The sequence below is a fragment of the Heterodontus francisci genome, unplaced genomic scaffold (assembly GCF_036365525.1).
Source record: "Heterodontus francisci isolate sHetFra1 unplaced genomic scaffold, sHetFra1.hap1 HAP1_SCAFFOLD_237, whole genome shotgun sequence".
In the NCBI taxonomy this organism is placed as follows: Eukaryota; Metazoa; Chordata; class Chondrichthyes; order Heterodontiformes; family Heterodontidae; genus Heterodontus; species Heterodontus francisci.
The window spans coordinates 1,299,060-1,371,148 of NW_027141318.1; the positions used below are offsets into that span (position 1 = coordinate 1,299,060).

The window sequence follows — 72,089 nt, forward strand, 5'->3', positions numbered from 1 at the left end:
CTCATTCATTCATAGAATATCCTGTCTTGACCTCATATTTGCTGTTTCAAATACATTGGATAGATTTTTGGGATGTTCTGTCCCAAATACATGGGATAAACTAGCTGCGACACTGCTGTTTTAAGCTGAGTCACATGAAGTGGGCCTCACTGTCCTCCATGTCATTATTTCTGCAGGAGCATTCCTAGAATGCATTGATATCCCCTGTGTCTCTTCATCACCATCAATTGTCCTTATAAACCCTTCAACATTAACACCTCCTACGTCAACTACAACAACATGTGTGAAAAATCAGAGACTTCATTGTCTCTTGCGTTGAGAGCAACTGTTCCCCTGCTCCTGTTAAAATCAGCCTTTGGTTGCCCAACAAACCAACACTTTCTGTCCTGAACCAATTACTTTCACCAATCTCTCTCCTTTCTCCCCACAATGTCTATGAAAATGTGACTCGTCCATGAAAACCACCTCCTGGAGCCTTGAGCTTATTTCCACTGGAATAACAGGAAGATAGGAAACATAAGAACAGGAGTAGGTGTATGCCATTTAGCCCATCGAGCCTGCCCCCGCCATTCAATATGATCATGGTTGATCATCCACTTCAATGTATTTTTCCCACACTATCTTTATATCCCCTTACATCATTTGTATTTACAAATTTGTCACTCTCTGCTTTCAACATGCTCAATGACTCAGCTTCCACAACCCTCTGGGGCAGATAATTCCAAAGATTCACAACCCTCTGAGTATAGACATTTCTCCTCATCTCTGACTTAAATTGCTTCCCCCTTATTTTGAAATTGTGCCCCCTGGTCCTAGACTCCCCAACCATGGGCTGCACCTTACTTTCATCTACCCTGTCTATTCCTTTAAGTATTTTGTAGTTTTCAATGAGATCACCTCATTCTTCAAAACACTAGAGAATACAGGCTCAGTTTCCCCAACCTCTCCTCAGAGGACAGTCTCTCCATCCTGGAATAAGTCTCCTGAATCTTTGTTGCATTCCCTCGATGGCAATAATAACTTTATAAGGTATCGGGACCAAAACTGCACATTGGATAGATATATGGATGAAAATGGAATAGTGTAGGTCAGATGGTTTCACAGGTCGGCGCAACATCCAGGGCTGAAGGGCCTGTACTGCGCTGTAATGTTCTATGTTCTATGTTCTACAGTACTCCAGGTGTGGTCTCACCAAGTTTCTAAACAATTGAAGCAAGACTCCACTACTCCTGTACTCAAATCCTCTTGTGATACAGGCTAAAATTGCACAAACCTTCCTAATTGCTTGCTGCACCTGCATTTTAGCTTTCAGTAACTTATTGACAATGACATCCAGGTCACTTTGTACATCTATACTATCTAATCTATTACCATTTAAGAAATACTCTGCACATCTGTTCCTCCTTCCAATGTGGATAACCTCACATTTTTTCACATTATATTCCATGTGTCACGTTCTTGCTCACTCACTAAGTCTGTCCAAATCCTCTTGAAGCCACTTTGCATCTTCCTCACAATACACATTCCCACCTAGTTCTGTATCATCCACAAACTTGTAAATGCTACATTTGGTCTCACATCCAATTCATTGATTTATATTGTGAACAGCTGGAGTCCATGCACTGATCCCTGCGGTGCCCCTCTCGTCACAGCCTGCCAACGTGAGAATGTTCCATTTATTCCTAATCTCTGCTTTCTGCCTCTTGACCAATCCTTAATCCATGCCAATATATTACCTCCTATCTCATGTGCTTTAATTTTGATTCCCAACTTTCTGTGGGAGACTTTATCAAAAGCTTTCTAAAAATCTAAATCTACCTCATCCAATGACCCCCCCCCCCTTTATTAATTCTGTTCGTAGCATCCTCAAAAAAAAAAATTCCAGCAAGTTCGTCATACATGATTTTCCATTCATAAATCCATATTGTCTATTCCTAATCATATCACTATTATCCAAGTGTCCATTTATCACATCCTTCAGAATAGATTCGAGCATTTTCCCAATGAATAATATTAGGCTAACAGGTCGACAATTCCTTGTTTTCTGTCTCTGTCCTTGCTTTAAAAAGTGGGATGACATTTGCTACCTTCCAATCTGCAGGAAATGCTCCAGAATCTATAGAATTTTGTAAGATGATCACCAATGTATACATGAACTCCATAGTTACCTCTATCAACACTCTGGAATGTAAAATATCAGGGCCTGGGGAATTATCAACCTTCATTCCCATTAATTTCTCCAATACAACCTTCGTACTAATACTAATTTCCCTCAATTTCTCATTACCCTCATCCCTTGGATCTCTAATTCTGGGAGATTTCTTGCATCTTCCTCAGTGAAGACAGACAGAAAGGATTAATTTAGCTTCTCTGCCATTTCTCTATTCCCCGTTATAAATTCTCCTGACTCTGCCTGCAATGGACCCACGTTTGTCTTCGCCAAACGTTTCCTTTTTACATACCAATAGAAGCTTTTACAGTCCATTTTTATATTTGTTATTCGCTTGCATTCACATTCTGTTCTCCATTTCTGTACCAGTTTCTTAGCCCTCCTTTGCTCTATTATAAAGTCCTCCTAGTCTTCAGTTTATTACTATTTCTGGCAACCTTTCTTTTAATCTGATACAATCCCTAACTTCCTTCATTATCTATGGTAGAGTGTCATTAACTTTGGTGTTTGTTGTGCCTTGAAGGAATGTATAGTTACTGTAAACTATGCAATATTTATTTAAAGACTATACATTGCCCATGCATTATCATAAATTTTAATGTATGTTCCCAATCTACCTCAGCCAATTTGCCCTCATAATTTCATAATTTCCTGCATTCAAATTTAACAACTTGGCTTCAGATTGAACTACCTCACTTTCAAACAAAATGTAAAATTCTATCAAGTTATGGTCACTCATCCCAAGATGTTTTTTTAACAACAAAGTTAGTAATGAGCCATTTCTCATTACAGAAGATAGATCCAAAATAGCCTGTGCTCTCGTCAGTCCCTTAACATCGTGCTCTCGAAAACCATCCTTAACACACTTCAGAAACTCGTCCTCCACAGCATTAGTGCTCATTAGGTTTACCCAGTCTATATGCAGATTGATGTCACCCATGATTACTGTATTACCCATGTCACATGCTTCTCTTATCTCCTGATTAATACCCACACTACCACGACTGTTGCATGGCCTATAAACAACTCCTCCCAATGTTTACTGCCCCTGGCTGTTTCTTAGCTCCACCCAAACAGATTCCACTTTTTCTTCTTCTGATCTGAGATTCTCCCTTACTGATATACTGATGCCATCTCTTATTGTCAGCGGCGCCCAGGGCGGTTGTCACATAAGGCTGGGAGAGAAATTCACCACAGAGAGAGGGTGAACGGCTGGCAATCCGGGAAAGGAATGCTGATGAAGCTTGGCCAACTGGACAGGAAGGCTGTGGCTGTGTTCGGGAAACCCGTCCACGGCGGCGATCAGGATGAAGAGCGGCCACTTGGTCCCGAGAGCGGCCACATGGTTCCAGCAGCGGCTCCCGCTCACTTGACGACTCCGCGCTGTTTCCACACAAACCTTCCCCACAATTCCGGCTCGGTTCCCAGATCCAGGATCCCGATCCCTGTAGTAGAACACCATTGTGAAAGGGACAATGGTGGGAGCTGATGCAATGTTTTGTTTTATTACCTGCACCCCCTCCCTCCCCCTCCCAGCTCACCCCCTCGCACCCCATCCCCCCACCCCCCTTGCACTCCCCTCCCCCACCCCCTCACTCCCCCTTCCCTCCACAACCCCTTCCCAGCTCCCCCCTTGCACCATTTTCCCCTCACACCCCATTCCCCTGCACCCCTCCCCTATCCGCTGCAGCCCCCCCCACCCAGCTCCCCCCTCATCTCCTTCCCTCCACCCCTTCCCACCGCACTCCTCCTCCTCGCACCCCCTCCCCCCTTCCCCCCACCTCCTCCCACCGGCAACCACCTACCCCTGTGTAGGGGCCCCAACAACCCCACTGACTTGTGGGCGTCTCGGGAGAGACCAAGGCTAAGGGAGTAAACCATAACAGAAATTCAGGAGCGGAACCCCAAAGGTGGTCATGTGTCACTTTTGGCATGTTTCCGGCAGTTCCTGCAGCCATACTGGTGCCAAAAGTCATGCTCTGCACCCCTGTAGACCCCACCAGGAAGGCCGAGAGGGGTGTTTTGATGCTTGGGCAACTCACAACCTCCATACATCCGCCCAGGAACGCACCATGGAGAGGTCAACTCCATAGTCGCCTCACAGCGACTGAAACAACACGGAAGGCAGCAGTTATGGGTTATAAGTCCAGCTCAATTGGCGTAGTGATTGGACGCCACGTGTTGCCTTTGTCGGTGGGAGAGTTCATCGCATCTCACTGGATAGCTACCGCCCGCCTCAAACCGGTCAGTAAGGTTCTGTCCCGCCACAGTCCACCTGCTTCAATGGGTGATTGGAGCTCAGGGTCATTGCCCGACAAGTGGACTGTAACACTGCACAAAACAGCACGACCAAGAAAGGAAAGAAGGTACCAGCCCTTCGGTTTGCAAGCTGGAACGTCAGAACTATGGGTCCTGGCCTGTTGGAAGACCTTACACAAATCAACGATTCTCGGAAGGCCGCCATCATTAACACCGAGCTCAGTAGACTCAATGTAGAAATTGCAGCACTTCAGGAGACACGCCTCACTGCGAGTGGATCTCTAAGAGAGCAAGACTACACCTTCTTCTGGCAAGGTAGGGATCCTGAAGAACCAAGACAGCATGGAGTGGGCTTCACCATCAGAAACTCTTTGCTCAGCATGATAGAACCTCCCTCAAATGGCTCGGAACGCATACTGTCCATCCGACTGTTCACCGCCTCTGGTCCAGTACACCTACTCAGCATCTGTGCTCCAACACCCTGCTCCCCACCTGAAGCTAAAGACCAGTTCTACGAGGAACTCCATAATAACATTAGTAGCATTCCCAACAACGAACACCTATTCTTGCTGGGGGACTTTAACGCCAGGGTTGGGGCCGACCATGACTCATGGCCCTCCTGCCATGGGCACTATGGCATTGGAAGTATGAATGAGAATGGACAGAGACTGCTTGAGTTGTGTACCTATCATAACCTCTGCATCCCCAACTCATTCTTTCACACTAAACCCTGTCACCAGGTTTCTTGGAGGCACCCAAGATCACGTCGTTGGCACCAGCTGGACCTCATCGTCACAAGGTGAGCCTCTTTAAACAGTGTTCAAATCACACGCAGCTTTCACAGTGCGGACTGCGACACCAATCACTCCCTGGTGTGCAGCAAGGTTAGCCTCTAACCAAAGAAGCTGCATCACTCCAAGCAGAAGGGCCGCCCGTGCATCAACACAAGCAGAATTTCTCATCCACAGCTGTTACGTCAGTTTCTAAATTCACTTGAAAAAGCCCTTCGAAACACTCCCACAGGGGATGCAGGGACCAAATGGGCCCACATCAGAGGCACCATCTATGACTCAGCAATGACCACCTTTGGCAATCGTGCGAAGCGGAATGTAGACTTGTTTCAATCTCACATTGAAGAGCTGGAACATGTCATAGCAACTAAGCGCAGTGCACCGCTGAACTACAAGAAAGCCCCCAGCGAGTTAACATCCATAGCCTGCTATACTTTCAGCACTGCACGAACTGCTTTGCCTGTGCTGGGACGAGGGAGCAGTACCACAGGACATGCGCGATGCCAATATCATCACCCTCTATCAGAACAAGGGTGACCGCGGTGACAGCAACATCTACCGTGGAATCTCCCTGCTCAGCATAGTGGGGAAAGTCTTCGCTCATGTCGCATTAAACAGGCTCCAGAAGCTGGCTGAGCGTGTCTATCCTGAGGCACAGTGTGGCTTTTGAGCAAAGAGATCCACCATTGGCATGCTGTTCTCCCTTCGCCAACTACAGGACAAATGCTGTGAACAACAGATGCCCCTCTACATTGCTTTGATTGATCTCACCAAAGCCTTTGACCTCGTCAGCAGACGTGGTATCTTCAGACTACTAGAAAAGATTGGATGCCCACCAAAGCTACTGAGTATCATCACCTCATTCCATGACAAATATGAAAGGCACAATTGAGCATAGCCTCATCAGACCCCTTTCCAATCCTGAGTGGTGTGAAACAGGGCTGTGTTCTCGCACCTACACTGTTTGGGATCATTCTTCTCCCTGCTGCGTTCACATGCGTTCAAGCACTCTGAAGAAGGAATTTTCCTCCACACAAGATCAGGTGGCAGGTTGTTCAACCTTGCACGTCTAAACGCGAAGACCAAAGTACGGAAAGTCCTCATCAGGGAACTCCTCTTTGCTGACGATGCTGCATTAACAGCTCACACTGAAGAGTGTCTGCAGAGACTCATTGACAGGTTTGCGGCTGCCTGTAATTAATTTAGCCTAACCATCAGCCTCAAGTAAACAAATATCATGGGACAGGATGTCATAAATGCCCCATCCATCAATATCGGCGACCACACTCTGGAAGTGGTTCAAGAGTTCACCTACCTAGGCTCAACTATCACCAGTAACCTGTCTCCAGATGCAGAATTAAACAAGCGCATGGGAAAGGCTTCCACTGCTATGACCAGACTGGCCAAGAGAGTGTGGCAAAATGGCGCACTGACACAGAACACAAAAGTCCGAGTGTATCAAGCCTGTGTCCTCAGTACCTTGCTCTATGGCAGCGAGGCCAGGACAACGTACGTCAGCCAAGAGCGACGTCTCAATTCATTCCATCTTCGCTGCCTCCAGAGAATCCTTGGCATCAGGTGGCAGGACCGTATCTCCAACACAGAAGTCCTGGAGGCGACCAACATCCCCAGCATATACACCCTACTAAGCCAGCGGCATCTGAGATGGCTTGTCCATTTGAGCCGCATGGAAGATGGCAGGATTCGCCAAGGACACATTGTACAGCGAGCTCGTCACGGGTACCAGACCCACCAGCGGTCCATGTCTCTGCTTTAAAGACGTCTGCAAACGCGACATGAAGTCCTGTGACATTGATCACAAGTCATGGGAGTCAGTTGCCAGCGATCGCCAGAGCTGGCAGGCAGCCATAAAGGTGGGGCTAAAGTGTGGTGAGTCGGAGAGACTTCGCAGTTGGCAGGAAAAAAGACAGAAGAACAAGGGGAGAGCCAACTGTGTAACAGCCCCGACAACCTATTTTATGTGCAGCACCTTTGAAAGAGTCTGTCACTCTAGAATTGGCCTTTATAGCCACTCCAGGCACCGTTTCACAAACCACTGACCACCTCCAGGCGCTTACCCATTGTCTCTCGAGACAAGGAGGCCAAAGAAGAACGCTACCTCCTTTTCCTTTTTGCCTGCTCTTCCTAAATGTCGAATATCCTTGGATGTTCATTTCCCAGACTTAGTCACCCTGAAGCCACATTTCCAATATGGCAATTCCATCATTTCCATTTCCAACCATTTGGGCCTTTAAATCATCTACCTTGTTGCTAACGCTGCATGCATTCAGATAGAGTGCCCTTAACCTTGTCTTCTTGACATTCTGCATTCTAAGCCTAGTTGATGCTCACCTTTGTTTCACCTACCTTCTAATTTCGCCTGCTACTTTTCTACATCCGGTTACCAGCTTTACTTCTTTCTAATTTGAGCTACCCCTCGGGTTCCCAACCCACTGACAAGCTAGTTTATATCCTCTCCAACAGCAAAAACAAATCTCCCTGCGAGGATGTTCGTTCTGGTCCTGTTAAGGTGTAGCCTGTCCATCTTGTACAGGTCCCACCTGCCACAGAACTGGTCCCAATGCCTCAGAAATCGGATACCCTCAATCCGACACCAATTCTACAGCCACATGTTCAATCGATCAATCCTCCCATTCCAATGCTCACTGGCACATAGCACTGGGAATAATACTGAGATTACTGCTTTGGCGGTCTTGCTTTTTAATTTCCTTCCTAACTCCCTAAAAGCTGCTTTCAGGACCTCATTCCTCATCCTACCTATGTCATTGGTACCAATGTGGATGACGACCTCTGGCTGTTCATCCTCCCCCAGAAGGATGTCCTGCAGACGCTCCATCAAATCCTTGACCCTGGCACCAGGTAGGCAAGACAGCATCCTGGAGTCATGTTTACTGCAGCAGAAACGTGTGTCTGATCCCCTGACTATCGAATCCCCTATCATTATTGCTCTTACACTCTTCTTCCTCCCCGTGGTGCCATGGACTTTGCTGTAGCTGCACTCCCTTGAGGAACTATCACTCTCACCAGTATCCAAAATGGAAAACCGATTAGCAATCAGGGGACTCCTGCACTGCCTGCCTGGTTCTCCGATACTGTCTGGTGGTTACCCATTCCCTCTCTGCCTGCAAGCTCCTAACCCGCAGTGTGACCACCTCCCTAAACTTTCTATCCACATAGTCCTCTTCCTCCTGGATGCACAATAGTGATTCCAGCTACTGCTCGAGTTCTAAAACCCAGAGCTCAAGATTCTGCAGCCAGTGACAATTCCCACAGATGTGTTCGTCCAGGACATGTGGTGTGTCCATGACTTCTCACATACCACAGGATGTACATTCCATTTGGTCAAACTGAACTGACAAAACATAACTTTGTTTTTATTATTACAGTAAAATGCCTTACCAGTTACTCTCGAATCCCTGTACTGAAGAGAGAGGCAGCTGCTGGAGGTTGAAATAAATAAAGAAAGAAAGAAACCACTCCCTCATGCACCAAACTCCCACTTTACAATCGCTGCACTTATATTTATTTTCTTCTTAATTTAAAGTTCCCCTCCTTACTAAAATCTCCCTTACTAAAACTGCAAAAAACCTTAGTTACCTCTTACCTGGAATATGAATTTCAATTAACTGCTAGATGGATACAAAATAAAAACTAGCCTTGAGAGATTAAGCCTTAAAATTTAGTCACTTTGCAAATTCCCTTCTTCACACTCAGTGCAGTGGGGAATATTGGCGGAGGATGGTATTACTGGGGGCACAACTCTGCATGCAGGAAGGGAGGTGTAAGGGGGGATGGCATTACTGGGGGCACAACTCAGCAAGCATGAAGGGAGGTGTAAGGGAGGATAGTATTACTGGGGGCACTACTCAGGAAGCAGGATGGGAGGTGTGAGGGAGGATGGCATTACTGGGGGCACAACTCAGCAAGCATGAAGGGAGGTGTAAGGGAGGATGAAGTTACTGGGGGCACAACTCAGCAAGCATGAAGGGAGGTGTGAGGGAGGATGGTGTTACTGGGGGCACAACTCAGCAAGCAGGATGGGAGGTGTGAGGGAGGATGGCATCACTGGGGGCACAACTCAGCAAGCATGAAGGGAGGTGTGAGGGAGGATGGTGTTACTGGGGGCACAACTCAGCAAGCAGGATTGGAGGTGTGAGGGAGGATGTTGTTACTGGGGGCACAACTCAGCAAGCAGGATGGGAGGTGCAAGGGGGGATGGTGTTACTGGGGCACAACTCTGCAGACCTGTAGGGAGGTGGGAAAGGGGATGGTATTGCCAGGAGCATAATTCTGCAGAAGCGTAGGGTGGTAATGTGTACCAGCCCTATGTAAAGGGTGGCTGCACTGTGCTACTGATTGTTTTTGTGTGAGTGAAGGAGCAATGGTATTCCAGTCACCCTGTGTGTGGGGAGAGTGCCAGAAACGATTGATGTGTAAAGGTTATCTGGTGGGTGGGCCAATCGAGGAAGCTGTTATAATCTTAATGTAGTCATGCTGTGTCACCGTTAATGGAAGCTAAGACGGGCAATGCTGTGTCACATAGTTGATGCATGAAAGCACCTGACGTAGCAGTCAACATCATTCTTTGCCCTGCTCGGTATCTTTGAAGAAGTGAAGGAACCATGTTTAATTGTTACTTGCAGATGTGAATGGTTCACACTATATTCATTGGTCTGCTTGTCTTGAGGATCTATATTCACCTCGGGCAAAACCAACCGGCCACTGCAGCCCACGTGGAACCCCGCAGTCGTGAGCAACAGCAGCAGCAATAACCCCCAAGAAGAGCTCGCCACTAGAGATTACCGCACATCGACAGGTCCCACATGACATACCTGCAGATGTCTGAGCACCAGTGTCAGAGGTGACTGCAGATGTCGAGAGAGGTGGTGACACATTTCTGTTCCCTAATCAATGATGAACTGCAGTCTAAGGCTTCGGTTGTCATCCTATCCCTGTGGCCCTCAAATTGACAGCGGCTCTTAACTGTTATGCCCCTGCATTATTTCAGGAGCCCACCAGAGACCTTTGTGTAACTGCATCAGGGAGGTGACCGATGCCCTGTACCAGAGGGCTGGAGACATGGTTGACTTTACAACAGACCCAGAGAGCCAGGCCCAGAGGGCCATCACTTTCAGCTAAATTGCGGATTTCCCACCGGTGCCAGGGGTCATAGCTCGCACCCATGTGACCATCAAGGCTTCGACGAGGCAAACTGCTGTAAACGTCTGCCGTCAGGGCTTCCAATCGCTCAACGGACAGCTGGCATGTGAGCACCAGAAACGCTTCATGCAAATCTGTGTCCACTTCTCAGGCAGCTATCATAGTGCCTTCTTCCTGCACCAGTCCCAGCTGCCACTGCTATTCACTGAACTGCCTCAGATGGAGGGGTGGCTTCTTGCAGACATCGCTCCTGATAGCGGTGAGATACACCACCAATGCTGCATAGGAGTGATACAATGCCAGCCATGGAGCTACAACAGCCACCATTGAGCAGGCAATCGGCATGTTGAAAATGTGCTTCCACTGACTGGATAGATTGGCTGGTGCCCTGCAGTCTGAACCAGAACCATTGCTCTTTGCTGTGTTCTGCACAACAAAGCAGTCATTATGGGGGAGGCACTGCAGGATGAAGACAGATGTGAGCAGGAATCATCTTCAGATGAATAGTTAGTTAGTTAGAGATCCAGCACTGAAACAGGCCATTCGGCCCACCGAGTCTGTGCCGAACATCAACCACCCATTTATACTAATCCTACACTAATTCCCGAGAGGGTTATTTTCAAGATGGCTCCTGGGCTGGAAGCTCCCTAGGAAGCTCCCTTGCTGTTCAACTCTATCCATGGCCATCTGCTCCCATCCCTAACGTTTTCTCCCCCAATGTACCCTCTTAAACTGTTTAAACTCCCCTGGCTCTTTAAATCAGTTCATTTTAGCCCTATCTAAAGGCTAACAGTGATTTTAGTGTATGTTCCCTGGATCCACTGCCCTCCCCCAGCCACACCTGCTCTTTGTTTTCTCAATGAAGTTGATCCGGATGAAACTGACGAGCACAGCTGTCGATTCTTCAATCTCCGATCCTGCTGTCTTCACCGCCCAGAGTGTCTGCAGCCACGGAGTGCAGTGAGTCCGATCCTGCTGTCTTCACCGCCCAGAGTGTCTGCAGCCACAGCGTCCGGTGAGTCCGATCCTGCTATCTTCACCGCCCAGAGTGTCTGCAGCCACAGCGTGCGGTGAGTCCGATCCTGCTGTCTTCACCGCCCAGAGTGTCTGCAACCACGGAGTGCGATGAGTCCGATCCTGCTGTCTTCACCGCCCAGAGTGTCTGCAGCCACGGCGTGCGGTATGTCCATTGAGGTGAAGAAGGAGCAGCGGGACCCGAGAGAAGTCTTGAGAAAAGATGCCCGAACACCCAAAAAATCCATGAACGGCCCCCCCAGCCGCAACTTCAAAGCGCCCAGGGGAGATGGCTTGGAGAGCATCTGCAGCGCACTGCAATCTCATCTGCAATGCTGCATGCCTTTATTTAAACCACTGCAAGAAAAAAAAACCTTTAGCAAATGTAATCACCTCGAAGTCTGCCAAAAGATGCTTCACCTCCCGAAGGACGTGGATGAGCTTTCCGGACGTCGATGGTGGGCACTGAGGCTTATTACCTGCACCAGCTTCCACCCTCCCACCCCCTTTACCCCCCTTCCACCCCCCGTCCCCTTCCCTGCTCCAGCCTCTCAGCTCACCCCCTCACAACCCCGTCCCAGACCGCCCCCCCGCACCATCTTCACCCCGCACCCCCTTACCCTGCACCCCCACCACCCCCCTACAGCCCCCTTCCCTGCTCCCACACGCACCCCCCTCCCAGCCCCTCCCTCTACCCCACCCCCTTGCATCCCCTCCTCCTACCGGCATCATCCTGCACCTGTGTAGGAGCCCCAACAACCCCACTGCCTTGTGGGCGTCTCGGGAGAGACCAACGCTAAGGGAGTAAACCTTAACAGATTATCCGGAGCGGAACCCCGTAGGCGGTCATGTGTCACCTTTGGCATGTTTCCGGCAGTTCCTGCAGCCATACTGGCGCCAAACGTCGTGCCCTGCACTCCTTTGGACCCCACCAGAACGGCCGAGTGGGTTGTTTTGACGACTGGGCAACTCTCAACCTCCATAAATTTGCCCAGGCATGCGCCATGGAGAGGTCACTCCATAGTTGCCTCACAGTGACTGACACAACATGGAAGGCAGCAGTTACGGGTTATATGTCCAGATAAATTGGCGTAGAAACTGGGCGCCACGGGTTGCCTTTGTCGGTGGGAGAGGTCATTGCACCTCACTGGACAGCTACCGCCCGCCTCAAACCGGGCAGCACCCGGTCAATAAGGTTCTGTCCCGCCACAGTCTGCCTGCTTCAATGGGTGCTTGGAGCTCAGGGTCATTGCCCGAAAGGTGGACTGATACACCGCACCAAACAACATGAAAAAAGGAAAGAAGGTACCAGCCCTTCGCTTTGCAAGCTGGAACGTCAGAACTATGTGTCCCGGCCTGTCGGAAGACCTTACACAAATCAACGATTCTCGGAAGACCGCCATCATTAACAACGAGCTCAGTAGATTCAATGTGGACATTGCAGCACTTCAGGAGACTCGCCTCCCCGCGAGTGGCTCTCTAGCAGAGCAAGACTACACCTTCTTCTGGCAGGGCAGGGATCCTGAAGAACCAAGAAAGCATGGAGTGGGCTTCGCCATCAGAAACTCCTTGCTCAGCATGATAGAGCCTCCCTCAAATGGCTTGGAACACATACTTTCCATCCGACTGCTCACCACCTCTGGTCCAGTACACCTACTCAGCAACTATGCTCCAACACTCTGCTCCCTACCTGAAGCTAAAGACCAGTTCTATGAACAACTCCATAACATCATTAGCAGCATCCCCAACACCGAACACCTATTCATGCTGGGGGACTTTAATGCCAGGGTTGGGGCCGACCATGACTCATGGCCCTCCTGCCTTGGGCGCTATGGCATTGGAAGGATGAATGAGAACGGGCAGAGACTGCTTGAGTTGTGTACCTATCATAACCTCTGCATCACCAACTCGTTCTTTCACACTAAACCCTGTCACCAGGTTTCATGGAGGCACCCAAGATCGCGTCGTTGGCACCTGCTGGACCTCATTGTCACAAGGCGAGCCGCCTTAAACAGTGTTCAAATCACACGCAGCTTCCACAGTGCGGACTGCGACACCGACCACTCCCTGGTGTGCAGCAAGGTTAGACTCAGACCAAAGAAGTTGCATCATTCCAAGCAGAAGGGCCACCCGCGCATCAACACGAGCAGAATTTCTCACCCACAGCTGTTACAAAAATTTCTAAATTCACTTGTAACAGCCCTTCAAAACACTCCCACAGGGGATGCTGAGACCAAGTGGGCCCACATCAGAGATGCCATCTATGAGTCAGCTTTGACCACCGACAGCAAAAGTGCGAAGAGAAATGCAGACTGGTTTCAATCTCATAATGAAGAGCTGGAACCTGTCATAGCCGCTAAGCGCATTGCACTGTTGAACTACAAGAAAGCACCCAACGATTTAACATCCCCAGCACTTAAAGCAGCCAGAAGTACTGCACAAAGAACAGCTAGGCGTTGCGCAAACGACTACTGGCAACACCTATGCAGTCATATTCAGCTGGCCTCAGACACCGGAAACATCAGAGGAATGTATGATGGCATGAAGAGAGCTCTTGGGCCAACCATCAAGAAGATCGCCCCCTTCAAATCTAAATCGGGGGACATAATCACTGACCAACGCAAACAGATGGACCGCTGGGTTGAGCACTACCTAGAACTGTACTCCAGGGAGAATGCTGTCACTGAGACTGCCCTCAATGCAGCCCAGCCTCTGCCAGTCATGGATGAGCTGGACAAACAGCCAACCAAATCGGAACTCAGTGATGCCATTGATTCTCTAGCCAGCGGAAAAGCCCCTGGGAAGGACAGCATTACCCCTGAAATAATCAAGTGTGCCAAGCCTGCTATACTCTCAGCACTACATGAACTGCTATGCCTGTGCTGGGACGAGAGAGCAGTACCCCAGGACATGCGCGATGCCAATATCATCACCCTCTATAAAAACAAAGGTGACCGCGGTGACTGCAACAACTACCGTGGAATCTCCCTGCTCAGCATAGTGGGGAAAGTCTTTGCTCGAGTCGCTCTGAACAGGCTCCAGAAGCTGGCCGAGCGCATCTACCCTGAGGCACAGTGTGGCTTTCGACAATTGACATGCTGCTCTCCCTTCGTCAGATGCAGGAGAAATGCCGTGAACAACAGATGCCCCTCTACATTGCTTTCATTGATCTCACCAAAGCCTTTGACCTCGTCAGCAGACGTGGTCTCTTCAGACTACTAGAAAAGATCGGATGTCCACCAAAGCTACTAAGTATCATCACCTCATTCCATGACAATATGAAAGGCACAATTCAACATGGTGGCTCCTCATCAGACCCCTTTCCTATCCTGAGTGGTGTGAAACAGGGCTGTGTTCTCGCACCCACACTTTTTCGGATTTTCTTCTCCCTGCTGCTTTCACATGCGTTCAAATCCTCTGAAGAAGGAATTTTCCTCCACACAAGATCAGGGGGCAGGTTGTTCAACCTTGCCCGTCTAAGAGCGAAGTCCAAAGTACGGAAAGTCCTCATCAGAGAACTCCTGTTTGCTGACGATGCTCCTTTAACATCTCACTCTGAAGAGTGCCTGCAGAGTCTCATCGACAGGTTTGCGGCTGCCTGCAATGAATTTGGCCTAACCATCAGCCTCAAGAAAACGAACATCATGTGGCAGGACGTCAGAAATGCTCCATCCATCAATATTGGCGACCACGCTCTGGAAGTGGTTCAAGAGTTCACCTACCTAGGCTCAACTATCACCAGTAACCTGTCTCCAGATGCAGAAATCAACAAGCGCATGGGTAAGGCTTTCACTGCTATTTCCAGACTGGCCAAGAGCGTGTGGGAAAATGGCGCACCGACACGGAACTCAAAAGTCCGAGTGTATCAGGCCTGTGTCCTCATTTCCTTGCTCTACGGCAGCGAGGCCTGGACAACGTATGCCAGCCAAGAGCGACGTCTCAATTCATTCCATCTTCGCTGCCTTCGGAGAATACTTGGCATCAGGTGGCAGGACTATATCTCCAACACAGAAGTCCTTGAAGCGGCCAAAACCCCCAGCTTATACACACTACTGAGTCAGCAGCGCTTGAGATGGCTTGGCCATGTGAGCCGCATGGAAGATGGCAGGATCCCCAAAGACACATTGTACAGCGAGCTCGCCACTGTTATCAGACCCACCGGCCGTCCATGTCTCTGCTAAAAAGACGTCCGCAAACGCGACATGAAATCGTGTGACATTGATCACAAGTCGTGGGAGCAAGTTGCCAGCATTCGCCAGAGCTGGCGGGCAGCCATAAAGACAGGGCTAAATTGTGGAGAGTCGAAGAGACTTATTAGTTGGCAGGAAGAAAGACAGATGCGCAAGGGGAGAGCCAACTGTGCAACAGCCCCGACAAACAAATTTCTCTGCAGCACCTGTGGAAGAGCCTGTCACTCCAGAATTGGCCTTTATAGCCACTCCAGGCGCTGCTTCACAAACCACTGACCACCTCCAGGCGCGTATCCATTGTCTCTCGAGATAAGGAGGCCCAAAAGAAACAAAAGAAATTCTCTGTGCATGTTCCTCCCGGGCCATGTGTTTAAACTTGTGACTATATCACTGTGCAGGTCCCCCCTGCGCCTTGTGTTTAACCTTGTGACTGTTCACTGTGCAGATACCCCCGGGCCCTGTGTTTAAAATTGACATGAATCACTGTGCAGATTCCCCCGGGCCCTGTTTTTAGTCTTGTGACTATATCACTGTGCAGGAACCCCGGGCCCTGTGTTTAAACTTGTGACTATTTACTGTGCAGGTTCTCCCGGGCCCTGTCCTTAAACTTAACATGAATCACTGTACAGGATCCCCCCGGGCCCTATGTTTAAACTTGACATGAATCACTGTGCAGGATCCACCCAGGCCCTCTGTTTAAACTTGTGACTATTCACTGTGCTGGTTCCCCCTGGGCCCGGTGTTTAAACTTGACGCGAATTCACTGTGCAGCAACCTCGGGCCATGTGTTTAAACTTGACATGAATCACTGTGCAGGATCCGCCGGGCCCTGTGTTTAAACTTGTGACTGTTCACTGTGCAGGATACCCCCAGGCCCTGTGTTTAATCATGTGACTATTCACTGTGCCTATTCACCCCAGTACCTGTGTTTACTGTTGTGTCTGTTGATTGTGCAGGAGCCCCCGGGAGTTGTGTTTAAACTTGTGACGAATAGCTGTGCAGATTCCCCTTGCGTTCTGTGTTCAATCTTGTGAATATTTCCTGTGCAGGATCCCCACGGGCGCTGTGCTTAATCTTGTGACTCTTCACTGAGGAGTTTCTCCACAATCTTGTGTTTAAACTTGTGTCTATTCACCGTGCAGATTACCCTGTTCCCTGTGTTTAGACCTGAGACGATTCACTGTGTAGTCTCGCCCCTGGCCCTGTGTTAAATATTGTAAATAGTTACTGTGCAGGCTACCCTCGGGACCTGTTTATAAACTTGTGACTGTTCACTTTGCAGGTTCCTCCCACGCCCTGTATTTAAATTTGTGACAGTTCACTGGGCAGGTTCCCCCGGGCCCTGTGTTTAAACTTGTGACTATCCACTGTGCAGGCTCCCCTGGAACCTATGTTTAACATTGTGACTATTTACTAAGCATTTTGGAAGGTCTAATGCAGGTGGGAGGTATACAGTAAATGATAGAACCCTTAGGAGTATTTACAGGCAGAGAGATCTGGGAGTACAGGCCCACAGGTCACTGAAAGTGGCAACGCAGGAGGATAAGGTAGTCAAGAAGGCATTCGGCACGCTTGCCTTCATCGGTCCGGGCATAGAGTATAAAAATTGACAAGTCATGTTGCAGATGTACAGAACCTTAGTTAGGCCACACTTAGAATATTGCGTGCAATTCTGGTCGCCACACTACCAGAAGGACGTGCAGGCTTTGGAGAGGGTACAGAGGAAGTTTACCAGGATGTTGCCTGGACTGGAGGGCATCAGCTATGAGGAGAGGTTGGAAAAACTCGGATTGTTCTCACTGGAACGACGAAGGTGGAGGGATGACATGATCGAGGTTGACAAAGTTATGAGCGGCATGGACAGAGTGGATAGTCAGAAGCTTTTTCCCAGGGTGGAAGAGTCAGTTACTAGGGGACATAGGTTTAAGGTGCGAGGGGCAAAGTTTAGAGGGGATGTGCGAGGCAAGGTTTTTACACAGAGGGTGGTGAGTGCCTGGAACTTGCTGCCAGGGGAGGTGGTGGAAGCAGATACGATAGCGACGTGTAAGAGACATCTTGACAAATGTATGATTAGGAAGGGAATAGAGGGATATGGGCCCCGGAAGTGCAGAAGGTGTTAGATTTGGCAGGCATCAAGATCGGCGCAGGTTTGGAGGGCCGAATGGCCTGTTCCTGTGCTGTACTGTTCTTTGTTCTTTGCTTGTTCTATGCACAACAGCGTCTCCAATGTCGTTTCCTTTTTCCACAACCGCGGATTCCTCCCCACTGTGGTTGACAGGGCCCTCAACCATGTCCGGTCCAATTCCTGCACCTGCGACTTCAGCCCTTCCTCTCCCTCCCAGCACCGCGACCGGGATTCTCTTGTCCACACTTTCCATCCCACCAGCCTGCACATCCATATGATTACCCGCTGCCATTTCCGCCACGTCCAGTATGATGCCACCACCAAATACATCTTCCTCTCCCTGTCAGCATTACGAAGGGATCATTCCTTCCGCAGCACCCTGATCCTCTGCTCCATTACTCCCACCACATCATCCGCTTCCCACGGCACCTTCCACTGCAATCGCAGGATGTGTAACAGCTGCCCTTTTACCTCCTCTCTCTTCACTATCCAAGGCCTGAAACACTCATTTCAGATGAAGCAGCCATTTAATTGTACATCTTTCAAATTAATATACTGTATTCACTGCTCACAATGCGGTCTCCTCTACATTGGGGAGACCGAACGCAGATAAGGTGACCGCTTTTCTGAACACCTCAAATCAGTCCAAAAACATGACTCTGATCTATCTGTCAGTTGCCATTCCAACACACACCCCTGCTGTCATTCCCACATCTCTGTCCTGGGATTTCTACAGTGTTCCAGTGAACATCAACGCAAGATCGAAGAACAGCATCTCATTTACCAATTAGGCATTCGACAGCCTTGTGGACTGAACATTGAGTTGAATAATTTCAGAGCATGACTAGCCCCTTTTTTATATTTAGCTTTTTCTTTCATTTTCATTTTATTTTATTTTATTTGTTTCATCATTAAATATTTTCATACTTGCCCACTGTTTTTATTCATGTTTGTGCTTTTGGCTAGAGCTTTCATTATTCAGTCATTTAATACCCTCTCTGCACTAATGTGTTGTTTTGCACCATGCCATTAACACACTCTATTTGACTTTGCCCCATGACCTCCTTCTCAGTTATTCTCTGTGACCATTTGGCCTTTCAACACCTTCCATTTTGTTCTCTGTTGCTCCACCCCCGCTTTATTTGCTTAAAACCTGTCACATTTCTACCCTTTGCCATTTCTGATGAAAGCTCACTGACCTGAAACGTTAACTCTGTTGCTCTATCCACAGATGCTGCCAGGCCTGCTGAGTATTTCCTGCACTTATTGTTTTTATTCTATAACCCTTTCTTTAGCCGATTTCCAAACTCAGTTTTCATCCCAAGATCCTGCCTTTTATTGTTGCCTCCTTAACTTGTGCCTCTCTTTTCCAGAACTCCACGATTGAAGTCCTCCAATCTGACATCCATCACTGCCACCGTACCATATCAGCTCTTATCAAAATCACAAATGGCATATTGTGTGACTGAAATAAAGATTAACCTTTCCTCCTCGAGTTCTCGACCTGTCTGCAGCAAATGACTGAGTTGCTCAGTCAATCCTCCAAATCTCTCCACCATCGTCCCCGTGTCTGGAACTGCAATCATCTGCTTCCATTCTTAATTTTATAATCATGGCGAGAATATCACCATCAGTAGATTATATTCCAATTTCTGCAGCACTGTCTCTGTTTATCTCGATGGGTCTATTTCTCACTTACATTCTGTCTGCCAGTGACATCACCCAGAAACAGAATGCCAGTTTCAATATTGGTGCTGAAGACACCAAACTCTACCTCACCCTCACATCTCTCGGTTCCTCAGTTGTCTCAGGATTGTCACACGGTTTGTCAGAAATCTGGTACTGGGTGAACAGCAATGTCCTTCAATTAAATATTTGAAAGGCTGAAGCCATTTACTTTGTTCCTTGCTACAATCTTTATCTCTCGCCAGAATTTCTTTTCCTGGAAACTGTCTGAGACTGAACCATATTTTTCGCAACCTTGGTCATATAGTTAACCTCGACATGAGCTTACAACCACAAGCCTTCATCATCTCAATGACCCATTCCTCTTCCACAGTTTCACCTCAAATGCTGCTGAAAACTCATCCGTGTCTTTGTCAGCTCCAGGTTTGAATGCTCAAACACACTCTTGGCCGACCTCCCACATTCTACGCTCATATTCTTTCCTCTATTTATATGGAGGAATCATACTCACTGTGACCGCTGTCTCAACCAGCTGCTGTGCAAATTCACTGAAGCCCATGAATGGTAACCAGGGAGGAAATCTGATCACAAAGCCAGGAGCCATTCAAACAGCAGCCAGCACAAGTTACCCCAACTTTCAGTAAGACAGGGTCACATGATCAGGCTCTGTTCCTGGTCAGTCTCACCAGCCCTGCCTCCGTCTCCAGTTGCTGTCTACCCAAGACCAAATCAGGAGCACAGCCTAAACGGCAGGTATTCCGAATGCCACAGCTCAAATCCTGACCAGGAAGAAGACCCCAATCCCTGTCCAGCACCGTTCCACCAAGTTTCCCTTGTCCTCATTGCTCCACTGAAATAATTTGAAGAATCGTGGACGACCATATCAACGCTGCTGTAGATAATACCCTGTCAATCACAACAATCTGCCAAGCTATCATTCGCTGTGAAGTTTGTCCACTCCTCCCTTGTCATCAGTTGTCGAGCAGTATTTGTTGTGCACCACATTTTCTGCTGCACCGTCAGCAGGTGTTTCCCAATTTAACTGTACCCAGGGCATCGAAAATTCCAGCACTCCATCATTTAAACTCTATTCGTGTCTTCAAAACCCGTCTGGAAGTCGATATCTCTCGCTATTTGCTCATCAGTCTCGCACTCCCTCTACTTTTCCACTTGTGCTTGATGTCACGCTGCTTTTACCTGCTCTGTTATGGAAGGGCGGCACAGTGGCACAGTCGTTAGCCCCGCAGCCTCACAGCTCCAGCGACCCGGGTTCGATTCTGGGTACTGCCTGTGTGGAGTTTGCAAGTTCTCTCTGTGTCTGCGTGGGTTTTCTCCGGGTGCTCCGGTTTCCTCCCACAAGCCAAAAGACTTGCAGGTTGATAGGTAAATTGGCCATTATAAAATTGTCACTAGTATAGGTAGGTGGTAGGGAAATACAGGGACAGGTGGGGATGTGGTAGGAATATGGGATTAGTGTAGGATTAGTCTCAATGGGTGGTTGATGTTCGGCACAGACTCGGTGGGCCGAAGGGCCTGTTTCAGTGCTGTATCTCTAATCAAATCTAATCTAGTCTTCCGAGATGTTTCTTTGGATGAGTGTCGCGCTTTGTTAATGTAAGTTGTCATGGTTGTGGTCAGCGACCATTTCGCTGCTGGTCACCAGTTTCTTGCCACCCCATACTCTACGGTCTGGGTTCACCTGCTTCTTTCCTCAGTGCAGTGGAAAGTATGTTGGAAAAGTGCATATGCAAAGGAAGAGAGGAACCATCACAAGTCGAGTGATACTGGACAGCTGTACTATAACGGCTGGAGCCTGTTTAGATTGGAGAAACTGTGCAATGGGATTTGTGTCTTATATTTGTTCAATGTATTTTAGTATTAGTATCATTTGGCGCAATTGGATCAATTTATTGCCCTGCCCAGTAGAGCCACGTCAAATTCATATTTTTGAACATATGAATTTCACTGAGTGTGGAGCATTTTGTAACTGACCTTTCTTTTAAAATGGGTCATACGACCCACAAACAATGACCACCAAAGGTCATCTGACCTGATCAGTGAATTTCTAAACAGCCAAACTGTCTGGCAAGGACAAAATGATACCCTCCAGACTAAGAAGTGGCAACTCCCCGTATCCTGAGACAATCCAAGAGGCAATCCTGAACATAATGGGTTTTTTCTGAAACAAAGACCGAAATCAAGCAACAAGCCAGTTAATGAATAATCACACTAACTCCCACACCATATTTGGGAAAGGGAAATGTGATAATGCAGATGATGAACTAACCATGTTGGTTTCCTTTTATTATTTCAGTGCTGTCTGAAGACAGAGACAACAGCAACAGCAGAAAGGGCAACAAAATCTATGCCTAAATAATTGGAGACTGTAACATGGTGAGGTCTCCAAGCCTGTTCCATTTCGAATCCAAAAGTACTGCAAACTGACCTCGTGGTAACGAGACTGCAAGCAACCAAGTTTGTGCCCTGCAGAAATTCTATCCCCTGCGGCCGTTTCCCTCAACAACAGGTATACCGTTTTGGATACTGTTGCGGGGGACGACTTACCAGGGGTAAGCAATGGGGTACAGGTCTCTGGCACAGAGTCTGTCCCTGTTGCTCAGAAGGGAAGGGGGAAGAGGAGCAGAGCATTAGTCTCTGGGGACTCCATAGTTAGGGGAACAGATAGGAGGTTCTGTGGGAACGAGAGAGAATCACGGTTGGTATGTTGCCTCCCAGGTGCCAGGGTTCGTGATGTCTCGGATCGTGTTCTTGGGATCCTGAAGGGGGAGGGGGAGCAGCCCCAAGACGTGGTCGACATAGGCACCAACGACATAGGTAGGAAGAGAGATGGGGATTTAAGACAGAAATTCAGGGAGCTGGGGTGGAAGCTTAGAGCGAGAACAAACAGAGTTGTTATCTCTGGGTTGTTGCCCGTGCCACGTGATAGCGAAGCGAGGAACAGGGAGAGAGAGGAGTTGAACACGTGGCTGCAGGGATGGTGCAGGAGGGAGGGTTTTGGTTTCCTGGATAATTGGGGCTCTTTCTGGGGTAGGTGGGACCTCTACAAACAGGATGGTCTTCACCTGAACCAGAGGGGTACCAATATCCTGGCGGGGGGGGGGGGGGGGGACAATTGCTAGTGCTCTCCGGGGGTTTGAAACTAATTCAGCAGGGGAATGGGAACCTAAAATGTAATGCCAGTGTACAGGATGTTGAGAGTAGTGAGGTCAAGGATAAGGTTACAAGGACGCAAGAGGGCACTGGTAAGCAAGAACCTGGTTTAAAGTGCGTCTACTTCAATGCCAGGAGCATCCGGAATACGGTGGGTGAGCTTGCAGCATGGGTTGGTACCTGGGATCTCGATGTAGTGGCCATTTCGGAGACATGGGTAGAGCAGGGGCAGGAATGGATGTTGCAGGTTCCGGGATTTAGATGTTTCGATAAGAACAGAGAAGATGGTAAAAGAGGGGGGTTGTGTGGCATTGTTAATCAAGGAGAGTATTACAGCGACAGAAAGGACGTTTGAGGACTCGTCTACTGAGGTAGTATGGGCCGAGGTTAGAAACAGGAGAGGTGAGGTCACCCTGTTGGGAGTCTTTTATAGACCTCCAAATAGTTCCAGAGATGTAGAGGAAAGGATAGCGAAGATGATTCTCGACAGGGGCGAGAGTAACAGGGTAGTTGTTATGGGGGACTTTAACTTTCCAAATATTGACTGGAAATACTATAGTTCGAGTACTTTAGATGGGTCAGTTTTTGTCCAGTGTGTGCAGGAGGGTTTTCTGACACAGTATGTAGACAGGCCAACCAGGGGCGATGCCACATTGGATTTGGTACTGGGTAATGAACTCGGCCAGGTGTTAGATTTAGATGTAGGTGAGCACTTTGGTGATAGTGATCACAATTCGGTTAGGTTTACCTCAGCGATGGGCAGGGACAGGTATATACCGCAGGGCAAAAATTATAGCTGGGGGAAAGGAAATTATGATGCGATTAGGCAAGATTAAGGATGCGTAGGATGGGGAAGGAAACTGCAGGGGATGGGAACAATCGAAATGTGGAGCTTATTCAAGGAGCAGCTACTGCGTGTCCTTGATAAGTATGTACCTGTGAGGCAGGGAGGAAGTTGTCGAGCGAGGGAGCCGTGGTTTACTAAAGATGTTGAAGCGCTTGTCAAGAGGAAGAAGAAGGCTTATGTTAGGATGAGACGTGAAGGCTCAGTTAGGGCGCTTGAGAGTTACAAGCTCGCCAGGAAGGATCTAAAGGGAGAGCGAAGAAGAGCAAGGAGAGGACACGAGAAGTCATTGGCGGATAGGATCAAGGAAAACCCTAAGGCTTTCTATAGGTATATCAGGAATAAAAGAATGACTAGAGTTAGATTAGGGCCAGTAAAGGAAAGTAGTGGGAAGTTGTGTGTGGAATCAGAGGAGGTAGGGGAAGCGTTAAATGAATATTTTGCGTCAGTATTTACAGTAGAGAAAGAAAATGTTGTCGAGGAGAATACTGAGATTCAGGCTATTAGGCTAGATGGGATTGAGGTTCACAAGGAGGAGGTGTTATCAATTTTGGAAAGTGTGAAAATAGATAAGTCCCCTGGGCCAGATGGGATTTATCCTAGGATTCTCTGGGAAGCTAGGCAGGAGATTGCAGAGCATTTGTCCTTGATCTTTATGTCGTCATTGTCGACAGGAATAGTGCCGGAAGACTGGAGGATAGCAAATGTTGTCCCCTTGTTCAAGAAGGGGAGTAGAGACAGCCCTGGTAATTATCGACCTGTGAGCCTTCCTTCGGTTGTGGGTAAAATGTTGGAAAAGGTTATAAGAGACAGGATTTACAATCATCTTGAAAAGAATAAGTTCATTAGCGATAGTCAGCACGGTTTTGTGAAGGGTAGGTTGTGCCTCACAAACCTTATTGAGTTTTTCGAGAAGGTGACCCAACAGGTGGATGAGGGTAAAGCAGTGGATGTGGTGTATATGGATTTCAGTAAGGCGTTTGATAAGGTTCCCCACGGTAGGCTATTGCAGAAAATACGGAAGTATGGGGTTGAAGGTGGTTTAGAGCTTTGGATCAGAAATTGGCTAGCTGAAAGAAGACAGAGGGTGGTCGTTGATGGCAAATGTTCATCCTGGAGTTTAGTTACTAGTGGTGTACCGCAAGGATCTGTATTGGGGCCACTGCTGTTTGTCATTTTTATAAATCACCTGGATGAGGGTGTAGAAGGGTGGGTTAGTAAATTTGCGGATCACACTAAATTCGGTGGAGTTGTGGATAGCGCCGAAGGATGTTATAAGGTACAGAGGGACATAGATAGGCTGCAGAGCTGGGCTGAGAGATGGCAAATGGAGTTTAATGCGGAAAAGTGTGAGGTGATTCACTTTGGAAGGAGTAACAGGAATGCAGAGTACTGGGCTAATGGGAAGATTCTTGTTAGTGTCGATGAACAGAGAGATCTTGGTGTCCAGGTACATAAATCCCTGAAGGTTGCCACCCAGGTTAATAGGGCTGTTAAGAAGGCAGATGGTGTGTTAGCTTTTATTAGTAGGGGGATCGAGTTTCGGAGCCACGAGGTCATGCTGCAGCTGGACAAAACTCTGGTGAGACTGCACCTGGAGTATTGCGTGCAGTTCTGGTCACCGCATTATAGGAAGGATGTGGAAGCTATGGAAAGGGTGCAGAGGAGATTTACTAGGATGTTGCCTGGTATGGAGGGATGGTCTTACGAGGAAAGGCTGAGGGACTTGAGGTTGTTTTCGTTGGAGAGAAGGAGGAGGAGAGGTGACTTAATAGAGACATATAAGATAATCAGAGGGTTAGATAGGGTGGATGGTGAGAGTCTTTTTCCTCGGATGGTGATGGCAAACACGAAGGGACATAGCTTTAAGTTGAGGGGTGATAGATATAAGACAGATGTTAGAGGTAGTTTCTTTACTCAGAGAGTCGTCGGGGCGTGGAACAATAGTAGACAATAGTAGACTCGCCAACTTTAAGGGAATTTAAGTGGACATTGGATAGACATGTGGATGAAAATGGAATAGTGTAGGTCAGATGGTTTCACAGGTCGGCGCAACATTGAGGGCCGAAGGGCCTGTGCTGCGCTGTAATGTTGTAATTCTAATTCTAATTCTAATTCTGAGACAATCCTGAAAGTCGCTTCAGTATGTGACTCTGGCTGTTGAACTGCACTTCAGGAGTGAAGGCGTCTTTTTCATAAGGTCTGCAACGTGTCTTTTCGAGAACGATCCACCTGAATTATGGACTATTATTTTGATTATAAGCTGTAAAAGTGCACTATTCCTTTCAATTGTACTTTCCTTTCGTGTGATTCTGTATGTCGCTGTGTGAGTGAGTGCAGTCGCGGTAGATTTCGGGGTGAGTGTTGAATGAACAGTCCAGAGGGTGTGCATTGATGCAATGCAGGACATGTGAAGAGCAGTTCTGGTCTTCAAACAGGAGCTGAAATGCTCACATGTAGCTTGAATATTCAAACAGGAATCACAAGAAAAATAATAATGTACAATGGACACATTGATGGCCTGATAACAAAATGGTGATAATGAGGCAATGTTGCAAATGATTTGTCAATTGAGTTTGCTCAGCTGCATGTTCCAATTGTGATTAAGAGCAGCTGATACTAATTGTGGAAAGATCAGGGTACATCTGGAAGAACCCGTTTCCACCTGGGGAGGGATACGGGGGAAGCTGGTCTGGAGAAGGGAGATGTAGTCTGTACTTATGCTGTATGAGTACTGGAAATAAACCTATGTGGAAGTAAGACTGGCTCCTGCTTCGTCCTTTTTCAGGCGCCTGTTTACCAAATTAACTTAATGGACCTGCATTTTGTGCCTTCCCAGGTTCAGATATTGTAATTGGGATGTTTCAGGTTCCTTTGTTAATCTCTGTCATGGCGTGGGATTTGCCTGATTTCAGGGCATGAACGAAATATTCTATGCGGCTATCAGTCCCTCCCTCAGGATAATTCAAACCAACAAGGAACCGACTCACCGCAAAGTAAAAATCTGCAATAATTGCAATTCATGTGAGGGAGAGGCAGAAGGACGTGTACATGCTTTTGCTGGCAGATTTGCCTGGAAGATTTTTTGGGGAGGTTTGTTGAATGTCAAGTTTGTAAGTGTAGAATGCTCCATCCTGATAGTGTGTGAAATCGAACATAAAATCGCAGAACTATTTGGAAACAAAATGTAAAACTAGGATGTACGGAAGAAATAGATCTTCCCGAGAATGGAAACGAAATTATTGAAATAGAAAAATGCTTGTATTTACGAAGGATTGAATCTGATTCACCAGAGAGTCCGAGTGTTTGATTTCTGTTTGACATGAATGTGAAACATGTGGCAGCTTTGCCTTTTCAGCCAACTGGCATAGTCCTCGGTGTGAGAGGTTTTTTTTTTTTGCTTTGTTAAGGTAATCCAGAAGATACAATGAATTCCTGGGGCGGGAATTATATTTCTTACTTTCCGTGGAACTCCTTCAATCTGTTGTTAATCACTTCCAGAAATGAGAGCCAGAGCTGTGCTGCTAACAGCTTTCCCACTCACCTGCCAACTGGACCCTCAAGCTACAGATCCATCACCAAGATGGGAACTTTAGCCATCACATTAGCACGACCCTGCACCACCGTATTCTCCCTTTTACTACGATGTCCCGCCATGTAGTGGGAAGAGTTGGTTCATGTAATTGCTCAGAGTAAGCTTTGCAAGCCCCATGGTTCTATGGATAGCAGCAGAACTTTCCAAAGAGCCGGTATCAGATCCAATGATCCCTCCTCTTGTCCATATGTTATGCAACCCTGCGTATTGTCCTTGTTCTCTTTATCGTGACAATGTATCGATTGGAAATTATCACAGCCAATCATGAAGCTCGTGGCTTGTTTCAGCAAATAGATCAATGACAGTTTATACTCCCTCCATCTACTCTATGATTTGCCGCTTTCACTTATTTGGTCAAACTTGAGGCCAAGATGAGACGAACATTAGTCTGGTTGAATGACGGCCAAAGTGAACCTGTCTACCTTCACTCTAACAAAAAAACATTTATTGTGCATTGTTTGTGTCAGGCTTGTGCTGATAAAAAGAAGCTGAAAATCTCATCACACATTTTCCAGTAAATTGCCCTGTCCAACAAGAGAGAATCTAACCAACTCCCCGTGATATCCATCATCGTGGTCACTCCCCAATTATCATATTATCAATATCATAGGCGTTACCTTTGATCAGAACTGGGCCAGACAAATCAATGTTGTTGCTCCAAGAGAAGATCAGACGCTGGGATTTATGCAATAAATAAATCATCCACTGACTTTTACATCGCAATCTATAAGGCCTCAGGAGTGTTGACAGGCAGAGAGATCTGGGCGTACAGGTTCACAGGTCACTGAAAGTGGCAACGCAGGTGGATAAGGCAGTCAAGAAGGCATATGGCATGCTTGCCTTCATTGGTCGGGGCATAGAGTATAAAAATTGGCAAGTCATGTTGCAGCTGTACAGAACTTTAGTTAGGCCACACTTAGAACATTGCGTGCAATTCTGGTCGCCACACTACCAGAAGGATGTGGAGGCTTTGGAGAGTGTACAGAGGAGGTTTACCAGGATGCTGCCTGGTCTGGAGGGCATTAGATATGAATAGAGGTTGGAAAAACACGGATTGTTTTCACTGGAACGACGGAGGTGGAGGGGCGACATGATAGAGGTTTACAAAGTTTTGAGCGGCATGGACAGAGTGGATAGTCAGAAGCTTTTTCCCAGGGTGGAAGAATCAGTTACTAGGGGACATAGGTTTAAGGTGAGAGGGGCAAAGTTTAAAGGGGATGTGCGAGGCAAGTTTTTTACACAGAGGGTGGTGAGTGCCTGGAACTTGCTGCCAGGGGAGGTGGTGGAAGTAGATACGATAGCGACATTTAAGAGACATCTTGACAAATACATGAATAGGAAGGGAATAGAAGGATATGGACGCCAGAAGTGCAGAAGGTGTTAGTTTAGACAAGCATCAAGTTCGGCGAACAGGCCGAATGGCCTGTTCCTGTGCTGCACTGTTCTTTGTTCTTAGTTCATAAGTCAGGAATAATGGAAAACACTCCACATTCCTGGATCTGTGCCGCCGCCAACAAACCCCAAGCGCCTCAGCAAGTTCCAAGCAAATGGGCTTGCTTGATGTACATCTGGTGCTCCATATTAACACTTAACTCCTTCCACCACCAGCACACAGTGGCTGCCGTGTGTACCATATACAATATCACACCGCAGGAAGTTACAACATTTTCTTTGACAGCTCCTTTCAAGCACGAGACCGCTAACACCTAAAAGGATAAGGGCGGCAGATGCATGGAAACATGAATACCTGAATGTTTCCTCCATGCCACAGACATTCTGAGTTGGAACGACATCGCCATTTTTTCATTATTGCTGGGTCAAAATCCTGGAACTTCCTTTCTAAATCCACTGGGGGTGCACCGGAAGCAGATGGAGTCCAGCATTGCAAGAAGGTGGCTCTCCACCTCGTTCCAAAGAGAAACAAAAGATGGATAACAAATCGCAGCCTCGCCAGTTATGCCCACATCCAAGGAACAAGAAGGAACAGCCTTCACCTTGCTGCCTAAGTCTAAGCCCAGATGTTTCGTACATTGGTGCCCTGCCCGGCCCTGAGCTCAGCACATTGTCCACCTTTTATGAATAAGCGGTCTCCAATTAAAATGGTGATGAGGAGGAATTTCTTCTCTTGAAAGTTCCATCGCATTTAGAATTCACTTACACAGAAATCAGTGGAGTCTGGGTCATTGAATATATTCAAGGCTGGTTTAGACAGACTTTTCATTGACGAGGAAGTGAAGACTTACTGCTGTCTGGCGGGAAATTGGAATTCCAGCCATGTTCAGATCACCTATAATGGTTTTGAATGGCAGAACATGATCCATGGTCTGAATGGCCTACTCCCACTTTTATTTCTAATGACCTCATCATCATCGGTGAAAGGAAATCTGTTGTATCTCTTGCACTTACATCGAAAGGAGCTGCGGGCAAGCAAACCAAATCTTGGGTGTGACTGTAAAGTGAACAAAGATATTTTGTTCACGATTTTAGTTGGACATGGTGGAAATGTCGGTGGATGATGTGTTGAAGGTGGAGGCGGTTGGACTGGAAAGTGAGAATAAGTGAATTAATATCATGGTTCTGGAAAATAGGGAAGGAGGTGAGGACAGTCACTCGGGTGATGGAACATATAAAGCTGAGGCCTCTGCAAAACTAATGCGAGGAATGCACTGTTAATGTGAAATGAAGAGACTGCAGAAGCTCTGGTATGAAAGATGGCATCGTTGGGAAAAACAGAAGGTGTTGAGAAAACTGAGAGAATGGAAGTTATTATTTATGCAAAGTGGAGTTGGAGGAAGTGTGGTCAAGATAATTGTGGAAGTTGGTGGATTATAGTAAATATTGATGCAAAGTCTGTCCACTTAAATGGAGAGAGGGAATTCGTGGAAGAGAAGTGAAGAGTCACAGATGGACCGTTTTCAGGCGAGGGAGGTACAGATATTTAAATGCAAATTTGATTAAAGTTTCGAACTCTATGTGAAAGAAGGGTTTGACAAAGCCACAATCATCGATGTATCGGATAAAGAGGTTGAAAAGGGAAACAGAGTAGCTCGGACTGTGTGAGGGATAGAACGATATTGACAATCCTGCCATTGTGTCCAGTTCTAGGCACCACACTTTGAGGAACAATGTGTGGACGTTACAACGGATGTCGAAAATGTTCAAGAGAAAATTCCAGGGGTCACAGATGTTTTATGCTGACAGATTAGACAATCAAATTGAGAGAAAGGCTGATAGATTTGTTCCAAAGCATGGGCGGTTTAAACAGAGTAGACACAGAGAAACCGCTCTCATTGGCAGATGTGGCGAAAACCAAAGGACGCGGGTTTAATGGATTGTCAATAGAATCAATGGCGACATGTGGGAAAACGTATGTTTACACAGCACGTGTTTAGGATACGAAATGAATTGGCTGAAAGAGTGGTGAAGCCAGATTCAATCAGAAGCGAATTGAATAAGCAAACTGAAGAGAAAAAAACAATGCAGGTCAGTGATGAGGAGATGTGGGAGTAAGTTTAGATGAACTGCCCGTGCAGAGAGCTGACACAGACAAGACAGACTAAATGGCCAGCTGCTGTGTTCCAACCATTCTATACTCCTTTTTGTTTGAATATATGAATTGTTGAACGGAATTGCACAGATAAAGAGAGCATCCACGGTATAGACGAACGGTTAGAGGCTTCTCTGACGTTAGGAATTTAATTTCTGAACAGTCATGCAGAGTGAAGGCCATCACTAAAACGACATGAAATCTACAGATGGGACTCATGATTTTTGTAGGACTTCCTTCATTTCTCTTTAACACAGCTTCCAGTTCTGAATAGTTGCTTATTGTGATCAGATTTGGCCAGTCTTGCAGGTAGGAATGGGTTCAATTCAATTTTAGTGGAAAATATATTCCATCAACAGGGAATTAACACAGCTGTCGTAATCTGTTTGTTCAAGATTAAGAAAAAAAGTTAGAACAATTTTGCAACCTCAGTATTCCCATGGAGATCCGGGAGGACATAAAGTTAATGCACTGGGAATGTGTCAGCTCAGAATTTATTTCAGGGATATTACATGCAGCACAAACAGACCGATCACTCCAAGCAGAAAATGCATCGACCAATTCAATGGGTGAGGAACATATTCTATGTGACCCTTGCAATAATTGGCGTTCCTGGTAAGTGTATATAACCAATGAAGGTTTGTAAATCTGTGAATGAGCTGGTTTCTACCATTACCATGGGAATAATAATATTACATGAGATCGAATGGTTACAGTTACAAAGACACACATTCAATAATATAATTGTATTAATTTCCTGAATTATCTGTGCAATTTTAATCTGTTGTCTCAACTGTTTCAAGCTCAAGGCACACTGCATTGTAAAGTTGTTGAATTATGTGGAATGTTGTATTCTCTAGAATCAGAGCTCAAACAGGAAAATCTCAGAGGGGAAGGATTACTGGAATTATCTCTTAATGCAGAATTATGCAGTGTGTGTGTGCACGAACTGGAGTGGAGCACCTGACATCAGCGATCATGTATAACTGGGAGTCTTTGTCACTCTGGAACTGCACTGATTGAGTCTGACTAACTGGTGTGGACAACGTAACACTAGGGACTGTGTCAAACAAAAACAAGAAATGCTGGATTCACTCAGCAGGTCTGGCAGCATCTGTGGAAAGAGAAGCAGAGTTAACGTTTCGGGTCAGTGACCCTTCTTCGGAACTGACAAATATTAGAAAAGTCACAGATTATAAACAAGTGAGGTGGGGGTTGGGCAAGAGATAACAAAGGAGAAGGTGCAGATTGGACCAGGCCACATAGCTGACCAAAAGGTCACGGAGCAAAGGCAAACAATATGTTAATGGTGTGTTGAAAGACAAAGCATTAGTACAGATTAGGTGTGAATATACTGAATATTGAACATCAGCAAGTGCAAACCTGAAGAAAAACAACCTGAAAAAAACACTGGGTAAGCAAACTGAACAAACTAAGATGAAATGAAATAAATGCAAAAAAAGATTGTAAAAAATGTAAAAAGGAATGCAAAAAAAAAGGAAGGAAAAATAACTAAAAATGACGACAAATGAAAGTAAAGTGGAGGGCTGTCATGCTCTGAAATTATTGAACTCAATGTTCAGTCCGGCAGGCTGTAGTGTGCCTAATCGGTAGATGAGATGCTGTTCCTCGAGCTTGCGTTGATGTTCACTGGAACACTGCAGCAATCCCAGGACAGAGATGTGAGCATGAGAGCAGGGTGGAGTCTTTCAACTTTGTCTTTCAACACACCATTAACATATTGTTTGCCTTTGCTCCGTGACCTTTTGGTCAGCTATGTGGCCTGGTCCAATCTGCACCTTCTCCTTTGTTATCTCTTGCCCAACCCCCACCTCACTTGTTTATAATCTGTGACTTTTCTAATATTTGTCAGTTCCGAAGAAGGGTCACTGACCCGAAACGTTAACTCTGCTTCTCTTTCCACAAATGCTGCCAGACCTGCTGAGTGAATCCAGCATTTCTTGTTTTTGTTTCAGATTTCCAGCATCCGCAGTATTTTGCTTTTATACTAGGGACTGTGTATTTCCTGGCGTATCTGTCATTGTATTCAATGCTGGTCCCCATCTTACTCTTTCTCTAAGTAGAGTTGTTGACAGCACTATCAGGTGCTGATTAATTTCCTTCCCGAGCACGGTCCTGAGAAGCGTTTGGTCATGAGTGCACTGCAATAATAAATAATCCTCTTCAATATTACGAAAAATACTGATGACTATGACTTGTTAATAGACAAGTTACTGATCTTACAGCACATAAACTGGGCATTCGATGCAACGAGATCATGGCTGTCTTCCTGCTCTTCACGAGCCACTCTTTATTCCAGCTCGTCTATTCCTATTTGTATATCCTTCCAATCCTGTCTCCCTCATGTACTAACTTCGCTTCGTCATGTTTTTCCCCCCATTGCAACTACTCCAAGAGGTCTCAATTCCACGTTCCCAGCAGTACAAGTAAATAGATCTCTCCTGAATTCCATCGTGCATTTATTGATGACCATTTTATTTTCAGGAAATGCAGAACTGGTCACCAGCAAAGATGAAAATATCAGGTCCACGTTATCCCTCTCTGAACCTTATATAATTTTAAAGGCCTCTTTTAGTTCAACACTCATCCTTCTCTTATCGACAGAATAGAGCCACAACATATCCCAATAACTATAATCTCCCAGTTATGGTATTATTTTTGTGAAGAATACGTGCACCTGTTGGTTACCCTGGATATTTTTATCACGTTTAGTCCAGAAGAGTACACATTATTTACATGTTCAATCACCACCTTTATAATACATTATTATGACACTTTTCTTTTAATGATATTCCTGTAGAAATGAAAGCCTGTGCTGTGATCACATTTGCATTGACTCAATAAACTCCCTTTTCAATCTAACTCATTTATACATCAGAGAGAGTGGTCCAAGACGTATGAGTGCCTCCTATCTGTGGGACTGGTTCGAATCGGGGAGGAATTTTTTCGACACCAGGGAGTGTTTCGAGTCCGGAATGGGTTCCTACACTGGCAGTGGTTGGAGATCGGGTACAGTTCTCCAGTCTACCCATTCTTTGGCTCCTCATTACTATATTTAACTAGTTGACCAGCGTCCGGTGAGCGGGGTGCTGTACCTCCCCCCGTCCAGGATTTGTTAAATCTGGAAGTGTTGGTGTTGGAGGCAGGTTGAGGTCATGGACCCGATCCCAATCCAAACGGTTTTCGTTCTAAAATCCTTCCTGCATGGGTTGAGAAGCGGAGAATGTTTTTCCAGTAATTTACAGCCACTTCTCCCTTCTCTCCTTTCCAGTTAATTTAGTGTCAATTGTGATCCTGTCCAAGGGAAATTGCGGACTCTCCAGCTGCACCACCCGTTACCTGGTGGCCATGTCAACGGCGGATCTACTGGTCATTATCACTGAGATCATACTCCGGAGAATCAATAACTTTTATTTCCCATTTAATTTCCTGAAACTCACCTCTGTGTGTCGCCCTCTCTATGCCCTGATCCGTGCAGCCGTCGACTGTTCCGTTTGGTTCACCATCACTTTCACATTTGATCGATATGTCGCCATTTGTTGCCAGAAGCTGAAATCAAAATATTGCACCAGGAAAACTGCGAGTGTGGTTCTGTCAACAACTGGCATCCTGCTCTGTCTGAAAAATATTCCCATCTACTTTAGATATGAACCTGGATGGGTAACAGACAATGTAGAATGGAGCTGTTCTAATAAGCCAAGCTATTTTACTGACCCTCGGTGGATTGGATGGAGAAGAGTTGAAAAAGTTTTAACACCATTATTGCCGTTCATTTTAATTCTGTTGCTGAATGCTCTGACGGTCAGACACATTTTAGTGACCAGTCGACTTCGCCAGAGACTGAGGGGTCAGAGCAAGAAAGATAATCACAGTGACTGTGAAATGGAGAGAAGAAGGAAGTCCATGATTTTACTCTTCAGCATATCTGGCAATTTCATATTTCTGTGGCTGGTGTATATTTTATATATCTTTGATGTTGGTTATTTCTTAGATGATGATTCTTTTTATATCTTTGAAAAGGTCGCATATATGCTACGGAATGTAAGTTGCTGTACAAACACATTTATTTATGTGGCCACTCAGTCCGAGTTCAGAGAGCAGTTAAAGAGCGCCGTGAAATATCCAGTTACATCAATTATTAAATTAATTAATAAACAAAGCAACTGAGACCAGCTTAAAGATCCAGTGGTTAATGGACAAGAGGTGACCGCTGGAGGTCCAGAAGAAAATGGCCTGTCGGGGTAAAGACAAACACTAGAGCTGTTAGTGACGGGAAGAGGGGGTCTAGAGCAAGAGGATGGGAAGTAAATGAACAGAAATCATAAAAGATAACAAGCAGTGAGCAAAGGGAAAGAGATGAACTTCGTAAATGGGTCAGGAGAAGAGTGACTGCTCTCCCTAAAGGAACTGATGTGAAAGAAGCTTGAACTGGATATGACACCTATCATTAAACAGGAACCATGTAGTTTAATATGTATGCTAACTGACTTGATCAATTAAATGTATCTGTAGAATAAAACATTTATGTTTAAAAACAATATTTTTTCCTGATATTCCACTGGACACATTTATTCTTAATTGCTTTGGCAACCTGGGAATGTTGAGGTGAATTGTTTACGGTAGTTGACATTGTTGATAAGAAGATGAAACTGTGCTCGTACGACTGCTTTGTATCTACAGGATGTAATATGTGTTCACACAATGAAATGTTAACTCTTGGAGCCGAGGAAATAAGAGATGGAGATGCTTTTAGCGTACTCCACTCTAATTACAGAGGTGTGGTGACAACAGATGAACATCACGTTAAACTAATGGAAGAGTTAATTCAAAGGATATCATAATAAGGAATCGGAAGCCCAAAAGATGGAAACTCAGAGTCTTTGCTGGTACAGTTTACAGTGGTGTCTGTGGTGTAATTATTCTGAAACACAGTTCAACGTAATGTCAATTCAGAGATAGGAGAACAAAGGCATCGCCTGTGCTGGCAACATTCAAAGAATCCTGGTCTTGAAGGATAAGAAACTTCCACATTGCTGTCAGTGCTTTTATGATCAGTATTTATATCATATTGCTTAATGAATTATACTGGATTCATAAGTAGTCGTTATTTGTAACTTGTTAGGTCAGGCACAACTGAGGACCACATTGTGGTAAATTGAAAATTCAGAACTGAGAATTTTTAAATAAAATTTTTTTAAGCATGAAAATCCCAAAATATGCAATGGTGCAACTTGGGGCCAGACGTTGAAAAAGGCTGAAACGAAATGATTGCTTGCGAAGTTGAGTGGAATCTTGCTCTGATTAGTCTGACCAACTTTTTTTCATTTAAGGAAGGGAATTCTTAAGTGGAACAACCAGACATTGATTCGTAAGACCTGTGAATCAGATGTCATTTGAATTACGAGGTAAAAGATTGGTAAAAAAAAACATAGAACGAATATCAGCAGAAAAGAGGAATAATTTAGTATTTTAATCTTCCAAGAACCATAGAATCATAGAAATATCAAATGTTTAAGGCACAGAAAGAGGCCACTTTGACCCATCGTGTCTGTGCCAGCCAGAAAAGGATCCACCTATTTCAATCCCACCTTCCAGCATTTGGTTCTTAGCCCTGCAGATTATGTTAGTTGAGGTACATATCCAGACTCTTTTTCAGTGAGTTGAGCGTCTCTGCCTCAAATACACTTTCAGGCAGTGAGGTCCAGAGCCCTATCACCCTCTGGGTGAAAAAAGTTTGTCCTCATCTCCCCTCTATTTCTCTAGCAATCAGTATAAAGCTATGCCCACCCCCCCCCCCCCCCCCACCCCGTCTCTGACCTCTCTGCTAAGGTGAATAAATCCTTCACTTCCACTCTATCCAGGCTCCCCAAGATTTTGTACATTTCAATCAGATCTCCTCTCAGCCTTCTCTGTTCCAAAGAGACTAAACCCAGCCTATTCAATCTTTCCTCCAACCTGCATTGTTCCAGTTCTGGCAACATCCTCGTAAATCTGTTTTGCACCCTCTCCAGTGCAATTACATCCTTTCTGTAATAAGGTGACCAGAACTGCACACAGTACTCAAGTTGTGGTCCAACCAATGATTTAGTCCGTTCCAGCATAACTTCCCTATTCTTATATTCTATACCACAGCTAATAAAGGTAAAGATTCCCTATGCCTTCTGAACCACGTTATCGACTTGTCCTGCTACCTTCAGGGATCTGTGGAAATTGACTCCAAGGTCCCTCACTTCCTCTACACTTCTCTGTATTTTCTCATTTATCGTGTACTCCTTTGCCTTGTTTGACCTCTCAAAATGCATCAGCTCGCATTTCTCTGTCTGAAATTCCATTTGTCACTTTTGTGCCCATCTGACCAGACCATCAATATCTTCCCGCAGCCTACTGCTATCCTCCTTGTTATCTGCCAAACAGCTAATCTTCGTCTGGTCTGCAAACTTCTTGATCATGCCCCCTACATTTACATCCAAATCGTTAAGATATATTACAAAAAGCAGGGGACCCAGTACTGAGCTCCACGGAATACCACTGGAAACAGCCCTACAGTCATTAAGACACCCGTCAACAATTACCCATTGTTTCCTGCCACTAAGCCAATCTTGTATCCACCTTGCTGCATTTCTCCGAATCCCATGGGAATTTTTTTTTACCGGTCTGCCATGTGGGAACTTGTAAAAAGCCTTGCTAAATTCGATGTTGACCACATCAGCTGCACTACTCTCATCTATTTTCTTTGTTACTGCTTCAAAAAATGTGATTAATTTGGTCAAACAAGATCTTCTCTTAACAGATCCATACTGACTATCCTTGATTAACCTGTGCCTATCTAAGTAACAGTTTATCCTATCTGTCTGAATAGATTCCAATAATTTGCCCACGACTGAGGTTCAGCTGACTGGCCTGTAATTATTCTGTCTATCTTTCACTCCTATTTTAATCAGAGGTACAACGTTAGCAATTCTCCAATCCTCTAGCACCGCACCCCTGTATCCAGTGAGGACCACGGTGCTGAGGACGCCGTGGATAGCATGTTTAGCGAGGTGGTCACACCGCAGGTAATGGCTGCACAGGCAGAAGAGGGATGGCCATCCACCAGGAGGAGTAGTAGGCGCAGGCAGTTAGTGCAGGAGTCCCCTGTGGCTATCACCCTCTCAGACTGATATAGCGCTGTGGATACTGCTGGGGGGTGGGGGTGGTGGTCTCTCAGGGGAAAGCATCAGCTGCCAAGTTCGTGGCACCACGGATGGCTCTGCTGCACAGCAGGGCAGGAAACAGACCGGGAGATCCATAGTGATAGGAGATTCAACAGTTAGGCGAACAGACAGGCGTTTCTGTGCCCGCAATGTGGCGATGCCACATTGGATTTGGTACTGGGTAATGAACCCGGCCAGGTGTTAGATTTAGATGTAGGTGAGCACTTTGGTGATAGTGATCACAATTCGGTTAGGTTTACCTTAGTGATGGGCAGGGACAGGTATATACCGCAGGGCAAGAATTATAGCTGGGGAAAAGAAATTATGATGCGATTAAGCAAGATTTAGGATGCGTAGGATGGGGAAGGAAACTGCAGGGGATGGGAACAATCGAAATGTGGAGCTTATTCAAGGAGCAGCTACAGCGTGTCCTTGATAAGTATGTACCTGTCAGGCAGGGAGGAAGTTGTCGAGCAAGGGAGCCGTGGTTTCCTAAAGAAGTTGAAGCGCTTGTCAAGAGGAAGAAGAAGGCTTCTGTTAGGATGAGACGTGAAGGCTCAGTTAGGGCGCTTGAGAGTTACAAGCTAGCCAGGAAGGATCCAAAGGGAGTGCTAAGAAGAGCAAGGAGAGGACACGAGAAGTCATTGGCGGATAGGATCAGGGAAAACCCTAAGGCTTTCTATAGGTATATGAGGAATAAAAGAATGACTAGAGTTAGATTAGGGCCAATCAAGGATAGTAGTGGGAAGGTGTGTGTGGAATCAGAGGAGATAGGGGAAGCGTTAAATGAATATTTTTCGTCAGTATTTACAGTAGAGAAAGAAAATGTTGTCGAGGAGAATACTGAGATTCAGACTACAAGGCTAGATGGGATTGAAGTTCACAAGGAGGAGGTGTTAGCAATTTTGGAAAGTGTGAAAATAGATAAGTCCCCTGGGCCAGATGGGATTTTCCTAGGATTCTCTGGGAAGCTAGGGAGGAGATTGCAGAGCCTTTGTCCTTGATCTTCATGTCATCATTGTCGACAGGAATAGTGCCGGAAGACTGGAGGATAGCAAATGTTAGCCCCTTGTTCAAGAAGGGGAGTAGAGACAGCGCTGGTAATTATAGACCTGTGAGCCTTACTTCGGTCGTGGGTAAAATGTTGGAAAAGGTTACAAGAGACAGGATTTATAATCATCTTGAAAAGAATAAGTTCATTAGCGATAGTCAGCACGGTTTTGTGAAGGGTAGGTCGTGCCTCACAAACCTTATTGAGTTTTTCGAGAAGGTGACCAAACAGGTGGATGAGGGTAAAGCAGTGGATGTGGTGTATATGGATTTCAGTAAGGCGTTTGATAAGGTTCCCCACGGTAGGCGATTGCAGAAAATACGGAAGTATGGGGTTGAAGGTGATTTAGGGCTTTGGATCAGAAATTGGCTAGCTGAAAGAAGACAGAGGGTGGTGGTTGATGGCAAATGTTCATCCTGGAGTTTAGTTACTAGTGGTGTCCCGCAAGGATCTGTTTTGGGGCCACTGCTGTTTGTCATTTTTATAAATGACCTGGAAGAGGGTGTAGAAGGGTGGGTTAGTAAATTTGCGGATGACACGAAGGTCGGTGGAGTTGTGGATAGTGCCGAAGGAACCAGTTTAATGTTACAAGTGTTCACATAGTAGGAAGATAGCCATTTAACACAAATTGAATTGAAATTATTTCATTCAGCATCTCAAGTTTACAGAAAGTAAACTCCTCAAACTTTTGGAAACTTTCAAACTCAGTCACACAGAATCTCCCATCAGCAATGGCTCAGCATCTCCATCTGCTGGTGTCCCTCTCTCACTGCAGTTACTGTCCCCTCTCACCATCTCCATCTGCTGGTGTCCCTGCCTCACTGCAGTTACTGACCCTCTCTCACCATCTCCATCTGCTGGTGTCCCTGCCTCACTGCAGTTACTGTCTCTCGCTCACCATCTCCATCTGCTGGTGTCCCTGCCTCACTGCAGTTACTGTCCCTCTCTCACCATCTCCATCTGCTGGTCTCCCTGTCTCAATGCCGTTACTGTCTCTCGCTCACCATCTCCATCTGCTGGTGTCCCTGCCTCACTTCAGTTACTGTCTCCCTCTCTCACCATCTCCATCTGCTGGTGTCCCTGTCTCACTGCAGTTACTGTCTCTCGCTCACCATCTCCATCTGCTGGTGTCCCTGCCTCACTGCAGTTACTGTCTCTCGCTCACCATCTCCATCTGCTGGTGTCCCTGCCTCACTGCAGTTATTGTCCCTCTCTCACCATCTCCATCTGCTGGTGTCCCTGCCTCACTGCAGTTACTGCCCCTTTCAACACATCACAATCACTGCGATTTGCAGCTTTGTCCACGGGATACGGTTGTTGACAAAGCACCCGCGAGGTGGCGCTGTACTCGCACATGCGCAAAAGTACACTATTCCAGTTGAACGTCAGGGTCTGCCCACGCTCAGGCAGCTGCCAGGACTAAAGATGGCGCCGTTCAAATAATCACAGAGGCGGGTGGAGGGTGGGAGGTGGAGCTGGGGGTCTGGGGGGGGAGGAGGGGGAATGGGATTTAGTTCCAGTGTTTGAAACCCTTCAGCTCTTTCTATGATTTCAGTAATTTAACTATGAGATTGAGAGGGTATTTCACCCCCTTCTTCAGCTCCTGTCTGAATTTAGTCTGGGTCACAATGTAAATACATGTGTTCGTGCAGGAACTGAGAACCTGCAGCATCTTTGCAGGAACTGAGAACCTGCAGCATCTTTGCAGGAACTGAGAATCTGCAGCATCTTTGCAGGAACTGAGAACCTGCAGCATCTTTGCAGGAACTGCGAACCTGCAGCATCTTTGCAGGAACTGAGAACCTGCAGCATCTTTGCAGGAACTGAGAATCTGCAGCATCTTTGCAGGAACTGAGAACCTGCAGCATCTTTGCAGGAACTGAGAACCTGCAGCATCTTTGATGTTTGATTTGTGATAAAGAGAGGGTCAGTGAGGGAGGAATAATAATAAATATCTGCAATTCGAGTATAAATGTTAAACACAACCTGGGTCACCCATAACAGGATAAAACTGCCGGATATACTGAAGAGGAAAATAATTGATTTCCTGCGATTCTCAATCTCTGGGTCCTTGTGATTCTCTGCATTGCTGTGGCGCCGGAATCCCCTGCGGACTTTACTGGAGAATAAAATCCGTCTAACAGTCAGAACATTGAGCAGCAAAATCAGAAAGACCGGGACACAATGGGGTTAAAATGAGGTCAAACAATTCAAATGCCCCCCATTTGGGGGAAGTGAAGAAGCTCAGTTTATAACCACAACCCATGGGAACATTATCAATAATGAATTTTTGTTTCAGTGTAAAGTACCAGGGGAGAGACTCTAAACAGCCCAGCACACTCACTGTTCCCACAACCACAGCCGCCCTTTTCTCGCTGCAATATTTTGTTTTCAGCTTCTCACAACAAATGGCCACAAATCGATCAAAGGTGAAAGTGACTGTGAGCCAGACAGAAACAACTGTGGATGCAGAAAGCAGAACGATAATGAGAGAACACACAGGAGTAATTCTCAGGAATGAATATGGGAAATAAATTGAAACAATCCAGCTCAATATGGGATTAGTGATAACGACCAGGAGATCAGACACTGCCATTCCCACCAGGTAGACACTGATACATTTGGAGAGACCACACTTTCCTCGGGACAGGATCACAATCGCCACCAAGTTAACTGGAAGAGAGAGAGAAAAGGAAGAAGAGAAGTTACTGATCAGATCTGGAGACAAAGCAGCAGTTTGACAGGATCTGGGCTGAAATTTCCAGCTTTGTTGCTGCATTGAGCAGTGAAAACTGATTCATTGACCCGGGCAGTGCTTTGTCACAGTGAAATGTTTGTAAACACAGTTATTAATAATGAATTGGGAAATTGATGCAGAAAGTGAATAAAGTCAGCACCGGATCTACTGGAAGTACTGAGTGAGGATGCAGTGTCAGTGGGGAAATGAGAAGGATTTTTACAGAGATGGAATCCAATGTGTTAATTGGGAATGTGTCTCCAGACTGTTGGTTGGGAAGGTTTGGGGAGACCGGGATGTGTAGCTGGTTTGTTGCTCTGGTTTCAGGGAACCGACAGGAAATGTTATCAAATGGGAAAAGGCAGAAAACTGCAGCGCTAAGTTTGAGTATCAGCCATGATCTAGAATGGTGGAGCAAGCTCAAAGGGCTGAATGGCCTCCTCCTACTCCCATGTAACTGTATTCCGATCAGGTTGGACAAGGCAGCTGGAGGTGGAGCCAGTGAGTGAGATTGGGAGGGAGAGAAGGGAAAGGACATGTTGGAGCAGGAGGGGAGACTGGAGCAGATGGTTTGTGGAAGTGGATAAACTGAAGCAATGGATGAGGAGACTGAGGATTCAATACAGTGAGAGGAGAGGCTGAGATTCACAGGGAGAGACTGCAGCAGAGTGTTAGAGGAAATCTAATCGATAGATCCCAGTAATGCAACTCAATTAATACATTCAAACAATAATCCCTGTGGTTATTGGTGTTGGAGAACAGTTCATTGTTTATACAATATAGTCAATATATTTAGTTTGTACAGGCAATTAAATATAAATTTAAATATATTTCTGATATCAGCCTCGCTCTTTATTGAATTCAGCAGTCACAGAGATTTTAAAGTGCAGTATTTAAATAATGAATTACCATCAGTGAAGAACTGATTCTATTCTGTTTATTCAGTCACTAAGTAAGGAATATGAACTTTCCACAAAATTCAAATTCACAACAGCCCAGTGTGGGATTTGAACTCTTACTTTTTCAATCATCAGCTCAGGCCTTCAAATTAAAACCCATAAAAAGAGATTCATTTTCCTCCTGCTGTTGTCTGACTGACTGAGGTTTTGTATATTGTTCCCTTCTCCTCTTCTTCCATGTGTTTGAAGTCTTTGAAGTTTGTCAGACATTGGTAAACTACTTCATGTGGTGTTCTGTAAATACCTTCAATTCTGTGTATCTGGAAGGGACACAATTCAAATTCTCACCTTATTGCATCAACTAAAACCTGCAGGTCCATTCAAACAACTCTATTTCCTGTCTCTGCAAAGATAGATCACACTTCCACAATGCAGGAATGTCTGAATGGAAACAGCTTTTGACACATTTCCCAACACGTTTGCTAACACTTTTCAGGATGAAGCTAAATTCAACTCACAGATTCCAAGCCCCAAATTGAGCTTTTGGGTAGAACGGGAAACATTGATGAAATCCCAGATCTCTCTGTCCTGTCACCCATTCTAACATTGTACCATTTAGTTTATATCACTCAGTCTTCCTTCCAAAATGCATCACTTCACATTTCTCAGCATTGAAGTTAACCTGCCCTGTGTCTGTCCAATGATAGGTTGGATAGTAAGCTGTCAAGAGGACATAAAGTGTCTACAAAGAGATTTCCATAGGTTAAGTGAGTGAGCAAAACATTGGGAGATGGAGTACAATGTGGGAAAATGTGAGCTTGTCCACTTTAGCAGGAAGAATAAAAATCAGTATATTATTGAAATGGAGAGAGACTGCAGAACTGTCCGGTACAGAGGGATCTGGGTGTCCTGGTACATGAATCACAAAATGTTACCGTGTAGCTACAGCGAGTGATTAGGAAGGCAAATGGAATGTTGTTGTTTATTGCAAGGTGAATAGAATATCAAAGTAGGGAAGTGTTGTTACAGCTGTACAGGGCATAAGTTAGACGACGTCTGCAGGATTGTGGACACTTTTGGTCTCCTTACTGAAGAAATTATATAATCACATTCGAAGTAGTTCAGAGAAGGTTCACTGGGCTGATTCCTGGGATGAAGGGGTTATCTTATGAGGAAAGGTTGAACAGGTTGGGTCTATACCCACTGGAGTTTAGAAGAATGAGAGGTGATCTGAGTGAAACATCTCAGGTCCCGAGGGGACTGGACAGGGTGGATGCTGAGAGGATGTTTCCCCTTGTTGGGGAGACAAGAACTAGGGGACACAGTTTAAAAATTAGGGACGTCCCATTTAAAACTGAGCTGAGGAGTAATGTGTTTCTCTCAGAGGGGGGTCAGTCTGTGGAATTCTCTTCCCCAGAGAGCAGTTGAGGCTGGATCATTGAATATATTCAAGGCTGAGTTAGATAGATTTTTGATCAATGAGGGAGTCAAGGGTTATGGGACACAGACAGGAAAGTGGAGTTGAGTTCACAATCAGATCAGCCATTGAATGGCAGAGCAGGCTCGAGGGGCCGAATGGCCTACTCCTGCTCCTAATTCATTTGTTCTTGTGTGTTCCATTTCACCAGACTGCCACTCTCCTCCTGAAGTCTGCTACTAGTCCCTTCCCGGTTTATTACATTGCAGATGACACAAACATTGGCAAACATTGAAGTTATGCCCTGTAAACACAAGTCCAAGTCATTAGTATATATCAAAAAGATCAGTGGTCCTAATATAAACCTCCACTGTATACCTCCCTCCAGTCTGAAACAACCATTGTCCACTCTCTCAGCCAATGTCGTATCCACTCAGCCAATGTCCCTTTCATCCCTGGAGCACCAATATTGCTAACTGGTCAATTAGGAGGCACCATTAAGTCCTCCCCATGAGGACCCTGGTCCCAGACCTCTCTGTTTCCACTCTCCCATCAACATTCCCCAGACAGGTACAGCATGGATTAGATACAGAGTAATGCTCCTTCTACACTGTCCGATCCAACAGTCCCAGGTCAGGAACATCATGGGGTGGATACAGAGTGAATCTCACTCTACACTGTCCGATAGAGACATGGAGAGAGAGGCAGAAAGAGAGAAACAGAGAGACATAGACTGACAGGGTGACTGACAGAGAAAGAAGGATATTTAACAGGGGATATCGGAAGAGGAGGATGCAATTTAACCCCACAATCCTGTTCCGGCATCCAATGAGATCATGGCTGATCTGTGATCAAACTTACACCATATATCCTACCTTTGCCCCTTATCTCTTAATACATTTGGTTAACAAGAATCTATCAATCACAGGTTTAAAAGTTAACCAATAAGCCAGCATGAAATTTCCACAAACAATATCATGAGGGTGTGATGGTTCCCACAGTGGAATAGCTGGCTGAATATTTAAAATGGAGGCTATTCCTTCTGGATCATCAAAAGTGACCGCCTGGGCCCCAAATTCATCTGCATTCCTCCCTCTCCCGATGTTCGTTTTCTCTCCATACCTATCTCAAATATGTTTGTGTACACAGCAGTGAAGGATTTCATCACATTAATATATCTTACATTATCCTCTTCATCCACCTCAACAATCTCTCTCTCTCCACGTTAGTCCCTCACTGCAGCCCTCTCTATGCCGTCATATCTAACCCTCCCTCCATCTGTCGCTCTCCTAGTGTCAGTGAAAGCAGAGAGAGAGACAGAGAGAGAAGGAGTGAGAGGGAGTGTCAGGGAGGGAAAGACAGATGGAGGGACAGAGTGTAAGACAAAGAGAGAAGGAGCGAGATAGAGTGACAGGGAGGGAAAGACAGATGGAGGGACAGAGAGAGAGGCAGAGACAGTGAGAGAAGGAGAGAGACGGAGAGCCAGAGAGGGAAAGACAGATGGAGGTACAGAGAGAGTGAGGCAGAGATGTAAGGAGAGAGAGGGATTGACAGGGAGGGAAAGACAGATGGAGGGACAGAGTGAGAGAGAAGGAGAGAGAGGGTGACAGAGAGTGAAAGACAGATGGAGGGACAAAGAGAGAGACAGAGATAGAAGGAGAGAGAGAGGGAGTGCAAGTGAAGGAAAGACAGATGGAGGGACAGAGACAGAGAGAGAGACAGAGGGAGAGGCAGAGACAGAGAGTAGGAGAGAGAGGGAGAGACAGAGAGGGAAAGGCAGATGAACAGACAGAGATAGAAGGAGAGAGAGGGAGAGACAGAGAGGGAAAGACAGATGGAGGGACACAGTGAGAGACAGAGAGAGTAGGAGTGAGAGGGAGAGACAGAGAGGGAAAGACAGATAGAGGGACAAAGTGAGAGACAGAGAGAGAAGGAGAGAGATGGAGTGACAGGGAGGGAAGGTCAGATGGAGGAATAGAGAGAGAGAGACGGAGAGAGAGGGAGAGTCGGGGGGGAAGACAGATGGAGGGACAGAGAGAGAGAGAAGGAGAGAGAGGGAGAGACAGAGAGAAGGAGAGAGGGAGTGACAGAGAGGGAAAGACCGATGGAGGGGCAGAGAGAGAGGCAGAGACAGAGAGAAGTAGAGAGTGGGAGAGACAGAGAGGGAAAGACAGATGGACAGACAGAGATAGAAGGAGAGACAGAGAGGGAAAGACCGCTGGAGGGGCAGAGATAGAGACAGAGAGAGAGGCAGAGACAGAGAGAAGTAGAGAGAGGGAGAGACAGAGAGGGAAAGACAGATGGAGGAACACAGTGAGAGACAGAGATAGAAGGAGTGAGAGGGAGAGACAGAGAGGGAAAGAGAGATGGAGGGACAAAGTGAGAGACGGAGAGAGAAGGAGAGAGATGGAGTGACAGGGAGGGAAGGTCAGATGGAGGGATAGAGAGAGAGAGACGGAGAGAGAGGGAGTGATGGGGGGTGGAAGACAGATGGAGGGACAGAGAGAGAGAGAGGAGAGAGATGGAGTGACAGGGAGGGAAGGACAGATGGAGGGATAGAGAGAGGCAGAGACTGAGAGAGAAGGAGAGGGTGGGAGAGACAGAGAGGGAAAGGCAGTTGGAGAGACAGAGAGAGAGAGAGGCAGCGATGGAAGGAGAGAGAGGGAGTGACAGGGAGGGAAAGACAGATGGAAAGACAGAGAGTGAGAGAGACAGAGATAGAAGGAGAGTGTGGAGAGACAGAGAGGGAAAGACAGATGGAGTGACAAAGAGAGAGACAGGGAGAGAAATGGAGTCACAGGGAGGGAAGGACAGATGGAGGGATAGAGAGAGAGAGACAGAGATAGGAGAGTGAGGGAGTGACAGAGAGGGAAAGACAGACTGAGGGACAGACAGAGAGACAGAGACAGAGATAGAAGGAGAGAGAGGGATTGACGCGGGGGGAAGACAGATGGAGGGACAGAGAGAGAGACAGAGATGGAAGGAGAGAGAGGGAGTGACAGAGAGTGAAAGACAGATGGAGGGACAGAGAGAGAGACAGAGAGAGAGGCAGAGAGAGAAGGAGAGAGAGGGAGAGACAGAGAGGGAAAGACAGATGGAGAGACAGATAGAAGGAGAGAGACGGAGAGACAGAGAAGGAAAGACAGATGGTTGGACAGAGCGAGAGACAGAGAGAGAGCGGGAGTGACAGAGATAGAAGGAGTGAGACGGAGAGCCAGAGAGGGAGACAGAGAGAGTGGCAGAGACAGAAAGCGAAGGAGAGAGAGGGAGTGTCAGGAAGGGAAAGCCAGATACAGGGACAAAGTGAGAGACAGAGAGAGAAGGAGAGAGATGGAGTGACAGGGAGGGAAGGAAAGATGGAGGGATAGAGAGAGAGAGACAGAGATAGAAGGAGAGAAGAGAAGTGACAGAGAGGGAAAGACAGATGGACGGACAGAGAGAGAGACAGAGTGAGTGGGAGAGATGGTGTAAGGGAGCCACAGATGGAGTCATGGACTGAGACAGAGAGAGAGAGAGAGAGAGATAGGCAGAGACAGAGAATGAGAGAGATGTAAACAGAGTCATGGACAGAGGGTGAGAAAGGGAGATAGGGAGAGACAAAGTAAAAGGAGAGAGAGAGAGAGAGATGGAGAGGCAGAGAGAGGGAGAGACAGAGAGAGGGAGAGACAGAGAGAGGGAGGGCGAGATGGTGTGAGAGAGACAGAGGTGTGGACAGAGGCAGAGAGAGAGAGAGGGAGAGACACTGAGAGACAGAGAGAGACAGCGAGAGAGAAAGAAACAGAGAGGGAGGGAGAGAGAGACAGAGAGGGAGAGACTGGGATTCAGAGGGTAACAGAGAGGGAGAGTCTGGGATTCAGAGGGTAACAGAGAGGGAGAGACTGGGATTCAGAGGGAAACATAGAGGGAGAGACTGGGATTCAGAGGGTAACAGAGAGGGAGAGACTGGGATTCAGAGGGTAACAGAGAGGGAGAGACTTGGATTCAGAGGGTAACAGAGAGGGAGAGACTGGGATTCAGAGGGTAACAGAGAGGGAGAGTCTGGGATTCAGAGGGTAACAGAGCGGGAAAGACTGGGATCGGGAGGGTAACGGAGAGGGAGAGACTGGGATTCAGAGGGTAACAGAGAGGGAGAGACTTGGATTCAGAGGGTAACAGAGAGGGAGAGACTGGGATTCAGAGGGTAATGGAGAGGGAGAGACTGGGATTCAGAGGGAAACATAGAGGGAGAGACTGGGATTCAGAGGGTAACATAGAGGGAGAGACTGGGATTCAGAGGGTAACAGAGAGGGAGAGACTGGGATTCAGAGGGTAACAGAGAGGGAGAGTCTAGGATTCAGAGGGTAACAGAGAGGGAGAGACTGGGATTCAGAGGGTAACAGAGAGGGAGAGACTGGGATTCAGAGGGTAACAGAGAGGGAGAGACTGGGATTCAGAGGGTAACAGAGAGGGAGAGTCTAGGATTCAGAGGGTAACAGAGAGGGAGAGTCTGGGATTCAGAGGGTAACAGAGAGGGAGAGACTGGGATTCAGAGGGTAACAGAGAGGGAGAGACTGGGATTCAGAGGGGAACAGAGAGGGAGAGACTGGGATTCAAAGGGTAACAGAGAGGGAGAGTCTGGGATTCAGAGGGTAACAGAGCAGGAAAGACTGGGATTCAGAGGGTAACGGAGAGGGAGAGACTGGGATTCAGAGAGTAACAGAGAGGGAGAGACTGGGATTCAGAGGGTAACAGAGGGAAAAATAGAGTTGGTGAGGGCAACATAGAAATTTTAAGGCACGGAAAGAGGCCACTTGGCCCATCCTCTCTGTGCCAGCCGAAAAACGATCAACCGATTCTAATCCCACCTTCCAGCATTTGGTTGGAGCCCTGCAGCTTACCACACTTGAGGTATCTATCCAGACTCCTTCTGAATGAGTTGAGGGTCTCTGCCTCAACTGCCCTTTCAGGCAGTGAGTTCCAGACCATCGCGACCCCCTGGGTGAAAAAGATTTTCCTCAACTCCCCTCTAATTTTTCTGCCAATCACTTTAAATCTATGCCCCCTCGTCACTGACCTTTCTGCTATGGTTCTCTGCCCTTCACCTCCACTCTATCCAGGACCCTCAACATTTTGTACATTTCAATCAGATCTCCCCTCAGCCTTCTCTTTTCCAAGGACAACAACCCCTGCCTATCCTCATAGCTACAATTCTCCAGTCCTGGCAACATCCTGGAAAATGGGAGAGAGACAAAGTCCCGTGTTCATAACACATGGATAAAGAGGTTAATCATCTGAGCTGTAACTCTGAGATAGAGACAGAGAGAGAGAGGGAGGGAGAGAGGGAGAAAGAGAGAGAGAGAGGGAGGGAGAGAGGGAGGGAGAGATGGTGTGGGGGCGACACAAACTGAGACGTGGACAGAGGCAGCGAAAGAGAGAGAGGGAGAGACAGAGAGAGAGAGAGAGAGAGAGAGAGAGGGAGAGAGAGAGGGAGAAAGAGAGAGAGAGAGGGAGGGAGAGAGGGAGGGAGAGAGGGAGGGAGAGATGGTGTGGAGTCGACACAAACTCAGACGTGGACAGAGGCAGCGAAAGAGAGAGAGGGAGTGACAGAGAGAGAGAGGGAGTGACAGAGAGAGAGAGAGAGAGAGGCAGAGAGAGAGAGAGAGAGACAGAGAGAGAGAGAGAGGCACAGAGAGAGAGAGAGGCAGACAGAAAGATAGAGAGAGACAGAGAGAGAGGGAGCGATGGTGTGAGGGAGGCACAAATTGAGACGTGGACAGAGGTAGAGAGAGAGAGAGGGAGAGATAGAGAGAGAGAGAGGGGGAAAGACAGATAGCGAGGGACAGAGGCAGTGTGAGAGAGGCAGAGTGAGAGAGTCAGATTAGAAGGTAGCAAATGTAACCCCACTATTTACAAAAGGAAGGAGGGAGAAAATAGGGAACTTAAGACCTGTTCGTCTAACATCAGTCATAGGGAAAATGGTCGAATCTATAATAAAGGATGTGATAACAGGACACTTAAAGAGAGATTGCGGGGGGGTGGGGGGAGAGAGAAATGGGGGGAGAGAGAAATGTGGGGGAGAGAGGGGGGGAGAGTGCGTGAGTGAGACGGAGCAAAGGAGAGAGATACTAGGTTAGGTGGGACAATAAGCTGTGAGGAGAACACAAATAGACTACAAAGAGAGATGGTTTGGGATAGAGAGCGATAAATGTCCCAGTGTTGTGGTAACATAAAATGGCCACTGAAAATGAACCTAAAATGGCTGACTGATGTGTGTGGATTTCCACAGATGAGAGGAGAGAGAGAGAGACAGACAGACAGACAGAAAGAGAGACAAAGAGGGAGACAGAGACCAAGACACAGAGCGTGATCGCAGGATATTGGGCGTAGGACAGAGGAAGAGGAGGAGGCCATTTGGCCCCTCAACCCTATTCTGTCATTCAATGAGCTCATGGCTGATGTGTGATCTAACTCCATGGACCTATCTTTGCCCCTTAATACCTTTGGTTAACAAAAATCTATCAAACTCAGATTTAAAAATTAACAAGTGTCTCAGCATCAATTGCTGTTTGTGGAAGAGAGTTTCAAACTGATACCACACCTGGTGTGTTGAAATGTTTCTTCATTTCACTCCTGAAAGGTTTTTAGACTAGGTTTATATTTTTAGACTATGCCCCCATGTTCTAGACTCTGCAGCCAGTGGGAATTGTTTTTCTCTGTCTGCCCTATCAGTTTCCCTTATTATCTTGAAAACAATCATCAAATCACACCTGAGCCTTCAAAATTCCAGGGATACAGAGTAAATCTCCAGCTACACTGTCCCATTAAACATTCCCAAGCCAAGCACAATGTTGGGTTTGACACAGAGTAAATTTCCCTCTACACTGTCCCATCACACACTCCCAGGGCAGGAACATCATGGGGTGGATACAGAGTGAATCTCACTCTGCACTGTCCGATAGAGACAGAAAGAGAGAAACAGAGAGACATAGACTGACAGGGTGACTAAAAGAGAAAGAAGGATATTTAACAGGGGATATTGGAAGAGGAGGATGCAATTTAACCCCACAATCCTGTTCCGGCATCCAATGTGATCTTGGCTGATCTGTGATGTAACTTACACCATATATCCTGCCTTTGCCCCTTATCTCTTAATACCTTTGGTTAACAAGAATCTATCAATCACAGATTTAAAAATTAACCAATAAACCAGCATGAAATTTGCACAACCAATATCATAGTGTGGGTATTTCTGTGTGTTTGTGTGTTTGTGTCTATGCCTGTTTGGGTGTGATGGCTCCCACAGTGGAATAGCTTGCTGGATGTTTAAAATGGAGGCTATTCCTTCTGGATCATCAAACGTATACGCCTGGGCCCCAACATTGTCTGCATTTCCCCCTCTCCTGATGTTTTTTTTCTCTCCATATCTATCTCTTCTATGTGTGTGTACACAGCAGTGAAGGATTACATCAAATTAATATATCTTACATTATCCTTTTCATCCAACTCAACAATCTCTCTCTCTCCAACTTTGTCCCTCTCTACAGCCCTCTCTCTGCCTTCATAACTAACCCTCTCTCCCTCTGTCTCTCTCCTAGTGTCAGAGATAGCAGGAGGGAGAGACAGAGAGAGAATGTTGAAGGAACTGTACTCTGTTCCTAAGCTGTGCTGAAGCTGCTCTGGGAGTGTTTGATGGGCTACATTAATCGGCCGTGTACAGTCCTGTATCAGGCTGTGAAGAAGCACAGCTTGTTCAGTGTACAACGGGTCAAAGGGAATGATTCACTCCTGTCTGCTACTGGGAAGAGAGACTGACCTTAACATTAAGGCAGTGTTTGACCGAGTGTGACATCGAGGAGCCCGAGTAAAACTGAAGTCAGTGGGAATCGTGGGAAATCTCTCCACTGGTTGGAATCATACCGAGCACAAAGGAAGATGGTTTTGGTTGTTGGAAGTCAATCATCTCAGTCCCAGGCCTTCATTGCAGGAGTTTATCAGGGTCGTGTCCTCAGCCCAACCATCTTCAGCTGAGATCCCAGCAGAAAGTGCTTTAAATACTGAGCAGGTCAGGCAGCATCTGTGGAGAGAGAAACAGAGTTAGTGATTCAGCTCGATGCTTTCCAGATTTCCAGCATCCACAGTATTTTGCCTCAGATAATGAAGCAATCCATAGCCACATGCACCAAGACCCGGACAACACTCAGGTTTGGGCCGACCAGTGACAAGTAACATTCACGTCACACAAGTGCCAGGCAATGAGCATCTGCAACAAGAGAGAATCCAAGCACCTCCCCTTGGCATTCAAAGCATTATCCCATCGCTGAATCACCCAGCATCAACATCCTGGGGAAATATTGACATAAAACTTAACAGAACGAAATACATCAATAGTTTCTTCACCCAGTGGCTGGTGGGTGTCTGGAACTCACTGCCTGAAAGGATGGTAGAGGCAGAAACCCTCATCACATTTAAAACAATCTCTTGGATATTCACTTCTCTATATTTAAAATGGGTAAGGAATAACTCTCCTCGTCTACACTGCCCCATCGAACAGTCTCAGAGAAGGTGCAGCATGGCTTAGATAGAGAGTAAAGCTCCGTTTAAACATTCCCTGGAGTGTCGGATTACCCCGGGTCACTCACTGTGCCCGGCTCAGCCTCAAGACTCACCTGCCTCAGTCACTGAGACGCTCCTGTATCACTTGCCTTAACATAAGCGGATGCCGGGTTTGGGAGCAGGACAGGCACACGGGATTAGGACGACTGCTCATGTGGAGGATAAGCATCAGTAATCCCTCAGAGAATCAGAACAGACCAGCGAGACTCAGAAAAGGAAACTTGTGTTGAATTTGTGAGTCTTGCATTGTGGAATGCTTTAGTATTTGGTGAGAATGTTGAGCCAGTGACATTTTGCCCCAGTGGGATGAATAGACACTATATGACTTTATTACAACAGTAAGGTACCGTGTGTACTGTAAATATGGACTGAAATAACAATGTAACTGATCAATTCTCAGCTGAATTCTATGACGACAGTTAGAGTCATAGAGTTAGACAGCACAGAAACAGGCCGTTCGGCCCATCGTGTCTGTGTCCACCATCAAGCACCTACCTATTCTAGTCCCATGTTCCAGCACTTGGCCCATAGCCTTGCATGCTACGGCATTTCAAGTGCTCATCTAAATACTTCTTAAATGTTGTGAGGGTTCCTGCCTCTACCACCCCTTCAGGCAGAGCGTTCCAGATTCCAAACACCCTCCGGGTGAAAAATCTTTTCCTCAAATCCCCTCTAAACCTCCTGCCCCTTGCCTTCAATCTATGCCCCCTGGTTATTGACCCCTCCGCTAAGGAAAAAAGTTTCTTCCTATCTAACCTATCAATGCCCCTCATAATTTTGTACACCTCAATCAGGTCCCCCCTCAGCCTTCTCTGCTCTAAGGAAAACAACTCCAGCCTTTTCAGTCTCTCTTCATAGCTGAAATGCTCCAGCCCAGGCAACATCCTGGTCAATCTCCTCTGCATCCTCTCCAGTGCAATCACATCCTTCCTATAGTGTGGTGCCCAGAACTGTACACAGTACTCCAGCTGTGGCCTAACCAGTGTTTTATACAGATCCATCATAACCTCCCTGTTCTTCTATTCTATGCCTCAACTAATAAAGGCAAGTATCCTATATACCTTCCTAACCACCTTGTCTACCTGCGCTGCAGCCTTCAGTGATCTATGGACAAGTACACCAAGATCCCTCTGACACTCGGTACTTCCTATGATCCTACCATTCATTGGATATTCCCTAGCCTTGTTAGTCCTTCCAAAATTCTATGTAACCTAACCTATGTATAATCTTTAATCTTGCAGTGCATGTGTAATGTTTAATTTCTGAAAGCCAGACAGAGTAAAGTTTAACGTACTCCAAAAAACTCCAGACTTTTGGCATTTATTACCTTATCGGGTCAAATCTTTCGTTAAGTTGGACTAGACTTGTGAATAATTCTTTTTAAGTTGTTTTTCCGGCAATACTAGTGTAAATCGATTTGCAGCATCCCATCATATAATATACACTCCTGTCTATATTGTCTGAATACAGACATAAAATATCCACAAATTTTGCTATTTATTCCGGGGCAGACAGGTGAAGTGTTTATTTTGTCTGTGATTTAACTCAACCCCCAATGATAACCAACATGGTGGGAGAGAGTGATAGACAGAGAGAGAGGAACAGAGGTAGAGTAACAGAGATATAGGGAGAGATAGAAATGGAGAGAGAACAGAGAGATAGTGAGGGATAGAGACAGAAGCAGAGAGAAAGAAAGTGCCAGGAGACCCTGAGACACTTTAGAAGCAGGGGGACGGGGAGACAGGCTGTGTGGGGACCCTGGGGTAACGTTACAGATAGACAGGGTAGATGTAGGTAAGATGTTTCTCCTGGTTGAGGAGTCTAGAACCAGGGGATACAATTTCAAAATAAGGGAGAAGCCACTTGGGACAGAGATGAGGAGAAATGTCATTACTCAGAGGGTTGTGAATCTTAGGAATTCTCTATCCCAGAGGGCTGTGGAAGCTCAGTCATTGAGTATGTTTAAAGCAGAGATTGACAGATTGCTGAATACCAATGACATAAAGGGATATGAGGATAGTCTGGGAAAAACACATTGAAGTGGATGATCAGCCATGATCGTATTGAATGGCGGAGCCGGCTAGATGGGCTGAATGGCCTACTCCTGTCCCTATATACCAAAGCTGCAGAAATTGTTTCTCGCAAACTACCCCATCAGTTCCCCTTAATATCTCAACAACTTTGATCAAATCACCTTGATCCTCCTAAATTCCAGGGAATTATTCCCAGTTTGTGTAATATCGCCTTGTAATTTAACCCTTGGAGTCCAGTTATCATTCTGGTAAATCTACACTGCACTCAAATGGACATGGACCCCTCAAGTCTCTTTGAACCTCCAGTGTTTCTATCTTTTCACCATTTATAAAGTAATCTGTTCTAGTCTTTTTTACTGACATGGAAATCTATCTCCCACAGTTTTAACCATTCACTTCAGATATCTCTTTGCATTGTTCTGCTTCCAGCTACACTGCTTACAATGCTGCCTATTTTTGTGTCATTGGTAAACTTGGGTATGTTGCATTCTACCACATCATCTTAAATCATTAATAAATACAGCAAAACTGAGACACACACGGGCTTTGCACTAGTAGACAGGAGTGAATCATTCCAACCTAGAGGCTTTTTAACTCCAGATTTATGTTTATTTTTAGAAAAAACAGAATTCAAACTCACAACAGCCCAGCGTGGGATTTGAACTCCTACTTTTTCAATCATCAGCTCAGGCCTTCAAATTAAAACCCATAAAAAGAGATTCATTTTCCTCCTGCTGATGTCTGACTGACTGAGGTTTTGTATATTGTTCCCTTCTCCTCTTCTTCCATGTGTTTGAAGTCTTTGAAGTTTGTCAGACATTGGTAAACTACTTCATGTGGTGTTCTGTAAATACCTTCAATTCTGTGTATCTGGAAGGGACACAATTCAAATTCTCACCTTATTGCATCAACCAAAACCTGCAGGTCCATTCAAACAACTCTATTTCCTGTCTCTGCAAAGATAGCTCACACTTCCACAATGCAGGAATGTCTGAATGGAAACAGCTTTTGACACATTTCCCAACACGTTTGCTAACACTTTTCAGGATGAAGCTAAATTCAACTCACAGATTCCAAGCCCCAAATTGAGCTTTTCGGTAGAACAGGTATCATTGATGAAATCCCAGATCTCTCTGTCCTGTCACCCATTCTAAAATTGTACCATTTAGTTTATATCACTCAGTCTTCCTTCCAAAATGCATCACTTCACATTTCTCAGCATTGAAGTTAACCTGCCCTGTGTCTGTCCAATGATAGGTTGGATAGTAAGCTGTCAAGAGGACATAAAGTGTCTACAAAGAGATTTCCATAGGTTAAGTGAGTGAGCAAAAAATTGTCAGATGGAGTACAATGTGGGAAAATATGAGCTTGTCCACTTTAGCAGGAAGAATAAAAATCAGTATATTATTGAAATGGAGAGAAACTGCAGAACTGTACGGTACAGAGGGATCTGGGTGTCCTGGTACATGAATCACAAAATGTTACCGTGTCGCTACAGCGAGTGATTAGGAAGGCAAATGGAATATTGTTGTTTATTGCAAGGTGAATAGAATATCAAAGTAGGGAAGTGTTGTTCCAGCTGTACAGGGCATAAGTTAGACGACGTCTGCAGGATTGTGGACACTTTTGGTCTCCTTACTGAAGAAATTATATAATTGCATTCGAAGTAGTTCAGAGAAGGTTCACTGGGCTGATTCCTGGGATGAAGGGGTTATCTTATGAGGAAAGGTTGAACAGGTTGGGTCTGTACCCACTGGAGTTTAGAAGAATGAGAGGTGATCTGAGTGAAACATCTCAGGTCCCGAGGGGACTGGACAGGGTGGATGCTGAGAGGATGTTTCCCCTTGTTGGGGAGACGAGAACGAGGGGACACAGTTTAAAAATTAGGGACTGTCCATTTAAAACTGAGCTGAGGAGAAATGTGTTTCTCTCAGAGGGGGGTCAGTCTGTGGAATTCTCTTCCCCAGAGAGCAGTGGAGGCTGGATCATTGAATATATTCAAGGCTGAGTTCGATAGATTTTTGATGAATTAGGGAGTCAAGGGTTATGGGACACAGACGGGAAAGTGGAGTTGAGTTCCCAATCAGATCAGCCATTGAATGGCAGAGCAGGCACGAGGGGCTGAATGGCCTACTCCTGCTCCTAATTCATTTGCTCTTGTGTGTTCCATTTCACCAGACTGCCTCTCTGTTCCTGCATTCAATGAGATCAGGGCTGATCTGTGATCAAACTTACACCATATATCCTACCTTTGCCCCTTATCTCTTAATACCTTTGGTTAACAAGAATCTATCAATCACAGGTTTAAAAATTAACCAATAAGCCAGCATGAAATTTCCACAAACAATATCATGAGGGTATGATGGTTCCCACAGTGGAATAGCTGGCTGAATATTTAAAATGGAGGCTATTCCTTCTGGAACATCAAAAGTGTCCGCCTGGGCCCCAACTTCATCTGCATTCCTCCCTCTCCCGATGTTTTTTTTCTCTCCATACCTATCTCAAATATGTTTGTGTACACAGCAGTGAAGGATTAAATCAAGTTAATATATCTTACATTATCCTCTTCATCCAAGTCAACAATCTCTCTCTCTCTCCAAGTTTGTCTCTCTCAACAGCCCTCTCTATGCCTTCATATCTAACCCTCCGTCCCTCTGTCTCTCTCCTAGTGTCAGTGATAGCAGAGATTGAGACAGAGATAGAAGGAGAGGGAGGGAGTGACAGAGAGGGAAAGACAGATGGAGGGACAGAGTGAGAGACAGAGAGAGGAGAGAGATGGAGTGACATTGAAGGAAGGGCAGATGGAGGGATAGAGAGAGAGAGAGACAGAGATAGAAGGAGAGAGATGGAGTGATGGGGCTGGGTGGGAAGACAGATGGAGAGACCAAGAGAGAGACAGAGACAGAAGGAGAGAGAGGGAGAGACAGAGAGGGAAAGACAGATGGAGGGACAGAGAGAGAGACAGAGAGAGAGACAGAGAGAGAGACAGAGAAGGAGAGATTGGGAGAGACAGAGAGGGAAAGGCAGTTGGAGAGACAGAGAGAAAGAGAGAGGGGCAGAGATGGAAGGAGAGAGGGGGAGTGATGGGGAGGGAAAGACAGATGGAGAGACAGAGAGAAAGACAGAGAGAGAAGGAGAGAGAGGGAGAGACAGAGAGGGAAGGACAGATGGACAGAGAGAGAGAGGGTCAGAGATAGAAGGAGAGAGAGGGAGTGACAGCAAGGAAAGACAGATGGAGGGATTGAGAGAGAGACTGAGATAGAAGGAGCGAGAGGGAGTGACATGATGGGAAAGACAGATGGAGGGACGGCGAGAAAGTGAAGGAGGGAGAGGGAGAGACAGAAAGAAGGAGAGTGGGAGTGACAGAGAGGGAAAGACAAATGGTGGAACAGAGAGAGAGACAGAGATAGAAGGAGAGCGAGGGAGCAACAGAGAGGGAAAGACTGATGGAGGGACAAAGTGAGGGAGAGTGAGCGAAGGAGAGAGATGGCGTGACAGGGAGGGAAGGACAGATGGAGGGACAAAGTGAGGGACAGAGAGAGAAGGAGAGAGATGGAATGACAGGGAGGGAGGGACAGATGGAGGGATAGAGAGAGAGAGACAGAGATAGAAGGAGAGAGAGGGAGTGACAGAAAGGGAAAGACAGATGGAGGGACACAGAGAGAGAGAGAGAGAGAGAGGAAGAGGCAGAGACTGAGATAGAAGGAGAGAGAGGGAGTGACATGGGGGGAAAGAAAGATGGAGGGACAGAGAGAAAGAGAGTGGGAGTGACAGAGAGGGAAAGACAAATGGTGGAACAGAGAGAGAGACAGAGATAGAAGGAGAGAGAGGGAGCAACAGAAAGGGAAAGACAAATGGTGGAACAGAGAGAGAGACTGAGATAGAAGGAGAGAGAGGGAGCAACAGAGAGGGAATAACAGATGGAGGGACAGAGAGTGAGACAGAGATAGAAGGAGAGAGAAGGAGTGACTGGGAGGGAAAGGCAGATGGAGGGACAGAGGGAGAGAGACAGAGAGACAGAGAGAGAGGCAGAGACAGAGAGAGAAGGAGAGTGTGGGTGAGACAGAGAGGGAAAGGCAGTTGGAGAGACAGAGAGAGAGAGAGGCAGAGATGGAAGGAGAGAGAGGGAGTGATGGGGAGGGAAAGACAGATGGAGAGACAGAGAGAAAGACAGAGATAGAAGGAGAGAGAGGGAGAGACAGAGAGGTGAAGACAGATGGAGAGACAGAGAGAGAGAGGCAGAGATGGAAGGAGAGAGAGGGAGTGACAGGAAGGGAAAGACAGATGGATGGACAGAGAGATAGAGAGGCAGAGATGGAAGGAGAGAGAGGGAGAGACAGAGAGGGGGAGAGAGCGGGAGAGACAGAGAGGGAAAGACAGATGGAGGGACAGAGAGAGAGAGAGAGAGAGAGGAGAGAGAGAGAGTGTCAGGGAGGGAAAGACAGATGGAGGGACAGAGAGAGAGAGAAAGGGAGAGAAATGGAGTCACAGGGAGGGAAGGACAGATGGAGGGATAGAGAGATAGAGACAGAGATAGAAGGAGAGAGACGGAGTGATGGGTGGGGTGTGGGAAGACAGATGGAGGGACAGGGAGAGAGGCAGGGATAGATCGAGTGAGAGGGAGTGATAGGGAGGGAAATTCACAAGGAAAGACAGAGAGAAAGACAGAGATAGGAGAGAGTGGGAGTGACAGGGAGGGAAAGATGGATGGAGGGACAGAGTGAGAGAGAAGGAGAGAGAGGGAGTGACAGAGAAGGAGAGAGGGGTTGACAGAGGAATAAACAGATGGAGAGACAGAGAGAGATACAGAGATAGAAGGAGAGAGAGGGAGTGTCAGGGAGGCTAAGACAGATAGAGGGACAGACTGAGAGACAGAGAGAGTGATGGAGTGACAGGGAGGGAAGGACTGATGGAGGGATAGAGAGAGAGAGAGAGAGATAGAAGGACATAGAGGGAGTGACAGAAAGGGAAAGACAGATGGAGAGACAGAGAGAGGCAGAGATGGAAGGAGAGAGAGAGGGAGTGATAGAAAGGGAAAGACAGATGGAGAGAGAGAGACAGAGATAGAAGGAGAGAGATGGAGAGACAGAGAGGGAAAGACAGATGGAGGGACAGAGAGTGAGAGGCAGAGATAGAAGGAGAGAGAGGAAGTGACAGAGAGGGAACGACAAATGGAGGGACAGAGAGAGAGAGGAGATCGATGGACAGACATAGAGAGGGAAAGACAGATGGAGAGACAGAGATAGAGAGAGGCAGAGATGGACGGAGAGAGAGGGAGTGACAGGGAGAGAAAGACAGATGGAAAGACAGAGAGAGAGAGTAAGGGAGAGAAAGGGAGAGAAGGAGAGAGATGGAGTGACAAAGAGGGAAGGATAGATGGAGGGATAGAGAGCGAGAGGCATAAATCGAAGGAGAGAGAGGGAGTGACAGGTGGTGGGGGGGGGGGGGGGGATACAGATGGAGGGACCGAGAGAGAGAGAAGGAGAGAGAGGGATAGACAGAGAGAAGGAGAGAGGGAGAGACAGAGAGGAAAAGGCAGATGGAGGGGCAGAGAGAGAGAGATTAAGATAGAGCGACAGAGAGAGAGATAGAAGGAGAAAGACATAGAGATAGAGAGGGAAAGACAGAAGGAGGGACAGAGAGAGAGACAGAGAGAGTGGCAGAGACAGAGGTAGATGGAGAGAGAGTGAGTGTCAGGAGGAGGGGGAGAGGGAGATAGAGGGGGAGAGACAGACAGATAGATGGAGAGACAGACAGATAGAGGGAGAGACAGACAGATAGAGGGGGAGAGTGAGATAGAGGGGCAGAGTGAGATAGAGGGGCAGAGTGAGATAGAGGGGCAGAGGGAGAGAGAGGGGCAGAGGGAGAGAGACGGGGAGAGGGAGAGAGATGGGCAGAGGGAGAGAGAGGGGGGAGAGGGAGATACAGGGGGAGAGGGAGATATTGGGGGTATGTGAGATAGTGGGGGGAGAGACAGATAGAGGGGACGAGTGAGATAGTGGGGGGAGTGAGATAGAGGGGCAGAGGGAGAGAGACGGGGTGATGGAGATATAGGGGGGCAGAGGGAGAGAGAGGGGGGAGAGGGAGATATAGGGGGAGAGGGAGATATTGGGGGTATGTGAGATAGTGGGGGGAGAGACAGATCGAGGGGACGAGTGAGATAGTGGGGGGAGTGAGATAGAGGGGCAGAGGGAGATAGAGGGGCAGAGGGAGAGAGACGGGCAGAGGGAGAGAGACGGGCAGAGGGAGATATAGGGGGGCAGAGGGAGAGAGAGGGGGGAGAGGGAGATATAGGGGGAGAGGGAGATATTGAGGGTGTGTGACATAGTGGGGGGAGAGACAGATCGAGGGGACGAGTGAGATAGAGGGGGGAGTGAGATGGAGGGGCAGAGGGAGAGAGAGGGGCAGAGGGAGAGAGATGGGGAGAGGGAGATAAAGGGGGCAGAGGGAGAGAGAGGGGGGAGAGGGAGATATAGGGGGAGAGGGAGATATTGGGGGTGTGTGAGATAGTGGGGGGAGAGACAGATCGAGGGGACGAGTGAGATAGAGGGGGGAGTGAGATAGATCAGGGCTGATCTGTGATCTAACTAACACCATATATCCCACCTTTGCCCCTTTATCTCTTAATACCTTTGGTTAACAAGAATCTATCAATCACAGGTTTAAAAATTGACCAATAAGCCAGCATGAAATTTCCACAAACAATATCATGAGGGTGTGATGGTTCCCACAGTGGAATAGCTGGCTGAATATTTAAAATGGAGGCTATTCCTTCTGGATCATCAAAAGTGTCCGCCTGGACTCCAACTTCATCTGCATTCCTCCGTCTCACGATGTTTTTTTCTCTCCATACCTATCTCAAATATGTTTGTGTGCACAGCAGTGAAGGATTAAATCAAGTTAATATATCTTACATTATCCTCTTCATCCAACTCAACATTCTCTCTCTCTCCAAGTTTGTCCCTCTCTCCAGCCCTCTTTGCCTTCATATCTAAACCTCCATCCCTCCGTCTCTCTCCTAGTGTCAGTGATAGCAGAGAGAGAGACAGAGACTGAAGGAGAGGGAGCGAGTGACTGGCAGGGAAAGAGAGATGGAGAGATAGAGAGAGAGAGACAGAGATAGAAGGAGTGGGAGGGAGTGACAGGGAGGGACAGACAAATGGAAAGACAGAGAGAGAGAGACAGTGAAAGAAGGAGAGAGAGGGAGAGACAGATGGAGAGACAGAGAGAGAGGCAGAGATGGAAGGAGAGAGGGGGAGTGACAGGGAGGGAAAGACAGATGGAGGGCCAGAGAGACAGAGACAGAGATAGAAGGAGAGAGATGGAGTGATGGGTGGGGTGGGAAGACGGACGGAGGGACAGGGAGAGAGGCAGAGATGGAACGAATGAGAGGGAGTGATAGGGAGGGAAATAAAGATGGAAAGACAGAGAGAAAGACAGAGATAGGAGAGAGAGGGAGTGACAGGGAGGGAAAGATGGCTGGAGGGACAGAGTGAGAGAGAAGGAGAGAGAGGGAGAGACAGAGAAGGAGAGAGGGGGTGACTGAGGGAAAAACAGATGGAGAGACAGAGAGAGATACAGAGATAGAAGGAGAGAGAGGGAGTGTCAGGGAGGCAAAGACAGATAAAGGGACAGACTGAGAGACAGAGAGCGAAGGAGAAAGATGGAGTGACAGGGAGGCAAGGACAGATGGAGGGACAGAGAGAGAGAGAGAGATAGAAGGACATAGAGGGAGTGACAGAGAGGGAAATACAGAGAGAGAGACAGAGAGAGGCAGAGATGGACGGAGAGAGAGACAGTGAGAGAAAGGGAAAGACAGATGGAGGGACAGAGAGAGAGACAGAGATAGAAGGAGAGAGATGGAGTGACAGGGAGGGAAGGACAGATGGAGGGACAGAGATAGAGAGAGGCAGATATGGACGGAGAGAGAGGGTGTGACAGGGAGAGAAAGACAGATGGAAAGACAGAGAGAGATAGAAAGGGAGAGAAGGAGAGAGATGGAGTGACAGAGAGGGAAGGATAGATGGAGAGAGAGAGATAGAAGGAGAGAGAGGGAGGGACAGGTGGTGGGGGGGGGGGCGGGGGGATACAGATGGAGGGACCGAGAGAGAGAGAAGGCGAGAGAGGGAGAGACAGAGACAAGGAGAGAGGGATTGGCAAAGAGGGAAAGACAGTTGGAGGAACAGAGAGTGAGACAGAGATAGAAGGAGAGAGAGGGAGTGACAGAGAGGGAAAGACAGATGGAGAGAGAGAGATAGAAGGAGAGAGAAGGAGAGACAGAGAGGGGAAGACAGATGCAGGGACAGAGATAGAAGCAGAGAGAGGGAGAGACAGAGAGGGAAAGACTGATGGAGGGACAGAGAGAGAGACAGAAAGAGTGGCAGAGATGGAGAGAGAGAGGGAGTGTCAGGAAGGGAAAGACAAATGGAGGGACAGAGTGAGAGACACAGAGAGAAGGAGAGAGATGGAGTGACAGGGAGGGATGGATAGATGGAGTGATAGAGGGAGAAAAACAGAGGCAGAAGGAGAGAGAGGGAGTGAAAGAGAGGGAAAGACGGATGCAGGGACAGAGAGAGGGACAGAGTGAGAGGCAGAGAGAGAAGGAGAGAGAGGGAGTGTCAGGAAGGGAAAGACAGATGGTGGGACAAGGTGAGACACAGAGAGAGAAGGAGAGAGATGGAGTGACATGGAGGGAAGGACAAATGGAGGGATAAAGAGAGAGACAGAGATATAAGGAGAGAGAGGGAGAGACAGAGAGTGAAAGACAGAAGGAGGAACAGAGAGAGAGACAGAGAAAGTGGCAGAAACAGGGATAGAAGGAGAGAGAGGGAGTGTCAGGAATGGAAAGACATATGGAGGGACAAAGTGAGAGACAGAGAGAGAAGGAGTGACAGAGAGGGAAAGACAGATGGAGGGACAGAGAGAGAGACAGAGAGAGTGGCAGAGACGGAGAGAGAGAGGGAGTGTCAGGATGGGAAAGACAAATGGAGGGACAGAGTTTGAGACACAGAGAGAAGGAGAGAGATGGAATGACAGGGAGGGATGGATAGATGGAGTGATAGAGGGAGAAAAACAGAGGCAGAAGGAGAGAGAGGGAGTGACAGAGAGGGAAAGGCAGATGGAGGGACAGAGAGAGGGACAGAGTGAGAGGCAGGGATAGAAGGAGGGAGAGGGAGTGACAGGGGGGAAAGACAGATGGTGAGACAGAGAGAGAGAGGCACATTTGGAAGGAGAGAGAGGGAGTGACAGGGAGAGAAAGACAGATGGAGGGACAGAGTGTGAGACAGACAGAGAAGGAGAGAGAGGGAGTTTCAGGGTGGGAAAGACTGATGGAGGGACAGAGAGAGAGACAGAGATAGAAGGAGAGAGTGGGAGTGACGTAGTGGGGGGTGGGAGACTGATGGAGAGACAGAGAGAGAAAGACAGAGAGAGAAGGATAGTGTGGAAAAGACAGAGAGGGAATGACAGATGGAGGGACAGAGAGAGAGAGAGGCAGAGATGGAAGGATAGAGAATGAGTGACAGGGAGGGAAATACAGATGGAGAGACAGAGAGAGAGACAGAGATAGAAGGAGAGAGTTGGCGAGACAGAGAGGGAAAGACAGATGGAGGGACAGAGAGAGAGACAGAGAGAGAAGGGGAGAGTGGGAGAGACAGAGAGGGAAAGACAAATGGAGGGACAGAGAGAGAGACAGAGATAGAAGGAGAGAGTGGGAGAGACAGAGGGAAAGACAGATGGAGGGACAGAGAGACAGACAGAGAGGGAAGGAGAGAGTGGGAGAGACAGAGAGGGAAAGACAAATGGAGAGACAGAGAGAGAGACAGAGATCTCTCCCGATGTTTCTGTCTCCATACCTATCTCTTAAATGTTTGTGCACACAGCAGTGAAGGATTAGATCAAATTAAATTCTCTTACATTCTCCCTTTCAATCGACCCCGCAATCTCTCTCTCCAACCTTGTCCCTCCCCACACCACTCTCACTGTCTGCATATCTAACCCTCTCTCCCTCTGTCTCTCTCCTAGTGTCAGAGATAGCAGGAGGGAGAGACAGAGAGAGAATGTTGAAGGAACTGTACTCTGTTCCTAAGCTGTGCTGAACCTGCTCTGGGAGTGTTTGATGGGCTACATTAATCGGCCGTGTACAGTCCTGTATCAGGCTGTGAAGAAACACAGCTTGTTCAGTGTACAACGGGTCAAAGGGAACGATTCACTCCTGTCTGCTACTGGGAAGAGAGACTGACCTTAACATCAAGGCAGTGTTTGACCAAGTGTGACATCGAGGAGCCCGAGTAAAACTGAAGTCAGTGGGAATCCGCTGGTTGGAGTCATACCGAGCACAAAGGAAGATGGTTGTGGTTGTTGGAGGTCAATCATCTCAGTCCCAGGACATCACTGCAGGAGTTCCTCAGGGTAGTGTCCGAGGCTCAACCATCTTCAGCTGAGATCAAAGGAGAAAATACTGGAAATACTGAGCAGGTCAAGCAGCATCTGTGGAGAGAGAAACAGAGTTAGTGATTCAGCTCGATGCTTTCCTGATTTCCAGCATCCACAGTATTTTGCCTCAGATAATGAAGCAATCCAGAGCCACATGCACCAAGACCCAGACAACATTCAGGCTTGGGCCGACCAGTGGGAAGTAACATTCACGTCACACAAGTGCCAGGCAATGACCATCTGCAACAAGAGAGAATCCAACCACCTCCCCTTGGCATTCAAAGCATTATCCCATCACTGAATCCCCCAACATCAACATCCTGGGGAAACATTGACATCAAACTTAACTGAACGAAACACGTCAATAGTTTCTTCACCATCTCTCTGGGACAGAGAGACACAGATAAAGAATGTGAGTAAGCCTTGACAGAACCTCAGTAAATTGTTCCAACCATTGCTAATGATAGAAATCAAGGATTATATTAGAGCAAAGGAAGAGGCAGAGAATGTTAGCCCCTTTATAACTATATCCTTTAGTTTAGATTGCCTCTCCTCCTTCTTCCTACCTGTGGAGGTGGGAGATGTGGGCATGGTTCTTAATGAATTCTCTGTGTCCGTCTTTATAAAAGAGTGGGAACGATACAGAGATTGTAGTTAAAGAGGAGGAGTGTGAAATATTGGATGGGATAAACAGAGTGAGAGGGGAAATATGAAGGTGTTTGGCAGCTTTGAAAGTGGATAAATGGTCAGGCCTGGATGCATTGGAATCAGTTCAGAGAAGGTTCACTCGGCTGATTCCTGGGATGAAGGGGTTATCTTTGAGGAATGGTGGAACAGGTTGGGCCGATACTCATTGGAGTTTAGAAGAATGAGAGGTGATCTTATTGAAACATACAAGATTCTGAGGGGACTTTACAGGGCGGATGCTGGGAGGATGTTCCCCTTGTGGGGAAGTCTAGATCTAGGGGGCAGGTACACTGTGGGGTTTGATACAGAGTAAAGCTGCCTCTGTATATGCCTCTCTTTCTCCTCCTCCATCCAGATGGAGAGAGTAACAGTGAGAAAGAACAGGGATAGATATGGAGAAATAGAGAGAGAGGGAAGGATTGCAATGGGGAGAGAGTACCAGAGAGAAAGAGGAAGAGATTGGGATGGAGAGTGTTGGTCAATGTTCCTGCAAATCTGCGTGCAGCAGCCTCAAAGGTCCCACGCAGATCCTGTTCCACAATAAATAGCACACGTCTTCAAAGATTCTTCAAAGATTTCAAGGGACAGCTCACGTTAAAAAAACTGGGCACGCACAACATCTAAATTTTCACGGGAACATTGGAGCCAACTGCGGAATACATGTTTTTTACCAGCCTGCATAAGGAAGTGCAACCTCTGCAGATGCGGTGAAACCAAAAGCAGCTGAATTCAAATGGCAAACTGATGTATGTGGAGGTTTACAAAGGGTCTGAGAGAGGAGAGAGAAACAGACATAGACACACACACACACAGAAACACACACACACACAGAAACACACACACAGAAACACACACACAGAAACACACACACAGAAACACAGACACACAGAAACACACACAGAAACACACACACACACAGAGAAACACACACAGAAACACACACACACACAGAAACACACACACAGAAACACACACACACACAGAGAAACACACACAGAAACACACACACACACAGAAACACACACACAGAAACACACACACACAGAAACACACACACACACAGAGAAACACACACACAGAAACACACACACACACAGAAACACACACACACAGAAACACACACACAGAGAAACACACACACAGAGAAACACACACACAGAAACACACACACACACACACAGAAACACACACACACACACACAGAAACACACACACAGAAACACACACACACACAGAGAAACACACACAGAAACACACACACACACAGAAACACACACACAGAAACACACACACACAGAAACACACACACACACAGAGAAACACACACACAGAAACACACACACACACAGAAACACACACACACAGAAACACACACACAGAGAAACACACACACAGAGAAACACACACACAGAAACACACACACACACACACAGAAACACACACACACACACACAGAAACACACACACAGAAACACACACACAGAGAAACACACACACAGAGAAACACACACACAGAAACACACACACAGAAACACACACACACACACACAGAAACACACACAGACACACACACAGAAACAGAGTGACTCAGGGACAGAGCGCGAAAGAAGAATATTTCAATTTTCAAAAGGAATTTGATGAGATCAACCTTCGATTTAAAAATGACAATTGATTTTGCATCAATGTTTGCGTGCAGAAGACACGTTCCAAACTACTACCACCTTTAGCCTGGAGTGGCGGATTTTTACTCAGAGGGTTGTGAATCTTTGGAATTCTCTACTCCAGTGGGCTGTGGAAACTCAGTCTGGGAAAAAGGCATTGAAGTGGATGATCAGCCAGGATCGTATTGAATGGCGGAGCAGGCTCGATGGGCTGAATGGCCTACTCCTGTTCCTATGTTCCCAAGCTGCTGAAATAGTTTCTCCCAAACTACCCCATCAGTTCCCCTTAATATCTCAACATCTTTGAACAAATCACCTTGATCCTCCTAAATTCCAGGCAATAAATCCCCAGTTTGTGTAATATCACCTCGTAATTTAACCCTTGGAGTCCAGTTATCATTCTGGTAAATCTACACTGCACTCAAATGGACATGGACCCCCCCAAAGTCTCTTTCAACCTCCAGTATTTCTATCTTTTCACCATTTATAAAGTACTCTGTTCTAGTCTTTTTTTGCTGACATTGAAATCTATCTACCACAGTTTTGCCCATTTATTTCAGATATTAATATCTCTTTGCAATGTTCTGCTTCCAGCTACACTGCTTACAATGCTGCCTATTTTTGTGTCATTGGTAAACTTGGGTATGTTGCATTCCACCATATCATCTTAAATCATTAATAAATACAGCAAACTGACACACACACGGGCTTTGCACTAGTAGACAGGAGTGAATCATTCCAACCTAGAGGCTTTTTAACTCCAGATTTATGTTTTTTTAAAGAAAAAATAGAATTCTAATTCACAACAGCCCAGCGTGGGATTTGAACTCCTACTTTTTCAATCATCAGCTCAGGCCTTCAAATTAAAACCCATAAAAAGAGATTCATTTTCCTGCTGCTGTTGTCTGACTGACTGAGGTTTTGTATATTGTTCCCTTCTCCTCTTCTTCCATGTGTTTGAAGTCTTTGAAGTTTGTCAGACATTGGTAAACTACTTCATGTGGTGTTCTGTAAATACCTTCAATTCTGTGTATCTGGAAGGGACACAATTCAAATTCTCACCTTATTGCATCAACTAAAACCTGCAGGTCCATTCAAACAACTCTATTTCCTGTCTCTGCAAAGATAGCTCACACTTCCACAATGCAGGAATGTCTGAATGGAAACAGCTTTTGACACATTTCCCAACACGTTTGCTAACACTTTTCAGGATGAAGCTAAATTCAACTCACAGATTCCAAGCCCCAAATTGAATCTTTTAGATGTAAAAAGTGACACAAATGAAATCCCAGATCTCTCTGTCCCTGCACCCATTTTAACATTGTACCATTTAGTTTATATCGCTTCTCCTCAGTCTTCCTTCCAAAATGCATCATTTTACATTTCTCAGCATTGAAGTTAACCTGCCCTGTGTCTGACCATTTCACCAGACTGCCTCTATCCTCCTGAAGTCTACTCCTATTCCCTTCACTGTTTATTACATTGCAAATGGCACAATGTTGAAGTTATGCCCTGTTTACCCCAGTCTGAGTCATTCATATATCAATAAGATCAGAGGTCCTAATCAAAACCCCTGGGGAATACCACAATTTACACTGTGTACAGTGAGTACAAAAGCCGAGAGGGTGTGCTGAACATTTATAAAGCTCTGGTCAGGTAACAGAGAGGGAGAGACTGGGATTCAGAGGGTAACGGAGAGGGAGAGACTGGGACTCAGAGGGTAAGAGAGAGGGAGAGACTGGGATTCAGAGGGTAACGGAGAGGGAGAGACTGGGATTCAGAGGGTAAGAGAGAGGGAGAGTCTGGGATTCAGAGGGTAAGAGAGAGGGAGAGTCTCGGATTCACAGGGGAACAGAGAGGGAGAGTCTGGGATTCAGAGGGAAACATAGAGGGAGAGACTGGGATTCAGAGGGTAACAGAGAGGGAGAGACTGGGATTCAGAGAGTAACAGAGGGGGAGAGACTGGGATTCTGAGGGTAACAGAGAGGGAGAGACGGTGATTCAGAGGGTAACAGAGGGGGAGAGACTGGGATTCGGAGGATAACAGAGAGGGAGAGACTGGGATTCAGAGAGTAACAGAGGGGAGAGACTGGGATTCAGAGGGTAACAGAGAGGGAGAGACTGGGATTCAGAGAGTAACAGAATGGTAGAGACTGGGATTCAGAGAGTAACAGAGGGGAGAGACTGGGATTCAGAGGGTAACAGAGAGGGAAAGACTGGGATTCAGAGGGTAACAGAGAGGGAGATACTGAGATTCAGAGGGTAACAGAGAGGGAGAGACTGGGATTCAGAGGGTAACAGAGAGGGAGAGACTGGGATTCAGAGGGCAACAGAGAGGGAGAGACTGGGATTCAGAGGGTAACAGAGAGGGAGAGTCTGGGATTCAGAGGGTAACAGAGAGGGAGAGACTGGGATTCAGAGGGTAATGGAGAGGGAGAGACTGGGATTCAGAGGGTAACAGAGCAGGAGAGACTGGGATTCAGAGGGTAACAGAGGGGAGAGACTGGGATTCAGAGAGTAACAGAGGGGGAGAGACTTGGATTCAGAGAGTAACGGAGAGGGAGAGACTGGGATTCAGAGGGTAACAGAGAGGGAGAGACTGGGATTCAGAGGGTAACAGAGAGGGAGAGACTGGGATTCAGAGGGTAACAGAGGGGAGAGACTGGGATTCAGAGGGTAACAGAGAGGGAGAGACTGGGATTCAGAGGGTAACAGAGTGGGAGAGTCTGGGATTCAGAGGGTAACAGAGAGGGAGAGACTGGGATTCAGAGGGTAATGGAGAGGGAGAGACTGGGATTCAGAGGGTAACAGAGCAGGAGAGACTGGAATTCAGAGGGTAACTGAGAGGGAGAGACTGGGATTCAGAGGGTAATGGAGAGGGAGAGACTGGGATTCAGAGGGTAACAGAGGGAAAAATAGATTTGGCGAGGGCAACATAGAAAGTTTAAGACACAGAAAGAGGCCACTTGGCCCATCCTCTCTGTGCCAGCCGAAAAACGATCAACCGATTCTAATCCCACCTTCCAGCATTTGGTTGGAGCCCTGCAGCTTACCGCACTTGAGGTGTCTATCCAGACTCCTTCTGAATGAGTTGAGGGTCTCTGCCTCAACTACCCTTTCAGGCAGTGAGTTCCAGACCATCACGACCCTCTGGGTGAAAAAGATTTTCCTCAACTCCCCTCTAATTTTTCTCCCAATCACTTTAAATCTATGCCCCCTCGTCACTGACCTTTCTGCTATGGTTCTCTGCCCTTCACCTCCACTCTATCCAGGACCCTCAACATTTTGTACATTTCAATCAGATCTCCCCTCAGCCTTCTCTGTTCCAAGGACAACAACCCCTGCCTATCCTCATAGCTACAATTCTCCAGTCCTGGCAACATCCTGGAAAATGGGAGAGAGACAAAGACCCGTGTTCATAACACATGGATAAAGAGGTTAATCATCTGAGCTGTAACTCTGAGACAGAGACAGAGAGAGAGAGGGAGGGAGAGAGGGAGAAAGAGAGAGAGAGAGGGAGGGAGAGAGGGAGGGAGAGAGGGAGGGAGAGAGGGAGGGAGAGAGGGAGAGAGGGAGGGAGAGAGGGAGGGAGAGATGGTGTGGAGTCGACACAAACTCAGACGTGGACAGAGGCAGCGAAAGAGAGAGAGGGAGTGACAGAGAGAGAGAGAGAGGCAGAGAGAGAGAGAGAGAGAGAGAGACAGAGAGAGAGAGAGGCAGAGAGAGAGAGAGACGCAGACAGAAAGATAGAGAGAGACAGAGAGAGAGGGAGCGCTGGTGTGAGGGAGGCACAAATTGAGACGTGGACAGAGGTAGAGAGAGAGAGAGGGAGAGATAGAGAGAGAGAGAGGGGGGAAAGTCAGATAGCGAGGGACAGAGGCAGTGTGAGAGAGGCAGAGTGAGAGAGTCAGATTAGAAGGTAGCAAATGTAACCCCACTATTTACAAAAGGAAGGAGGGAGAAAATAGGGAACTAAAGACCTGTTCGTCTAACATCAGTCATCGGGAAAATGGTCGAATCTATAATAAAGGATGTGATAACAGGACACTTAAAGAGAGATTGCAGGGGGTGGGGGGAGAGAGAAATGGGGGGAGAGAGAAAGGGGGGGGTGAGAGAGGGGGAGAGTGCGTGAGTGAGACGGAGCAAAGGAGAGAGATACTAGGTTCGGTGGGACAATAAGCAGTGAGGAGAACACAAATAGACTACAAAGAGAGATGGTTTGGGATAGACAGCGATAAATGTCCCAGTGTTGTGGGAACATAAAATGGCCACTGAAAATGAACCTAAAATGGCTGACTGATGTGTGTGGATTTCCACAGATGAGAGGAGAGAGAGAGAGACAGACAGAGACAGAAAGAGAGACAAAGAGGGAGACAGAGACCAAGACTCAGAGCGTGATCGCAGGATATTGGGCGTAGGACAGAGGAAGAGGAGGAGGCCATTTGGCCCCTCAACCCTGTTCTGTCATTCAATGAGCTCATGGCTGATGTGTGATCTAACTCCATGTACCTATCTTTGCCCCTTAATACCTTTGGTTAACAAAAATCTATCAAACTCAGATTTAAAAATTAACAAGTGTCTCAGCATCAATTGCTGTTTGTGGAAGAGAGTTCCAAACTGATACCACACCTGGTGTGTTGAAGTGTTTCTTCATTTCACTCCTGAAAGGTTTTTAGACTAGGTTTATATTTTTAGACTATGCCCCCATGTTCTAGACTCTGCAGCCAGTGGGAATTGTTACTCTCTGTCCACCCCATCAGTTTCCCTTATTACCTTGAAAACAATCATCAG

At 46.8% G+C, this 72,089-nt stretch overlaps 1 protein-coding gene across 1 annotated transcript; it reads left to right on the forward strand.

Moving 5' to 3' along the window:
- Positions 1-31,121: 31,121 nt before the first annotated feature.
- Positions 31,122-34,761, forward strand: LOC137362780 (probable G-protein coupled receptor 139). Its single transcript, XM_068027024.1, has 2 exons — positions 31,122-31,188; positions 33,866-34,761. Exons 1-2 carry the CDS (start codon positions 31,122-31,124, stop codon positions 34,759-34,761), a joined length of 963 nt encoding a protein of 320 aa, XP_067883125.1.
- The last annotated feature ends 37,328 nt before the right edge of the window (positions 34,762-72,089 follow it).

Coding starts and splice junctions, on each gene's coding strand:
- LOC137362780 (XM_068027024.1), top strand. CDS start 31,122: ATGCATCGACCAATTCAATGGGTGAGGAACATATTCTATGTGACCCTT. Junction 31,189..33,865: donor TGCAATAATTGGCGTTCCTG/GTAAGTGTATAT, acceptor TCTCCTTTCCAG/TTAATTTAGTGTCAATTGTG.